The sequence below is a fragment of the Meriones unguiculatus genome, chromosome X (assembly GCF_030254825.1).
Source record: "Meriones unguiculatus strain TT.TT164.6M chromosome X, Bangor_MerUng_6.1, whole genome shotgun sequence".
In the NCBI taxonomy this organism is placed as follows: Eukaryota; Metazoa; Chordata; class Mammalia; order Rodentia; family Muridae; genus Meriones; species Meriones unguiculatus.
The window spans coordinates 136,317,878-136,389,966 of record NC_083369.1 but is presented as its reverse complement, the minus strand read 5'-3'; the positions used below and the strand labels follow the sequence as shown (position 1 = coordinate 136,389,966).

General features: G+C 41.2%; 1 protein-coding gene across 2 annotated transcripts; it reads left to right on the top strand.

Moving 5' to 3' along the window:
• The first annotated feature begins 38,174 nt into the window (after positions 1 to 38,174).
• Positions 38,175 to 66,360, top strand: Cltrn (collectrin, amino acid transport regulator). 2 transcript variants are annotated; one of them, XM_021628659.2, is made up of 6 exons: positions 38,175 to 38,329; positions 38,663 to 38,721; positions 41,192 to 41,277; positions 53,399 to 53,512; positions 55,864 to 56,058; positions 65,635 to 66,360. In XM_021628659.2, exons 1-6 carry the CDS (start codon positions 38,272 to 38,274, stop codon positions 65,789 to 65,791), a joined length of 669 nt encoding a protein of 222 aa, XP_021484334.1. In that variant the 5' UTR covers positions 38,175 to 38,271; the 3' UTR covers positions 65,792 to 66,360. The 2 variants fall into 2 exon arrangements, with proteins under 2 accessions (XP_021484334.1, XP_060230939.1); XM_060374956.1 differs by lacking the exon at positions 38,663 to 38,721 and having other exon boundaries at positions 38,184 to 38,329.
• The last annotated feature ends 5,729 nt before the right edge of the window (positions 66,361 to 72,089 follow it).

Below are 72,089 nucleotides of genomic sequence, written 5' to 3'. Positions count from 1 at the left end.
TGTTTCCTACATCCACGACAGCGCCAAAGCAGCTACCACAGGTGTTCCAGTCTGACCTCATAGACCTCCTTCAAGCTGGACCTATACTTTCCCTCCCAGCCATGGATGTTCTTAAAATCCCCGGACAGCATCAAAACAGCCTGTTCTTCCTGGACTGGGACAGCATTTCAGCCTTTTGACTCCCTACAGCACCCCCAGTGTCAGCAGGAAGCAGCCAGAAGAAAATCTACGCCCGTTATTCACTTATTAATAACAAAAAAACTGGAATGGTGTGCTTCAGGACCAGGACAAGCAGCTCCAGGTTCTTCCAGTGTTCCTCAGTCCCCACCTGCTGCCTTGCATGGCTGGCAACTCTCTACTGACAACCCTCTACTCTAAACTTTCCAGGGCAGTGGCTTTCCCTCCTCCTCTTGACCAAGTAATCTGGCCATTTTGTTGCTATTATTTCTTCTCTCTCTCTTAACCCCTTGCTGCTTCCAAGGAACCTAAAGTTAGATACTTACACTTGTCTTACATGAGAAGCAGCCCAAGCTCAGGTTTTAATGAGGAGGAATGTTTAAAAAGGGAGGAATGTCCTCATGCTATGACTCTCTTCGGACAGAAAAGGGATCTTGGAATTACATCGCCATTGTTACTGCCATCTCATTGGCGGCTGTTGGAGCTACCACCGCGGCATTAGCCCTGAGTCATACTGTGCAGACTGCTCAGACCCTACATAGTCTTTTAGCCAATGTAGCTCATGCTTTAGGTGTACAAAAAGGAGACTGGATGGTGTTCAATCAGAGGATTGAACAGGAGCAAATTGATACCCTATAGCAAATCGCTCAACTTGGCTGTCAATGGAAGTATGCTGGACTTTGTGTCACTAGCACACAATATGAGAATTTTTCCTGTCTAAACAATCGTCTAGCTATATTTTAGGTAACTGGACTGAAGAATTCGATAATATGATGGAGCAGCTGAGAGTGGCCATTGTTACAGCAAACTCTACCAGAGTGGACGCAGGACAAGCCACAGGATTATCATCATGGATTGCTGCAGCCATGAATCATCTGAAGGAATGGGCGGGCATGGGAGCGTTAGCAGGCCTTCTGGTGTTGGTCTCCTTGGTTTGCCTGTGGTGTATATGCAAGATTAGAGTCTCACAACAGCTTAATGCAGCCATGATCATGCAGGCCTTTACAGCCCTTGAAGCAAGACAGTCTCCCCAAGCATGGTTGGCTACCATGAAAAGCTAAAATGTTACGCTCAGGATGCGAGGCTAAGCACTGCACCTCAGGGTCAGCCTCTTTCGACCCAGAGAAGAGCATGTCTGATTGCATGCGGGTTGATGCCCCAGGTCCCGCCACTGAGAAAAAGGTATCGGTCGGGTCGGATGCTCTTTGGGTGGATGACACCTAAATGAACATCGGTACAAAGTCCCAATTTATTTCTAATATCAGAGATCAGACCTCTACTCTTGCCTGATGCGTCTAAAACAATAAGGGGGAATTGTAGAGAGCTGCGTAATGCCGCGCCTTAAAGATGGAGCTGGTTTCCGCCTTCCACCTTCCCGATGGTGAGTGCTCTCTGTCACAAACAACTCCATATTTGGCTAAGGCTGAGGATCTGGCTTGCTTCCGTGTATGTGGACCTATCTGCAGTGCCCATGAGGCACGCTGGGGTTGGCTACCCAGAGGCTATTTGAGCTGTGGGCTGGCTTTCCCCAGGCTCAGGTGATTGTGCAAGGTTCCTGATTAAACTGCATTGAAAAAAAAAAAAAAAAAAAAGAATAAAGGTAACTGCCTATCTTTAAAAAAAAAAAAAAAAAGATTGGAAAAAGCCAGTCATACATGTTTGAGAGTCTAAAAAGCATCTTAAGGTTGGTAAATGCAAGTTATAAATGTTTGAAAGTCTAAGAAAGTGTTTTAAAGTTGGCAAATGCAAGTTATAAAGGTTGCAAGGTCTAAGGTAATTTAAAGTATCCTAAATAGGTAAAAAGGCTTAATAGTTCTTCCTCTTGCTATGCTACTATTATGATTGTCCAGAGCTTTGACCTTTATCAACAGAGCTCTGATTTATTAATCGAACTCTAATACAAAAACATTCCATTATAACACCCACTATTATGGATCCAAGTTCAAGATTTTAAATCTCCATAATGTATACTTATACTAAAGGTTAAGATCAAGTGAGCTTTTGTCCCTTCTACTTCACGAAAGGCTTCTGTCTTTTCAGAGCTCACCTTAAAGAATGCTTATGCTGTTCACACAATGCCTACTGCCTTTTCTACGATGTCTATTTCAGTGCAGAGCACAATTACGATGCTTACATGTCTAAAGTTTTATTGCCTTCGTAAAACGCAAAAGTAATTCTTGTAAGCTGCAGGAAATCCACCTGAACCCACCTCTCAGGTCAACTGGGCTCCAGATAAGTACTATATTTATTACCTATCTCATAAGGTGGGATTCCTCCCCTTTCCCTGGTTTTGGACTTCCCTTTCCTGGCTACCAGTTTGCTATCTGCTACAGGCAACACCGGCTGGACTGGTGAGTTCACCTCATTTATCAGCATAAAATGCCTCTCTTGGTAGGGGAAGCTTGACCACTGAGCTCTGGCAACTTCCTATTATCTTTTGAGACGGAGGGACCCTCACTCAGCCAGTCTTCACTGGCTACGGCTGACCCTTTCTGCTGACCTCCTTCCTCTTTCCCTTGGGAGAGATTTTTTTTTTCCCTCTAAGTGCACAGTTTCCCCCACCCCCAGGCTCCCCTATGAAAATCCTAGCACTAGGTAAACTGTGCGTCCTATGGGTAGCTGTGCCCTTGGTCTCTGCCCAAAGCCGACAAGCTGTTGAATCAAGTAGGGCCATTTCTACTGGATTAAACCTTCTTCTTGGGACGCTTTGACAGGTCATTGACTCCTACCCTCCCAATGGAATAGTCCATTCGTCCGTTCTTCCAGATTATCTTCTAGGATATCTTCTGGACAATTTCAGGTTTCTACACCTAGTGCCTACTTTAAGGGCCTCTATGATTACACACTTCTGTAACGAAACTTAGCCTCAATTTCCTTAGATGACAGATCCAAAGCAAGGCCTTTTTAATTACTGCCAGTGATTGGGTAAATAGAGGTTCCCATGTTTAAGTCTCTTTGACCCACACCTTCTACTGCTGATCGCTCCCCCTAAAGTTTTTTAAATGTACATCTAAAGAATTTTCTCCATAACCTACTTAACTTTATCTTCTGCCTATATTAATATGTTTTTCCCTATCCTGCCACACAGATGTTTCCTACATCCACGACAGCGCCAAAGCAGCTACCACAGGTGTTCCAGTCTGACCTCATAGACCTCCTTCAAGCTGGACCTATACTTTCCCTCCCAGCCATGGATGTTCTTAAAATCCCCGGACAGCATCAAAACAGCCTGTTCTTCCTGGACTGGGACAGCATTTCAGCCTTTTGACTCCCTACAGCACCCCCAGTGTCAGCAGGAAGCAGCCAGAAGAAAATCTACGCCCGTTATTCACTTATTAATAACAAAAAAACTGGAATGGTGTGCTTCAGGACCAGGACAAGCAGCTCCAGGTTCTTCCAGTGTTCCTCAGTCCCCACCTGCTGCCTTGCATGGCTGGCAACTCTCTACTGACAACCCTCTACTCTAAACTTTCCAGGGCAGTGGCTTTCCCTCCTCCTCTTGACCAAGTAATCTGGCCATTTTGTTGCTATTATTTCTTCTCTCTCTCTTAACCCCTTGCTGCTTCCAAGGAACCTAAAGTTAGATACTTACACTTGTCTTACATGAGAAGCAGCCCAAGCTCAGGTTTTAATGAGGAGGAATGTTTAAAAAGGGAGGAATGTCCTCATGCTATGACTCTCTTCGGACAGAAAAGGGATCTTGGAATTACATCGCCATTGTTACTGCCATCTCATTGGCGGCTGTTGGAGCTACCACCGCGGCATTAGCCCTGAGTCATACTGTGCAGACTGCTCAGACCCTACATAGTCTTTTAGCCAATGTAGCTCATGCTTTAGGTGTACAAAAAGGAGACTGGATGGTGTTCAATCAGAGGATTGAACAGGAGCAAATTGATACCCTATAGCAAATCGCTCAACTTGGCTGTCAATGGAAGTATGCTGGACTTTGTGTCACTAGCACACAATATGAGAATTTTTCCTGTCTAAACAATCGTCTAGCTATATTTTAGGTAACTGGACTGAAGAATTCGATAATATGATGGAGCAGCTGAGAGTGGCCATTGTTACAGCAAACTCTACCAGAGTGGACGCAGGACAAGCCACAGGATTATCATCATGGATTGCTGCAGCCATGAATCATCTGAAGGAATGGGCGGGCATGGGAGCGTTAGCAGGCCTTCTGGTGTTGGTCTCCTTGGTTTGCCTGTGGTGTATATGCAAGATTAGAGTCTCACAACAGCTTAATGCAGCCATGATCATGCAGGCCTTTACAGCCCTTGAAGCAAGACAGTCTCCCCAAGCATGGTTGGCTACCATGAAAAGCTAAAATGTTACGCTCAGGATGCGAGGCTAAGCACTGCACCTCAGGGTCAGCCTCTTTCGACCCAGAGAAGAGCATGTCTGATTGCATGCGGGTTGATGCCCCAGGTCCCGCCACTGAGAAAAAGGTATCGGTCGGGTCGGATGCTCTTTGGGTGGATGACACCTAAATGAACATCGGTACAAAGTCCCAATTTATTTCTAATATCAGAGATCAGACCTCTACTCTTGCCTGATGCGTCTAAAACAATAAGGGGGAATTGTAGAGAGCTGCGTAATGCCGCGCCTTAAAGATGGAGCTGGTTTCCGCCTTCCACCTTCCCGATGGTGAGTGCTCTCTGTCACAAACAACTCCATATTTGGCTAAGGCTGAGGATCTGGCTTGCTTCCGTGTATGTGGACCTATCTGCAGTGCCCATGAGGCACGCTGGGGTTGGCTACCCAGAGGCTATTTGAGCTGTGGGCTGGCTTTCCCCAGGCTCAGGTGATTGTGCAAGGTTCCTGATTAAACTGCATTGAAAAAAAAAAAAAAAAAAAAGAATAAAGGTAACTGCCTATCTTTAAAAAAAAAAAAAAAAAGATTGGAAAAAGCCAGTCATACATGTTTGAGAGTCTAAAAAGCATCTTAAGGTTGGTAAATGCAAGTTATAAATGTTTGAAAGTCTAAGAAAGTGTTTTAAAGTTGGCAAATGCAAGTTATAAAGGTTGCAAGGTCTAAGGTAATTTAAAGTATCCTAAATAGGTAAAAAGGCTTAATAGTTCTTCCTCTTGCTATGCTACTATTATGATTGTCCAGAGCTTTGACCTTTATCAACAGAGCTCTGATTTATTAATCGAACTCTAATACAAAAACATTCCATTATAACACCCACTATTATGGATCCAAGTTCAAGATTTTAAATCTCCATAATGTATACTTATACTAAAGGTTAAGATCAAGTGAGCTTTTGTCCCTTCTACTTCACGAAAGGCTTCTGTCTTTTCAGAGCTCACCTTAAAGAATGCTTATGCTGTTCACACAATGCCTACTGCCTTTTCTACGATGTCTATTTCAGTGCAGAGCACAATTACGATGCTTACATGTCTAAAGTTTTATTGCCTTCGTAAAACGCAAAAGTAATTCTTGTAAGCTGCAGGAAATCCACCTGAACCCACCTCTCAGGTCAACTGGGCTCCAGATAAGTACTATATTTATTACCTATCTCATAAGGTGGGATTCCTCCCCTTTCCCTGGTTTTGGACTTCCCTTTCCTGGCTACCAGTTTGCTATCTGCTACAGGCAACACCGGCTGGACTGGTGAGTTCACCTCATTTATCAGCATAAAATGCCTCTCTTGGTAGGGGAAGCTTGACCACTGAGCTCTGGCAACTTCCTATTATCTTTTGAGACGGAGGGACCCTCACTCAGCCAGTCTTCACTGGCTACGGCTGACCCTTTCTGCTGACCTCCTTCCTCTTTCCCTTGGGAGAGATTTTTTTTTTCCCTCTAAGTGCACAGTTTCCCCCACCCCCAGGCTCCCCTATGAAAATCCTAGCACTAGGTAAACTGTGCGTCCTATGGGTAGCTGTGCCCTTGGTCTCTGCCCAAAGCCGACAAGCTGTTGAATCAAGTAGGGCCATTTCTACTGGATTAAACCTTCTTCTTGGGACGCTTTGACAGGTCATTGACTCCTACCCTCCCAATGGAATAGTCCATTCGTCCGTTCTTCCAGATTATCTTCTAGGATATCTTCTGGACAATTTCAGGTTTCTACACCTAGTGCCTACTTTAAGGGCCTCTATGATTACACACTTCTGTAACGAAACTTAGCCTCAATTTCCTTAGATGACAGATCCAAAGCAAGGCCTTTTTAATTACTGCCAGTGATTGGGTAAATAGAGGTTCCCATGTTTAAGTCTCTTTGACCCACACCTTCTACTGCTGATCGCTCCCCCTAAAGTTTTTTAAATGTACATCTAAAGAATTTTCTCCATAACCTACTTAACTTTATCTTCTGCCTATATTAATATGTTTTTCCCTATCCTGCCACACAGATGTTTCCTACATCCACGACAGCGCCAAAGCAGCTACCACAGGTGTTCCAGTCTGACCTCATAGACCTCCTTCAAGCTGGACCTATACTTTCCCTCCCAGCCATGGATGTTCTTAAAATCCCCGGACAGCATCAAAACAGCCTGTTCTTCCTGGACTGGGACAGCATTTCAGCCTTTTGACTCCCTACAGCACCCCCAGTGTCAGCAGGAAGCAGCCAGAAGAAAATCTACGCCCGTTATTCACTTATTAATAACAAAAAAACTGGAATGGTGTGCTTCAGGACCAGGACAAGCAGCTCCAGGTTCTTCCAGTGTTCCTCAGTCCCCACCTGCTGCCTTGCATGGCTGGCAACTCTCTACTGACAACCCTCTACTCTAAACTTTCCAGGGCAGTGGCTTTCCCTCCTCCTCTTGACCAAGTAATCTGGCCATTTTGTTGCTATTATTTCTTCTCTCTCTCTTAACCCCTTGCTGCTTCCAAGGAACCTAAAGTTAGATACTTACACTTGTCTTACATGAGAAGCAGCCCAAGCTCAGGTTTTAATGAGGAGGAATGTTTAAAAAGGGAGGAATGTCCTCATGCTATGACTCTCTTCGGACAGAAAAGGGATCTTGGAATTACATCGCCATTGTTACTGCCATCTCATTGGCGGCTGTTGGAGCTACCACCGCGGCATTAGCCCTGAGTCATACTGTGCAGACTGCTCAGACCCTACATAGTCTTTTAGCCAATGTAGCTCATGCTTTAGGTGTACAAAAAGGAGACTGGATGGTGTTCAATCAGAGGATTGAACAGGAGCAAATTGATACCCTATAGCAAATCGCTCAACTTGGCTGTCAATGGAAGTATGCTGGACTTTGTGTCACTAGCACACAATATGAGAATTTTTCCTGTCTAAACAATCGTCTAGCTATATTTTAGGTAACTGGACTGAAGAATTCGATAATATGATGGAGCAGCTGAGAGTGGCCATTGTTACAGCAAACTCTACCAGAGTGGACGCAGGACAAGCCACAGGATTATCATCATGGATTGCTGCAGCCATGAATCATCTGAAGGAATGGGCGGGCATGGGAGCGTTAGCAGGCCTTCTGGTGTTGGTCTCCTTGGTTTGCCTGTGGTGTATATGCAAGATTAGAGTCTCACAACAGCTTAATGCAGCCATGATCATGCAGGCCTTTACAGCCCTTGAAGCAAGACAGTCTCCCCAAGCATGGTTGGCTACCATGAAAAGCTAAAATGTTACGCTCAGGATGCGAGGCTAAGCACTGCACCTCAGGGTCAGCCTCTTTCGACCCAGAGAAGAGCATGTCTGATTGCATGCGGGTTGATGCCCCAGGTCCCGCCACTGAGAAAAAGGTATCGGTCGGGTCGGATGCTCTTTGGGTGGATGACACCTAAATGAACATCGGTACAAAGTCCCAATTTATTTCTAATATCAGAGATCAGACCTCTACTCTTGCCTGATGCGTCTAAAACAATAAGGGGGAATTGTAGAGAGCTGCGTAATGCCGCGCCTTAAAGATGGAGCTGGTTTCCGCCTTCCACCTTCCCGATGGTGAGTGCTCTCTGTCACAAACAACTCCATATTTGGCTAAGGCTGAGGATCTGGCTTGCTTCCGTGTATGTGGACCTATCTGCAGTGCCCATGAGGCACGCTGGGGTTGGCTACCCAGAGGCTATTTGAGCTGTGGGCTGGCTTTCCCCAGGCTCAGGTGATTGTGCAAGGTTCCTGATTAAACTGCATTGAAAAAAAAAAAAAAAAAAAAGAATAAAGGTAACTGCCTATCTTTAAAAAAAAAAAAAAAAAGATTGGAAAAAGCCAGTCATACATGTTTGAGAGTCTAAAAAGCATCTTAAGGTTGGTAAATGCAAGTTATAAATGTTTGAAAGTCTAAGAAAGTGTTTTAAAGTTGGCAAATGCAAGTTATAAAGGTTGCAAGGTCTAAGGTAATTTAAAGTATCCTAAATAGGTAAAAAGGCTTAATAGTTCTTCCTCTTGCTATGCTACTATTATGATTGTCCAGAGCTTTGACCTTTATCAACAGAGCTCTGATTTATTAATCGAACTCTAATACAAAAACATTCCATTATAACACCCACTATTATGGATCCAAGTTCAAGATTTTAAATCTCCATAATGTATACTTATACTAAAGGTTAAGATCAAGTGAGCTTTTGTCCCTTCTACTTCACGAAAGGCTTCTGTCTTTTCAGAGCTCACCTTAAAGAATGCTTATGCTGTTCACACAATGCCTACTGCCTTTTCTACGATGTCTATTTCAGTGCAGAGCACAATTACGATGCTTACATGTCTAAAGTTTTATTGCCTTCGTAAAACGCAAAAGTAATTCTTGTAAGCTGCAGGAAATCCACCTGAACCCACCTCTCAGGTCAACTGGGCTCCAGATAAGTACTACATTTATTACCTATCTCATAAGGTGGGATTCCTCCCCTTTCCCTGGTTTTGGACTTCCCTTTCCTGGCTACCAGTTTGCTATCTGCTACAGGCAACACCGGCTGGACTGGTGAGTTCACCTCATTTATCAGCATAAAATGCCTCTCTTGGTAGGGGAAGCTTGACCACTGAGCTCTGGCAACTTCCTATTATCTTTTGAGACGGAGGGACCCTCACTCAGCCAGTCTTCACTGGCTACGGCTGACCCTTTCTGCTGACCTCCTTCCTCTTTCCCTTGGGAGAGATTTTTTTTTCCCTCTAAGTGCACAGTTTCCCCCACCCCCAGGCTCCCCTATGAAAATCCTAGCACTAGGTAAACTGTGCGTCCTATGGGTAGCTGTGCCCTTGGTCTCTGCCCAAAGCCGACAAGCTGTTGAATCAAGTAGGGCCATTTCTACTGGATTAAACCTTCTTCTTGGGACGCTTTGACAGGTCATTGACTCCTACCCTCCCAATGGAATAGTCCATTCGTCCGTTCTTCCAGATTATCTTCTAGGATATCTTCTGGACAATTTCAGGTTTCTACACCTAGTGCCTACTTTAAGGGCCTCTATGATTACACACTTCTGTAACGAAACTTAGCCTCAATTTCCTTAGATGACAGATCCAAAGCAAGGCCTTTTTAATTACTGCCAGTGATTGGGTAAATAGAGGTTCCCATGTTTAAGTCTCTTTGACCCACACCTTCTACTGCTGATCGCTCCCCCTAAAGTTTTTTAAATGTACATCTAAAGAATTTTCTCCATAACCTACTTAACTTTATCTTCTGCCTATATTAATATGTTTTTCCCTATCCTGCCACACAGATGTTTCCTACATCCACGACAGCGCCAAAGCAGCTACCACAGGTGTTCCAGTCTGACCTCATAGACCTCCTTCAAGCTGGACCTATACTTTCCCTCCCAGCCATGGATGTTCTTAAAATCCCCGGACAGCATCAAAACAGCCTGTTCTTCCTGGACTGGGACAGCATTTCAGCCTTTTGACTCCCTACAGCACCCCCAGTGTCAGCAGGAAGCAGCCAGAAGAAAATCTACGCCCGTTATTCACTTATTAATAACAAAAAAACTGGAATGGTGTGCTTCAGGACCAGGACAAGCAGCTCCAGGTTCTTCCAGTGTTCCTCAGTCCCCACCTGCTGCCTTGCATGGCTGGCAACTCTCTACTGACAACCCTCTACTCTAAACTTTCCAGGGCAGTGGCTTTCCCTCCTCCTCTTGACCAAGTAATCTGGCCATTTTGTTGCTATTATTTCTTCTCTCTCTCTTAACCCCTTGCTGCTTCCAAGGAACCTAAAGTTAGATACTTACACTTGTCTTACATGAGAAGCAGCCCAAGCTCAGGTTTTAATGAGGAGGAATGTTTAAAAAGGGAGGAATGTCCTCATGCTATGACTCTCTTCGGACAGAAAAGGGATCTTGGAATTACATCGCCATTGTTACTGCCATCTCATTGGCGGCTGTTGGAGCTACCACCGCGGCATTAGCCCTGAGTCATACTGTGCAGACTGCTCAGACCCTACATAGTCTTTTAGCCAATGTAGCTCATGCTTTAGGTGTACAAAAAGGAGACTGGATGGTGTTCAATCAGAGGATTGAACAGGAGCAAATTGATACCCTATAGCAAATCGCTCAACTTGGCTGTCAATGGAAGTATGCTGGACTTTGTGTCACTAGCACACAATATGAGAATTTTTCCTGTCTAAACAATCGTCTAGCTATATTTTAGGTAACTGGACTGAAGAATTCGATAATATGATGGAGCAGCTGAGAGTGGCCATTGTTACAGCAAACTCTACCAGAGTGGACGCAGGACAAGCCACAGGATTATCATCATGGATTGCTGCAGCCATGAATCATCTGAAGGAATGGGCGGGCATGGGAGCGTTAGCAGGCCTTCTGGTGTTGGTCTCCTTGGTTTGCCTGTGGTGTATATGCAAGATTAGAGTCTCACAACAGCTTAATGCAGCCATGATCATGCAGGCCTTTACAGCCCTTGAAGCAAGACAGTCTCCCCAAGCATGGTTGGCTACCATGAAAAGCTAAAATGTTACGCTCAGGATGCGAGGCTAAGCACTGCACCTCAGGGTCAGCCTCTTTCGACCCAGAGAAGAGCATGTCTGATTGCATGCGGGTTGATGCCCCAGGTCCCGCCACTGAGAAAAAGGTATCGGTCGGGTCGGATGCTCTTTGGGTGGATGACACCTAAATGAACATCGGTACAAAGTCCCAATTTATTTCTAATATCAGAGATCAGACCTCTACTCTTGCCTGATGCGTCTAAAACAATAAGGGGGAATTGTAGAGAGCTGCGTAATGCCGCGCCTTAAAGATGGAGCTGGTTTCCGCCTTCCACCTTCCCGATGGTGAGTGCTCTCTGTCACAAACAACTCCATATTTGGCTAAGGCTGAGGATCTGGCTTGCTTCCGTGTATGTGGACCTATCTGCAGTGCCCATGAGGCACGCTGGGGTTGGCTACCCAGAGGCTATTTGAGCTGTGGGCTGGCTTTCCCCAGGCTCAGGTGATTGTGCAAGGTTCCTGATTAAACTGCATTGAAAAAAAAAAAAAAAAAAAAGAATAAAGGTAACTGCCTATCTTTAAAAAAAAAAAAAAAAAAAAAAAAAAAAGATTGGAAAAAGCCAGTCATACATGTTTGAGAGTCTAAAAAGCATCTTAAGGTTGGTAAATGCAAGTTATAAATGTTTGAAAGTCTAAGAAAGTGTTTTAAAGTTGGCAAATGCAAGTTATAAAGGTTGCAAGGTCTAAGGTAATTTAAAGTATCCTAAATAGGTAAAAAGGCTTAATAGTTCTTCCTCTTGCTATGCTACTATTATGATTGTCCAGAGCTTTGACCTTTATCAACAGAGCTCTGATTTATTAATCGAACTCTAATACAAAAACATTCCATTATAACACCCACTATTATGGATCCAAGTTCAAGATTTTAAATCTCCATAATGTATACTTATACTAAAGGTTAAGATCAAGTGAGCTTTTGTCCCTTCTACTTCACGAAAGGCTTCTGTCTTTTCAGAGCTCACCTTAAAGAATGCTTATGCTGTTCACACAATGCCTACTGCCTTTTCTACGATGTCTATTTCAGTGCAGAGCACAATTACGATGCTTACATGTCTAAAGTTTTATTGCCTTCGTAAAACGCAAAAGTAATTCTTGTAAGCTGCAGGAAATCCACCTGAACCCACCTCTCAGGTCAACTGGGCTCCAGATAAGTACTATATTTATTACCTATCTCATAAGGTGGGATTCCTCCCCTTTCCCTGGTTTTGGACTTCCCTTTCCTGGCTACCAGTTTGCTATCTGCTACAGGCAACACCGGCTGGACTGGTGAGTTCACCTCATTTATCAGCATAAAATGCCTCTCTTGGTAGGGGAAGCTTGACCACTGAGCTCTGGCAACTTCCTATTATCTTTTGAGACGGAGGGACCCTCACTCAGCCAGTCTTCACTGGCTACGGCTGACCCTTTCTGCTGACCTCCTTCCTCTTTCCCTTGGGAGAGATTTTTTTTTTCCCTCTAAGTGCACAGTTTCCCCCACCCCCAGGCTCCCCTATGAAAATCCTAGCACTAGGTAAACTGTGCGTCCTATGGGTAGCTGTGCCCTTGGTCTCTGCCCAAAGCCGACAAGCTGTTGAATCAAGTAGGGCCATTTCTACTGGATTAAACCTTCTTCTTGGGACGCTTTGACAGGTCATTGACTCCTACCCTCCCAATGGAATAGTCCATTCGTCCGTTCTTCCAGATTATCTTCTAGGATATCTTCTGGACAATTTCAGGTTTCTACACCTAGTGCCTACTTTAAGGGCCTCTATGATTACACACTTCTGTAACGAAACTTAGCCTCAATTTCCTTAGATGACAGATCCAAAGCAAGGCCTTTTTAATTACTGCCAGTGATTGGGTAAATAGAGGTTCCCATGTTTAAGTCTCTTTGACCCACACCTTCTACTGCTGATCGCTCCCCCTAAAGTTTTTTAAATGTACATCTAAAGAATTTTCTCCATAACCTACTTAACTTTATCTTCTGCCTATATTAATATGTTTTTCCCTATCCTGCCACACAGATGTTTCCTACATCCACGACAGCGCCAAAGCAGCTACCACAGGTGTTCCAGTCTGACCTCATAGACCTCCTTCAAGCTGGACCTATACTTTCCCTCCCAGCCATGGATGTTCTTAAAATCCCCGGACAGCATCAAAACAGCCTGTTCTTCCTGGACTGGGACAGCATTTCAGCCTTTTGACTCCCTACAGCACCCCCAGTGTCAGCAGGAAGCAGCCAGAAGAAAATCTACGCCCGTTATTCACTTATTAATAACAAAAAAACTGGAATGGTGTGCTTCAGGACCAGGACAAGCAGCTCCAGGTTCTTCCAGTGTTCCTCAGTCCCCACCTGCTGCCTTGCATGGCTGGCAACTCTCTACTGACAACCCTCTACTCTAAACTTTCCAGGGCAGTGGCTTTCCCTCCTCCTCTTGACCAAGTAATCTGGCCATTTTGTTGCTATTATTTCTTCTCTCTCTCTTAACCCCTTGCTGCTTCCAAGGAACCTAAAGTTAGATACTTACACTTGTCTTACATGAGAAGCAGCCCAAGCTCAGGTTTTAATGAGGAGGAATGTTTAAAAAGGGAGGAATGTCCTCATGCTATGACTCTCTTCGGACAGAAAAGGGATCTTGGAATTACATCGCCATTGTTACTGCCATCTCATTGGCGGCTGTTGGAGCTACCACCGCGGCATTAGCCCTGAGTCATACTGTGCAGACTGCTCAGACCCTACATAGTCTTTTAGCCAATGTAGCTCATGCTTTAGGTGTACAAAAAGGAGACTGGATGGTGTTCAATCAGAGGATTGAACAGGAGCAAATTGATACCCTATAGCAAATCGCTCAACTTGGCTGTCAATGGAAGTATGCTGGACTTTGTGTCACTAGCACACAATATGAGAATTTTTCCTGTCTAAACAATCGTCTAGCTATATTTTAGGTAACTGGACTGAAGAATTCGATAATATGATGGAGCAGCTGAGAGTGGCCATTGTTACAGCAAACTCTACCAGAGTGGACGCAGGACAAGCCACAGGATTATCATCATGGATTGCTGCAGCCATGAATCATCTGAAGGAATGGGCGGGCATGGGAGCGTTAGCAGGCCTTCTGGTGTTGGTCTCCTTGGTTTGCCTGTGGTGTATATGCAAGATTAGAGTCTCACAACAGCTTAATGCAGCCATGATCATGCAGGCCTTTACAGCCCTTGAAGCAAGACAGTCTCCCCAAGCATGGTTGGCTACCATGAAAAGCTAAAATGTTACGCTCAGGATGCGAGGCTAAGCACTGCACCTCAGGGTCAGCCTCTTTCGACCCAGAGAAGAGCATGTCTGATTGCATGTGGGTTGATGCCCCAGGTCCCGCCTCTGAGAAAAAGGTATCGGTCGGGTCGGATGCTCTTTGGGTGGATGACACCTAAATGAACATCGGTACAAAGTCCCAATTTATTTCTAATATCAGAGATCAGACCTCTACTCTTGCCTGATGCGTCTAAAACAATAAGGGGGAACTGTAGAGAGCTGCGTAATGTCGCGCCTTAAAGATGGAGCTGGTTTCCGCCTTCCACCTTCCAGATGGTGAGGGCTCTCTGTCACAAACATCTCCATATTTGGCTAAGGCTGAGGATCTGGCTTGCTTCAGTGTATTTGCACCTATCTGCACTGCCCATGAGGCACGCTGGGGTTGACTACCCAGAGTCTATTTAAGCTGTGGGCTGGCTTTCCCCAGGGTCAGAAGATTGTTCAAGGTTCCTGAATAAAGTGCATTGAAAAGAAAAAGAAAAAAAAAAAAAAGAATAACAAAGTCATGTTGCTTGATGAAAGTTAATTCAGCTAGAGATAATCATATTAAATGAATTAAGCCAAAAAAAAAAAAAAAAGGGAGGAATGTTAGTATTTAGGCAGGTTCTCTCCTTCTTTCTCTCCATCTCCATCTAGTAAACCTCTTTCATATAAAATCTGTTGTGTACATCATCATTGTTTTATTTGGTCCTTACAGCCACAGTTGAGGTCTTCTTTTTAATTTTGGAAGTTTTATTATAGGATTATAGATGGTAGCATAAGAAAAAATGAGGCAAAGCTAATGAATAGCAGAAGCCTGTCACAGAAATGGGTAGCACTGAACTGTCAGTCTAGGGTCAGCATGTTCATTATATAAAGGGAGAGGGGATTTCAGAGAAGGAAGAAAGCCCAGAGTACTACGAAAAGCATGCCCAGGTTTCTGGCCAGTATCCACAACAGACAGAAATGAAAACTTACTTTTTGAGCTACAACTCAACAAAATGGACACAGAAATGCTCTGTATGCAGCTTCAAAAAAAACAGGAGAATTTATTATTCCCCTATACAAACAATATTCTTTTTCATTTCTGGAGAGACCTGAAGCCTAAGCTTAATTTTTTTTTTCTAGTATAAAATACTTGTTCTTTAAAAATGTTTTGTATTTCACAAACTGACTAGAATACAACTCTTAATTTTTTGTTTATTATTCATTTAAATTTTCAAGACAGGGTTTCTCTGTATAGTCCTGGCTGTCCTGGAATTCAATCTTTAGACCAGGATGGACTTGAACTCACAGAGATCCTCCTGACTCTGCCTCTCAATTTCTAGGATTAAAGGTGTACACCACTACCATCCAGCTAGAATGAGTATTAAGTGGCATACAAGTTTAATAGTATAATATCAGAATGGATATCTTTCTACAAATTTCCTTAAATGGCTGATTCTTTGAGGCAGAGTCTTGCTCTGTATTCCAGGCCATCCTCAAATTTTAAATAACTCACCCATCCTCTCCAGTGCCACTACACACCCCTTACTTTGTTTTAAGGTTGTCTGTCTTCCTTTCTGGTATATTGTACCTAATAGCTACAGACTCTTCAGAGCCAGTGAATAAGGTTTTTGTTAAAACTGAGAAAGAAATGGAATAGTCAAGAGGTTCCTGTGATGATGCTTAATCATCTATAATCACTTAACACTCTAAGAAATGGGAATGGGGTCAGGTGGTGGTGGTATACCCCTTTAATCCCAGCAGTAGGGAAGCAGATGCTCAGAGTTGTATCTTTGAGTTTGAGTCCAGGCTAGTCTATACAGTGAGTACCAGGACAGTAAGGTCTATACAGAGAAACCCTATCTCGAAAATCAACAAGAAAAGAAATGGAAACTGTCCACTCTTCTCACTCTTCTACACATGTACATATACCCACCAGCCTGAGAGACTTGAGCCTACACTTTTAAGTAGCTTTTTTTGGCTATAATGTCAGCATCATATTTGCCAGTTTCATTTCTATTTCATTTCCGCATACTTACCTCCTCTTTTACTTAGGCACTGACTGGAGGACTTTCTCACCAGGTTCTTGGTGGATCCATGTTAAATCCAAAGATGGGAAGAGAAAGAACACTAACCCAAATCATCATGGCCAAAGTAGTCAATTAATTCAAGCTAGAATTTGTGTGTGTGTGTGAAAAATTTATACACGTGGGCTGTGGGCTGCCTCTCCCTAAGGTGGGGTTCAAGAGGTCAGCATTGGATATGAGGAAGAGAAGGTTTTTATAACTCAGAGGTAGGGAGTTTCCAAATGGGGTGATTTGGCTGGCAAAATAGGCAGGGTTACAGGAACAGAATATACGCGTAATAAGTTAGTTCCTCCTAAAACAAAGCCATGGTTGCAAGGTAGACAGAGCAAGGTACTCATAGGTGGTCACACAACCTTTGCAACAAATGTAAGGTTGCGAGATGGTTACAAACAACTTTTTGAAGAAAAGGCATGATTGCCAGTCCTGGAACAGGCAATAGAGAATCGTTCATATTTATGGCTATAGGTAGGGCATAGCCCAATCCTTGAGAAACAGAGGTTTAATCATATACACGAATGAACCTAGTTTGTCTTTACTATAACATGGCTTTTAAGCCTAAGATGAAGGCAGGCTGGTTCTTCACCAGCTCTTTGCCAATGGCTTCCTCTTCTAAAAAGATAAAACTTTCTCCAGAAGCAGAAAGACACACATGGCATATACTCACTTATAAGTGGATATTAGACATATAATAGAGGATAAACATACTAAAATCTGTACACCTAAAGCAAGAAGGAGGAATCCTGAGTAAGATGATCAATCTTCATTCACAAAGGCAAATGGGATGGACGCCGGAAGAGGGAGAAAACAGGGAACAGGACAGGAGCCTACCACAGAGGGCCTTTGAAAGACTCTACCCAGCAAGGTATCAAAACAGATGCTGAGACTCAGAGCCAAACTTTGGGTAGAATTCAGGGAATCTTGCACTCAGGAAAGAAGGGAGAGATAAAGACCTGGAGGGAACAGGAGCTCCAAAGGGACAGCAACAGAAACAAAAAATCTGGGCCCAGAGGTCTTTTCTGAGACTGATACTCCAACCAAGGAACATAATGGAGATAACCTAGAAACCTTGCTTAGATGTAGCCCATGGCAGCTCAGTGTCCGAGTGAGTTCCCTAGTAAGGGGGGCAGGGGCTGTCTCTGACATGAACTCAGTGGCTTGTTCTTTGATCATCTCCTCCTGATGGGAGAGCAGCCTTACCAGTCCACAGAGGAAGACAATGCAGCTGATCCTGATGAGACCTGATAGGCTAGGGCCAGAGGGAAGTGGAGGAGGACCTCTGCTATCAGTGGACTGGAGGAGTGGCATGGGTGGAAAAGAGAGAAGAGTGGGATTGGGAGGGGATGAGGGAGGGGGCTATAGCTGGGATACAAAGTGAATAAACTGTAATTAATAAAAAGTGAATTAATTAAAAAATGATAAAACTCTCATTTCTCCCTCTCTCCTCTTTCTCCTTCAAAGTAGAATATGTTCTAAACAATTTTTCTTATAGCAGAAAAGAAATGGAGACCGTGGCTTTTATCAGTCATGGAGTAAGTAAGCAAAGGTACACTAACATGAAAAATATTTTAGTGAGGGCCTTTTCCTAGTCTGAAAAACACACCCTAACTTGTGGATTGACTGAGCAAGACAAAGAGAATCACTAGAATGATTTGACTGTCCCTTTATTTTAGCTTTGATTCCCAATTACCACAATGATCAGATTAGTTCTTTCTCAGAATATTTCAAGGTCATCTCTTTCCATCCTTGTCCATGACAGCCAACCAAGCTCAGGTCTCTAGACCCCAGACATCCCCAAAAACTTCTTCACTCTTACCCTTTTACATCTGTGCCCTGACTCTCAGCAGTTTCCTGAAATTACCCATGCCATCATGGTAACATGGCAATTACCCAGTGTGTTCATGCTGGATACTGTTGTACAGTGTACTGAAGCCCACCTTATCTTACCCCATTTCTTCCTTCCTTCTCAGGCTCTGGTTTCTTTCTGCTGCTCTCCTTGGTCAGTCCAAAGCGAGAGGTGCTAAAAATGGAACACATCTATCAGGCTGTGAAGACCTGCTACAAAAATTCATTTAAAAATAATTCTTATACTGATTATACATTAAGAAGATTATACAAAGTAAATAAATATTTTATACAAATTAAGTAAAATGGATTGCTACATTTGGTGGTACATGTCTTTAACCTACAATTCAGGAGGCAGCGGAAAGCAGATCTTTGTGAGTTTCAAGCTAGACAGACTATATAATGAGACCCTGGCTCAAAAATCAAACAAGAAATTATCAAGATTAGTTTCCTCCTCCCCTATCTAACTTATTAAAAAAATGAGAATGATCATTGTGGCTTATCTCCCACCTGCCAGACAGCACTGCTCTCAACTATCATTGACCTTCTCTTTTTTATGAGGGTTGTGCTTTTCCCACGGAACCAAAGACCATCTTTGTAGGCTTTGGCCTTAAGATGGGGTACAAAGGCTCTTCTTATATTTTTATTCTTTTTTATAATTTATTCATTTTATATCCCAATTGTAGACCCCTCCTTCATTTCCTCCTGGTCCCACCCTTGCTCCCTCTTTCCACCATCCTAGTATCCTAGTCCACAGAAAGGGGGAGCCCTCCTTCCCCTACATCTGACTCTAGCCTATCAAGTGTCATCAGGACTGAGTGGATCCTCTTCCTCTGTGGCCTGGCAAGGTGACACCTGCCAGGGGAAAGTGATCAAAGAGCAGGCAACAGAGTCCATGTCAGAGGCTGCTTCTGTTCCCCTTACTAGGCATCCCATATGGAGACTGGGCTGTCTATGAGCTTACATTTGAGCAGAGGTTCTAGGTCCTCTCCATGCATGCTCCTTGGTTGTTGCATCAGTCTTTGCAGGATACCCCTGGGTCCAGATCTGTTGGCTTTGTTGGTCTCCTTATGGAGCTACAAAGGCTCCTCTTAAGGCTTTACTCACAATCACAGAAGCTTTGCTGGATTATCAGGGTTGTGGGGAAAACTCTAATTCTGAATTGATGACCCAGAGGAATCACATGCCATTACCAGCATAGGCAACAAAGCCTGCATTTCCTATGCTTAGCTCCAGGGCTTCCTGTTAGTCCCAGGGAACTGAAGATAGCCTTAAACTCAAAGAATTTCAAGGCATTCTTAATACAGCTATTGTTTTACAAGGTTATTGGGAAGTTAATGAAATAAGAGTCTGGGCATTCCATCCTCTATCAGAATTCTTTGTGAAGATTTTACAAAGCAAGCCTGTTAATACCCATGCTCTCCAAGTCTGGTGGCCTTCAACATTAATCTGAAAACTGGGAAAACAGTGAGAGACCAAAGAATTTTGGATGTTTGCTTAAAGTTTAAAGCATAAGCCTGAATAAAGGGTAGCTAGGTGTAGATATGTCCAGCCACCTGGGGAAAGAAACTAGTTTTACTATATCCTTTTCCTGTCCACTAGAGATACAACTGCTAGGAAACCGGCCCAGATGGCCAAGCCAGAACCGCATATGGTCTTGACACCTAAAGTAAACCAATCATTTCAAAAGTCAATTTCTCTTACCAATCATGTAACACCAAAGCATGTAAGTCCCTGCTGGTGGTGTTTTCCCCTTTAAAAACCTTATTCCCCTAGACTGCAGCACCACATTTCTCTCCAGCTTCCACAGGAAGTTTTCGACCCATGTTCAAACATGTATACAATGAACCCTCATGTATTTGCAGCAAGTTGATTCTTGGTGGTCTTTGTGGGTCTCACGAACTGGGCAGAACAACAGTAGTGTTATGGGATACAATCTTCTCTGAAGATAAAAGTGTGCAATATAAATATAGCAAGGAGTAGGCACAGCCAGTTACAAAGTTTACTGAAATTAAAATGTACTTATAAAAAAACAAATGACTTGTGGGCACATTTCAGAGAGTCACACTCAAATCTATTTATTATGTTTTGCTTTTTGAGAGAGAGTTTTATAGCTATGTAGCCCAGTATGTCTTAAAATTCCTGATGCCTTGGCCTCCCTAGAATCTCAGTTGTAAGCCATGTTTTGCTTTTTTTCTAAAGGTACAGAGATCAAGAGCATTAACAATCACCAGAAGAGCCGGGCATGACGTAATTTAACTAGCACTGGTAATGAATTCCTTTTCCTACATTAAAGAATAAACTGCAAAGAAAAGTTGAAAAATCTGGACTCTTAAAACATTATCATTGTTTAAAATATATTAGCCATTTCAATAAACTCTCATTCACATATACACAAGTTTGAGTGTGTCCCCTCTAATGTCAGCAGTTTTCTAAAGCATCATTTAGCCCTCCTTCTCAGGGGAGAGCTGGAAATGTCCTGAGACACTTTTGAATGTGATCATTTTGGGGAAGGGGCTACCGATACATCAGAAAGGCTCCTCAATAGCTACAGTGCTCAGGAAATCACACAACAATGGAAAATTATTACCTCTTGGGGTTGAGATGGCCTTATGGTCAAAGGCTCTTCCACAGGACCGAGTTCAAGTCTCAGTACCATGTCAGGCTGCTTTTCACTGCCTGCAACTTCAGTTCCAGGTGATCTAACACCTTCTTCTGACATTAGTGACCACATACAGAAGTCTGCAATGCACAATTAAAATAAAGTATTTATTTCGAGCTGGACCAAGAAAGGAATAGGGAGGGGAGTTAGAAAAACCACCTGATAATTCACCTGATATTTCACGTTTACAACAAGGGCACACACTTAGAAACCAGCCAGGTAGAAGTAACCCTGAGTTGCCTTGCAAACATGAAATTCCAACCTCTGGACAAGTTGTCATCCACAAAAATAAACTGCAGTGTATTTATCAGCCTTACCAAAAAAGACAACTTCAAACAGGATATACTGGATTCTGAGTTACTTGAAACTGGTTGCGGTTCTCGTCCGGATTCTGCATGGCATCCAACTTTTGTGCATGCTAGTCATGCTTACAGTTCTTCAGGCATATAATCCCACACTGGAGTGTCACCATCACCCTATGTATATATGCCTAATATGAGAATTTTATAAACCCAACAAGTGTTTTTTTGTTTGTTTGTTTTGTTTTTTTGCTCTCTTAGGCAACTAGAGTACTCACAGGCTCCGTTCCAGGTTCTTTAAGTACAGGTACAGAGACTTTAAGAGCCCTGGTGGCAAGGACCTCTGAACCAGAATCCATCTTCACAGTAATTGTTGGAGAGCTGATTTCAAAAATGAACTTTTCCTATTTGTCACAACTTTAGCTTGCTAAGACATATAACAAATAACTTGCAGGGACCTAAACATCAAGGGCAGAAAAATGACATAACATAAATTGAAGATTATGTGGAACTCTAGGTACATCTGGAGGAGGATGCTGTAAGAACAAGATCTCTCTCTTCACCTTCTCACTAATGATTCTAAGAGGCCCTACTCTACATTCCTTCTGGTAGTTAGTTCTTTGCCCTGTAGCAGACTTAACTATACGACAAAGGAAGTGTAATGCACTTCCCTCTTCCTGCCATTTCTCTAACATATATTTTCATTTGCAACTCACTTGACCTTACTTGCATTCCAATGCTAATCAATGGTGGCCTGCTGTCTGGCTCCAGAAAGAACACTGCACGGTGTGGAAAGCCACAGAAAGCTGTGCCCTTGTTGCTTTTAGTGGATTCCAAAATGACTTGAAAACACCTGTAGAAAAGGAGAAAAACAATGGAAAGAGTTCCAAAATATTGAAGAACAGCTACAGTGAGTGGGGCAAAACTGGTTTCACTCTAGGCTCCCATTCAGGTTGTGTGTATTTACTTCTCTGAGAGATGCACAAGACTGCTTTGCTCATTAGTAATTTTTGATCGTTCTACACATGCCAGCAAAATTCTGAACAGCAATGGGGAGATGGGTAGAATGACAGTAAAGAAAGCAGGAGAAAAAGCAACAGTGGTTTTCAGAGACTGACACATAAAGAGATTATTCAAATTAAGGTGTACACATCCAAGTATTTCTCAAGATTTTTCAGTAAAAAAGGAGGTAGAGTTACAGTAATGAGTCTTCAGCAGCTTCAGCCCAGTAGCTGAAGCCTACTGTCACATGGATCACACACATTTTGGAAGTTCCCCTTCTCTTGCTGTGTAGTAGGGCACAAATGAAAAAGGATATAAGAAATTGAGGAGTGGAGAAGGCTCAGACTTGAGTTCAGGACTGGAGATGGAGGTGAATATCCATTCCCCGATATCAATAATGCAGATCCAGAGGAATTCTAGCTTTTTCAGCTCGGTTTCTAGAAATGCAGTCTCATCGGCTAAATGAACAAAATCCTCAAAGGTCATCTGGTGATCCTTTATAGAAGAGAGCGCACCGGCAACTGGCTGTTTGATACCTGACCAGTTCCTTGGAGAAGCTGGGACGGACCTCCGAAATACTCATAGGCCTACCTACATTTTACTGGTCTCCCCGGACTATGCTATTGCGTGATAGTGTGTGTGAAGACCAAGGGGTAGTCCTTGTCCTTTCAGACAGGCCCCACTACGTTGTTGCTAATGCTACACAGAGTCGCCCGCACTTGCCAGGTCCGGTCTCCGAGCTGGCTCCCGGCACTCTGTTTCACTGCGCGCCCACTTACCGGGTCCGGTCTCCGAGCTGGCTCCCGGCAGTCGGTTTCACTGCATGCCCACTTGCCGGGTTCAGCCTCGGCTAACGTGCGCGCCCACTTACCGGGTCCGGTCTCCGAGCTGGCTCCCGGCTCTCTTTTCAACGTGCGCGCCCATCTTAGTTACGCCTCCTTGGGTCTCGCCGGAACCTGTTTTCACGACTCCGGACCAGCCCGCCTTTTGGGCCATAAACCGGAAGTCCCGCCCCGGCCACGCTTTCCACGCCGGGGGCAGCGCCGGAGCTCGTGCTGCGGCCCTCTCCCGCTCGGCACCGTAGCCCCACAAACATACCAAGGACAGGACCCTGACCACACCTAGGAACTAATACACCCACGCCCTTTCCCTCCGGCAGCGCCACGCTGTCACACTCCAGTATAAAGCCACGCCCACGCGAAATCCCGGGCTCTGCTTACGTCACCAGGCCGGACTACATTCGTAGGCACGCCTTCACGCTTCAGCAGACGCCTAAGCCACGCCTTTCCCTCTGAGAACTAACACTTGCCTCTTCTACGGGGGTGGAGGCCGTTCCCTTAGTGCCCAAGCCTTTGAAACCCGCTTCGAGCGCCTGCGTATTTGCCTGTTATGTCGAGGGCCCCTGTTAAATTCCTAAATCTGCGACTTTCGCTTCCACATTGGCCGAACCTCTCTCCCCAGATCAAGTACCACTCTGACACCCATAGTCCCTCTTAAAAACACCCAAACTTCCAGGTGCTTCGCTTAAAAAATATTATTTTTTTCGTGTTCCCGCCAAGCCCAAACACAACTGTAATCTATAAGCAGAAATCTATAGGAAAAACAAAACAAAACAAAACAAAAACTTGCTTGCCCAGGAAGAGGGAAGTGCATTACACTTCCTTTGTCGTATAGTTAAGTCTGCTACAGGGCAAAGAACTAACTACCAGAAGGAATGTAGAGTAGGGCCTCTTAGAATCATTAGTGGGAAGGTGAAGAGAGAGATCTTGTTCTTACAGCATCCTCCTCCAGATGTACCTAGAATTCCACATAATCTTCAATTTATGTTATGTCATTTTTCTGCCCTTGATGTTTAGGTCCCTGCAAGTTATTTGTTATATGTCTTAGCAAGCTAAAGTTGTGACAAATAGGAAAAGTTCATTTTTGAAATCAGCTCTCCAACAATTACTGTGAAGATGGATTCTGGTTCAGAGGTCCTTGCCACCAGGGCTCTTAAAGTCTCTGTACCTGTACTTAAAGAACCTGGAACGGAGCCTGTGAGTACTCTAGTTGCCTAAGAGAACCGTGACCTTGCGGGCTCCTTTTCATGCCCTTTTAATCAGACCTGGAGGGCCAACTGGAACCCTGTTTCCAGCAGCCTCTCAGCACCCTTTAATGCTAGGCAGGTGTGCGGAGTAAGTACACTCCCCTTCTAGCTCCGATGTATTCCCCACTATGACATTTTCTGGGCACCTTCATATTGTGGGGCTGCTTTGACTGTACCACATAGTCATCTCTGCTTGAAGCCCTCTACACCGACATAACTCTTTCTTACTCCATTTAAGTTCGGGGCCCACAGAAATAATGGTTACTTACAGAAGTTCATCCCTGTCCCCCAAATCTCTGAATGGGTCCGGCAGCAGGTAAAAACATTCCATTCGCTGTTCGTTCATATATTGAAAATGGATTTATCTAGGACTATAGCCTGAAAGTACAAGAACTCTGAAGGAATACTGAAGTTCCTTGCGTCAAGGACAAGATAAATGAAGATGATGTGGTAAAATACTGGGTAGGTGGAGTGGCACTTGATAAGTGCTGGACTGTTGATCCAACTGCAGTAGTTGGGAGCATGGACCAGAGGATTTACTATAGTCCCTTACACAATAAAATTCTCAATATATTGTTATTGAAAATATCCCCTTTTCATTTGGGTAAAAGGTTACAGATTTCCCCTCTGTGGCACATTCTACATATGTCAGCAGTCAAGATTTTGTGATCACTTTTAAATATAGGTTTCCTTCTCTTCCACTTTCCACCCTCTTCTGGCTTGTATGGGTTAGCAATCCTGACTCAGAAGGAGCACTGAGTAGAGAAAAGGTTTTGATGTTGTTGTTTTCGAGAGAGGGTTCCTCTTTGTAGCCAGACTAGCCTGGAACTCAGAGATCCACCTGCCTCTGCCTCTCAAGTTCTGGGATTAAAGGCATGGGCAAACCACCACATGGCTCAGGTTATAAAACACATTGTAAAAGAAAACACTGTTATTAAGTTCATCTTGTCCCTGAGAGCTCTTATTTATTTCCAAAATGCCAGCCATTTTTTTTTTTTGCCTCACCCTGTATAAATGACTGCTTTAAATTTGATAGCATTATTTATTCTTCATCTTCTGGTAATGATTTAAAACAGCCTAGTAAAACATACACACCATTCTACAAGAGAAATACTTTAAAGAGTTAGAAGAAAAATTCATGAAGGGAGAATAAAGGCATCCAATTGCAAACCCTGAGATCCAGAATAGTACCTGAAGGTGGACAGTAGATGAGGTAGGTACTAAACTTCTAAAGAGGCCACAGAACAGAGGAAATGACAATTATTTTAAGGTTTTACAGATTTCATAAAAAACAATTAAGATTTGGATTTTAAAAAGCACACTTCTCAACTCTAGTCCTGAGGGAAACTACCCATTCTTTGCTGTAGAGTAGGAGCTAGACAGATTGCCAGATAGGCAGACAGGTAGAAGGAAGGGCCATGCTTACATAAGGATGATGGGTGGTTAGTAACTCAGACTCAAGAGGCAGGGAACTCCCTTTGTAAACTTTGTATGCTTTGCAGGAAAGTGTCCAGGACCCCACCTGTGGGGAGCGCCAGCAGCCAAGCTGGGCTGCTTCAAGTTTTGCACCAGGTCTCCCCCTCTTCAGCTCCCCTGGGTGCCACCCTCTGTGGTCCTTGAAAACAGGTGCTCAGATCTTCAGGCTGTGCTGCTGGCCTCTCTACACCTCCAGAGAGCAACACCTTGGGACTCCAGAGCTGCTGAGGCTAAATCTCCACAGCCCTGGGACCTGGTATTAGATTTCTGAAGAAACTGAGAAGCTGGGGGAGAAGGCAGTAGCTGACAGGGGCAGGGAAGTGTGTCAAATTGGACCTAGTCTGTGGTGCTATCTCTGTGGTAACAAAGTAAAAACTAGCTATTCCCCCAAGGCAGGGAGCACTGCCAGCCAAGGACCAGGAGCAGGAATCTGGCCCCTTAGTATAAGTTCACAGTTTGAGGAAAGTTGTTTTGTTTAGCTCAGAGTTCAAGACTGAATAAACCCCTTGAGGCATGAATCAATAGGCCCCTCCCCCACACCTTCCCTACTCTGTCATAATGGCAGTTCTAGCCTCTGTAACTGTCAAAAAGGCCAACTCCAGACCCTCAATAGTACCCCTCCCAGATTATACTAATTAACTGAAAAGTCTCAACAAAACCCCACCAATCCCAGAGCAGGAAAACCTAGGAATCCCTAAGATGCCCCCAAATTCAGGACTTGAAAACCCACCAATCCTCACCCTGCAAATCTCTGCCCTACAATGCTCCAGCCCCTAAGAAATCCTATATAAGGGCTGTGTCTGCTTAGTCCCTGCTGCTCTTTTGGGAACAGAGGTTCATCCCTCTACTCCCTGGACCCTCCTATAAATCTCTTCTATGAGCTTCGCTGCCTGGTGTGAGTCATTGGAAGAAGGCAAGAAGCAACCAAAAGAAGAAGGGAAGAATGGAGCAGGGCTGGGGCTCCTGAGCTCCTCAGCTCATCTGGGGATACCTTCCCCTGGGAGCTGAGTACTCCCCTCAGAGCTGTGTGGCTCTTGGGCTCCCATGTATCAAGATGCCCTTCCACTGGACACTGTCCCACTTCAGAGATGGATACCTTTCCATCTCAGAGCTGTGTAATTCCCGGGATCCTGAGTCCCAGGACACCTTCCCATCCAAGCAGGAAGGCCAATAGTGAGTTTTAAAGATGGCTGGCTTCTTTCTCGTCCTCCAGACCAGAGACAAAAGACTGGCAGATTAAAGCAGAAGTCTGATTTGGATCCAGTTTGGGGCCAACCTGGTCTATACAGTGCGCTAAAGACCAGACAAGTCTACACAGAGAGACCCTGTCTGGAAAAAAAAAAAAAAAAAAAAACAGGTGGGCTTTTTTTCTCTTGCAAGTAAGGTCCCCTTCCAGTACAACAAATTCAAAGTGAAAAGAGAACTTGTTTACTTCAAATTTCTGGACTTATCAGCCTCCCTGTCTCTGTACAAAATGACCAAGCTTAAATTGGGGGGGGGAAGACCCCCCTCAAAGACCTTTAAAAGTCCCAGCCCTCAAGGAGAGACTAGACTTTGGCTTCTCAAGTCTCCCCTCTACTTTGTAGGTGGTCTCTCCTCTCTCTCTCTCTCTCTCTCTCTCTCTCTCTGTGTGTGTGTGTGTGTGTGTGTGTGTGTATTCACCCCAAATAACAGCTTTTTCTTTGCTGCTAGTCTGTTACTGTCTACTGTGTCTGACATTTCTCCCAATGCTACCTGTTGCCCTCAAGATTTTCCCTACCTTTTAACTCCTGAACTGGCTGAAAAAACAAACCCATTGGAGAAACCTAGACCATACCTCATGATGATGTTGTGAGGTAAGTGGGAAGAAAGTGTCATATGTAGCAATCCACTAACTCCCTTAATGCAAACTGCTGCCACAATTACAATAAATAAAATTTAGGAACTGTCCAAACTTTCCACTTCAACTGAGTGCTTAGCAGGCCCTCAATGTCCTGGCTTAATTCAAAGTTGCATTTAGGTTCTCTTTCCCTGCCTGTGACTACAAGTGACTTTCATCCATGTTGGTTGGCTGAATATAAGAAATAATATAGTAAATGAGGTTTCTTTTACACCAAAAAGGAAAAAAAAAAAGAATTCTATAATTAATCAATAGTATGTCATGAGTATTGTAACCTGCTTAAATTCTATAGCACCTCTGTTGAGACCTATTTTATTTCTTAGCATAACTATGGCTCCTCTGTTAATACCTGCTGTAGCCTTTAGCATATCAGAAGCCATTTTGCCTCCAAGTGTGCATTTTGATTAGGTCTCTATGGTTTCATTTCTCAAACTTTGTATAGTTTGTTATCTGGACAGTCTATGAAGTCTCCCAACTGCAGAACCAATCAAATTAAAGAGCAGCTAGAAATGCTTTGTCTAGGTAGCCAAACTGATGTAATGTTGCTTCCTACATGCACCTGGATACCTGGTTGTGTTTTTTTTTTCCTACACCTGGTTACAGTTTTGTTAACTGGTTACAGTATATATATATATATATATATATATATATATATATATATATATATATCCATGTCATAGTCTGGAGCAGACCCATGTCATAGTCTGGCTCCTGAGTCCAGATTATGGCCCTGACTGGTCTGTTTCTGTTTAGCATTCAATAAAACTCTATTGGGTTGAGTCAGTTAGTGGCTATTTTTGAACCCATAACATGAGTACAAGAAGGACAAATGTCTGAAAATAACAACACATTTTATATCTCTGATTTATAGTAATAAGGATTAAATATGTGTGTGTGTGCATGCGCAATCCACAAATTATTTCTTGTTGTAAGGCTGTTGATGAAATTCAGATAGTAGAGGACTCAAGTTTATTATCATGGGCCAAGAGCCTGCATTGGAAACTCTGAGATGTTGGTTAATTATCTTTTGTATCAATGAGAATATAAGTAGTTTAAGATGCTGTTAGGAAGATGAGACTATATAGCTTAAAGTTAAATCACCTGCTATCTCTCACTTTTGCAGAGGTTTGCATAAGAAGTGTGTATAAAGAGGCCTAACTATAACTAGGTGACCTCCAACTAGCTGCATGATTGAAAATTATGGCGGGATAATACTACTCCATAGAACATGATTATAATACATGTAGGCTAGAAAAAAATATCATAAGTGTGCAAACCATGACAAAATTTTTTGTATATTTACCATTTATTAAAAAATTAAATTATTTTTTATTAATTACAATTTGTTCATTCTGTATCCCAGTTATAGCCCCCTCCCTCCTCCACTCCCACTCCCACCCTCCATCTCTCTTCTCCTCCCATGTCTCTCCCCCAGTCCACTGATAGGGGAGGTCCTCCTTCCCTTCCATATGACCCTAGCCTATCAGGTCTCATCAGGACTGGCAGCATTGTCTTCCTCTGTGGCCTGACAAGGCTGCTCCCCCCTCAAGGGGGAGGTGGTAAAAAAGCCAGCTACTGAGTTCATGTCAGAGACAGTTCCTGTTTCCATTACTAGGGAACCCACTTGGACACTGAGCTGCCATGGGCTACATCTGTGTAGGGGTTCTAGGTTATCTACATCATCATCCTTCTTTGAAATAATAGTTTCAGAAAAGACCCCTGCGCCCAGGTTTTTTGTTTCTGTTGATCTCCCTGTGAAGCTCCTGTTCCCTCCAGGTCTTTCTATCTCCCCCTTCTTTCATAAGATTCCCTGCACTCTGCCAAAGTTTGGCTCAGAGTCTCAGCTTCTGCTTTTGATACCTTGCTGGGCAGAGTGTTTCAGAGGCCATCTGTGGTAGGCTCCTGTCCTGTTCCCTGTTTTCTCCCTCTTCCAATGTCCATCCTGTTTGCCTTTCTGAATGAGGATTGATCATCTTACCCAGGGTCCTCCTTCTTCCTTAGCTATTTTAGGTGTACATATTTTAGTATGTTTATCCTATATTATATTTCTAATAGCCACTTTTAAGTGAGTATATACCCTGTATGTTTTTCTGCTTCTGGGATACCTCACTCAGGATGATCTTTTCTAGTTCCTACCATTTGCCTGCAAATTTCATGATTTCCTCATTTTCAGTTGCTGAGTAGTATTCCATTGTATAAATGTATCACAATTTCTGCATCCATTCCTCAACTGAGGGACATCTGGGTTGATTCCAGCTTCTGGCCATTATGAATAAAGCTGCTACAAACATGGTTGAGCAAATGTCCTTGTTGTATACTTGAGCATCTAGTAGTGATATAGCTGGATTTTGAGGTAGCACTATTCTTAATTGTCTGAGAAAGCGCCAGATGGATTTCCAAAGTGGTTGTACAAGTTTACATTTCCAGCAGCGATGGAGGGGGGATTCCCCTTTTTCCACATCCTCTCCAGCATGTGTTGTCACTTGAGTTTTTTATCTTAGCCATTCTGATGGGTGTAAGGTGAAATCTCAGGGTCATTTTGATTTGCATCTCCCTGATGACTAAAGATGTTGAGCATTACTAAAAGGAAGCTTGATGGTGTTCAATCAGTGGATTGACCTCGTGCAGGAGCAAATTGATACCCTATGGCAAATCGCTCAACTTGGCTGTCAATGAAAATATGCTGGACTTTGAGTCACTAGCATATAACATGAGAATTTTTCCTGTGCTGCAAATCTGTCTAAACAATTGTCAAGCTATATTTTAGGTAATTGGACTGGAGAATTCGATACTACGATGGAGCAGCTGAGAGTGGCCATTGTCACAGTAAATTCTACCAGAGTGAACACAGGACTAGCCACAGGATTATCATCATGGATTGCTGCAGCCATGAATCATCTGAAGGAATGGGCGGGCATGGGAGCGTTAGCAGGCCTTCTGGTGTTGGTCTCCTTGGTTTGCCTGTGGTATATATGCAAGATTAGAGTCTTACAACAGTGTGATGCAGCCATGATCATTCAGGCCTTTACAGCCATTGAAGCAGGACATTCGCCCCAAGCATGGTTGGCTACCATAAAAAGCTAAAATGTTAAGCTCAGGATGCGAGGCTAAGCACTGCACTCAGGGTCAGCTGCTTTGGACCCAGAGAAGAGCATGTCTGATTGCATGCGGGTTGATACCCCAGGTCCCGCCTCTGAGAAAAAGGTATCAGACGGGTCTGATGCTCTTTGGGTGGATGACACCTAAATGAACATCGGTACAAAGTCCCAATTTATATCTAATATCAGAGATCAGACCTCTACTCTTGCCTGATGCGTCTAAAACAAAAAGGGGGAACTGTAGAGAGCTGCGGAATGCTGTGCCTTAAAGTTGGAGCCGCCTTCCACATTCCCGATGGTGAGTGCTCTCTGTCACGAACAACTCCACATTTGGCTAAGGCTGAGGATCTGGCTTGCTTCCATGTATGTGGACCTATCTGCATTGCCCACGTGGCACGCTGGGGTTGGCTACCCAGAGGCTATTTAAGCTGTGGGCTGGCTTTCCCCAGGGTCAGATGATTGTTCAAGGTTCCTGAATAAAGTTCAGTGAGAAGAAAAAAAAAAAAGAAGTCTGGTGTGATTCTGATAGGTCTACCTTTGTACGTTACTTGGCCTTTTAATATTTTTTTCTTTGTTCTGTAGATTTAGTGTTTTGACTATTATGTCACATGAGGAATTTATTTTCTGGTCTAGACTATTTGGTGTTCTATAGACTCTTGTGTGTTTATGGACATCTCCTTTTCTAAGTTGGGAAAGTTTCTTCTGTGATTTTCATGAGAACATTTTCTGGACCTGGAATCTTCTTTTTTGTCTATTCCTATTATTCTTACAGTTAGCCTTTTCATGGTGTCCTTTCTTGGATGTTTTGTGTTTGGAACTTTTCCAGTTTTACTTTTTCTTTGAGAGATGTATCAATTTCTGCAACTGTATTTTCAGATTCTCTCTTCCATCTCTTGTATTCTGTTGGTGATGCTTTCCTTTGTGGTTCCTGATCTTTTTTCCAAGTTCTCCAGCTCCAGTGTTTTCTCTATTGATTCTAATTCTATTTTCATATCTTGTATCATTTCCTTCATCTGTTTGAATGTGGATTTCTGTCTTTCCATGATGGCCTCTTTTTTTTCTCTACATACCTCTATTTGTGCATCCCCATGTGCCTCTATTTGTTTGGCTGTATTTGCCTGTATTTCTTTGAGAGCTTTTTTCATTTCCTCTCTATGTGCCTCTACTTGTGCCTCTATTTGTTTGGCTGTATTTGCCTGTATTTCTTTGAAAGTTTTTTTTTTTTCATTTCTTCTTTATGTGCTTCTAATAAATGGATAAGCATAGTTTTGAGATAATTTTCCTGTGTTTCTGATGAATTAGCATATCCATTGATTTTTGATGTTTTGGTGAAGCCATGATGTCCTGATTTTTGTTGGCTACATTCTTAAGCCAACCTCTAGCCACCTGGTTATCCAGAACCTTTGCTGTTTGTTCCTGGAGTCTGTACTTCAGAATGGGTCCATCTGACTCTGGTGTCTGGAATATTCCTTAGGAAGATGAGTGAGGTCCACTGGTTCGAGAGTGGATGTTGGTGTTTTAGCTGTAGCTAAGGGAGGAAGGTCAAAGACACATGTGTGCAAGCTCAGGAGTGTGCATGGAAGTGTTCCTTGATGGACAGGGTGCTAGATCAGGTACATTCCAGGAAGGGTGGAGCATAATCGCAGGTGGGGGGACTGGGACCATTCGTGGACACAATGCATTTGGGCAGGTACCCTGAATGCCTAGTTGGCCCACAGGACAATTATACTGTCTTTCAGGTATTCAGATCTGCCTGGGTCATAGCATCTTGGCTCAAGGAATTGTTTGCCTGGACTCCACTAGTAGACCCACAGTGCTTCATTGTTGAGAACACTGTCCCAAGGATCCCTATGTTGCCCATAGTGGGGGTGTGGTGGGGAGGGATCTGCTGTCTTTCTGCTAGCATAGAGGCACCCTGGATCTTGGGCTCTGTACGCACTTACTTGAAGGTGCACTCACTTGCTCACAGGCCTAATCGGCAAACACAGGGGTTCCCCCTGTTCTCTACTCTCAGATTTGGGCCTGTAGGGGAAAATGAAAGTGTAGGAGATCTGTCAGCTCAGTGGTGTCCACTGTTTGTCCACCAGGCAGGGAGACCCATACTTGGGGCAGCTGCCTCTGCTCTCTCATTCACCAAGCGTGGAGGCTTGTGCTTGGGGCAACCACTGCTGCCTCAGCCAAGTAGGGAGGCCCATGCTTGGGGCAAGGGAAAGTATAGGGAGGCCAAATGTTTGTCACTCTCAGGCTTAGGAGACATCCACAGGTGACCTGGATCCAAACTGTCCCAGCTCACTGATTGTCCCCTCTCACCAGGAAGCCTCAATGTCAATGTCTGGCTTACCTATGCCCCCCACTCACCAATTTTAGAGTTTCAGATCTTGTGCCCCTCACATACAGTAACGAGCCTGTGGCTGTCATCTTGGACAGCCCCTGATAAAATTCTTTTTTTTTTTTTTTTGATAAAATTCTTAAAACGGTCCACAGACAAAAATTACAACAGTTGTATTAATCGATGTAAACTGACTTATTTTTGATTCATGAATTGGGTCACCTTCCCTTCTACCAGACAGCATAAAAGTTTGCATAGTGAAGCCAAGTGTCATGGAGCAAACCTTTAGTCCCAGCACTTGGGAGGCAGAAGCAAGTGGATATCTATGAGTTTGGGGCCAGCCTGGTCTAGAAAGTGAGTCCAGGACAGCCAAGGCTACACAAAAAAACCAAACCAAACCAAACCAAACTAAACCAATCCAAAACAAAACAAACCAACAAACAGCAATAAATAATAATAATAATAATAATAAGAAGAAGAAGAAGAAGAAGAAGAAGAAGGAAAAAGTCCCTTTGCACTGTGAAATAGCAAAACAGTTGATTGTTATAAGATGGAAACAGAGACCAGATCAATACACACACGTGCACGCATGCACACACATCTCAGTTGGTTTACATCAAATGCTTTTAGAGTACTTTTTGTAAGGATTAATAAAGCAGATCAATTGCTTTATTGTGTGTTCCAACTCAACTAGAACCTCAGGCTCTCAGGAAAAGCTTGTCTTTTGAGCTCTATAGTCTTCCTTAAAGTTCCAGTGCAGTCAGTGGCATTTTGAAAGAGTGATTCCATTTTTCTATGGCCTGACTTTTTGGCTTCATGAAGCTTCTAACTCTAAAACAATGGCCCTCCATAATTCTTCTATAACACACCTGAGCAACAGGGGAAACATGCACATATAGGACAAAATGTCAGTTAAAATTTGCTTTTAGTAGATGAATTTCATTATTATAACATCTCCAAGTCCAAGAAGAGATACAAGGTCATTGAATAAATTGTCATTTAAATTCTTGTCTTAAAGTTGGACATGGTGGCATACATCTTTAATTCTAACACTTGGGAGGCTAGCTTGGTCTACATAGTGTGTTCCAACCCAGCTAGGGTTACATAGAGAGACCTTGATTTAAAAAAAAATTCTACTTTAGAAAAGTTGGCAGAATTTTATTTACCTAATGGTTTTCCTGAATTAATTTTTATTTCCAAGCAGTAGTGATTAACCTTCTCTGAGTAACAAAAATGTTAACCTGTGAAAAAGAAGACAAAGTTCATCATGATTATAGCTATTGATTAACTCACAAAATTTGATGAGCTTTTTAATACTCTTGTATACGATTTTCTCACCTTGAAATGAGTATGGGACCACACTCTAGGCAAGTTCCATACCCAGGAGTAAGTGGATAACACAAAATGGAATCCATGCTTTTTGTTTTCATTTCCTTTGTGGTTGCTTTATTATTGTTGCTGTTGTTGGGTTTTTGTCTGTTTTGATTTTTTAATTTTTCTTATTCTTTTTTTTTTTTCAAGACAGGATTTCTCTGTGTAGCCTTGGCTGTCCTGAATGCCCTTTGTAGACCAGACTGGCCTCGAACTCATAGAGAGCTGCTTGTCTCTGCCTCCTCGAGTGCTGGGATTAATGTTTTGATTTGTGTTTTGGTTTCTTTCTTTCTTTCTTTCTTTCTTTCTTTCTTTCTTTCTTTCTTTCTGTGAGAGAGAGAGAGACAGACAAACAGACAGACAGAGACATAGACACAGAGACAGAGGCACAGAGGGAAAAAGAAAGAGAGCATAAAATTGGATGGGTAAGGAGGTGGAAAAAACCTGGGAGGATTTGGGAGAAAAGAAAGAGTATTATCAAAAGATATTGTATAAAATTAAAAAAAAAAACTTGGGATAGACAGCATTTCACATTTTTAGTGTGCCTTGTTGATCAAGTATACTGGAAATTGTTTAATTCTGAGTAATGATGTAAGAAATGAACTGGCAAAGTCACTAATGTGACTGCCTTCATCTACAAGGTGTCAAGCTATTAGAATTTCAGTTTTCGGCTCAAATTTGTCAGTTCAGTTTTGTGCAAGCTTGAGATACTCTTGGGCTATGACATGCAAAAATGAGCATGTGAGCATGTGCTTGAGTTTTGTAGAACCAGGTACTTAATCATGTGGAGGAAGAAGTGGGTGTTCAAGTGTGAACCAAGCGCTTTGAGAACACTGGAAAAGGAAAAAACAAAAAGTGAGTGGATTACATGAGCCATTTACAAATCTGTACAAACAAGCAAAGGAAAAGTGCCTTGGAACAATGGCTGAGCTGTTTAAAGGCAAATAAAACCTCTCAGGAATCCCATTCAGGATTTGCATCCTGTGGAAGCAAATACCATGGTCAAGTAGCTGGAACAACAACTGGAAGAATGTTTCAGAACAGAATTTGTGTTTTTGTATTTTTACTTGTGTGGAAGGACCTATACAAGTCTATATTACAATGATCTTATTTTGGATTGCTGTTTTTGTTTTGCTGGAGAAAACACTTTTTAAAGATAATCACTGGAGGGGCTGGAGAAATGGCTCAGCGGTTAAAAGCACTGGCTATTCTTCCAGAGGACTTGAGTTCATTTCCCAGCAACCACATGGTGGGTCGCCACCCTCTGTAATCGAATTTGATTCCCTCTTCTGCTGTGCACCCAAACGGTGTTCATATACATAAAATAAATAAATCTTTTATTTAAAAAAAGATAATCACTGGAATAGCAAGAAATTGTAAACTGAACTTGTAAATTTTAAAAATAAGTATTAATTTTTATTTTACGTGTATGAGTATATTACCTCCCTGTATGTAAGTGTCTCAAGTGGTAAGGAAGAGAGTGATAGAGCAGACATCCTACATTCTCCTCTGGTCTTCATGAAACCACACAATGCACCCACTCACACATATGAGCCCACTTATACACCTGCACACACCCAAGACATCCAAAAAAAATAAGAAAAAAAGAAAAATATTCTTTGATATGTACAGGTTAAACAGTTACCTTTACTCCATGAAGCACTATTTTTAAAGCAACTAGTCAGATTCTGTGGACTAGCAGCATTCCTTTAAGGAGAGAAGTCTATGTTCAAGTTTCAATATCATACCACCTTGTCCTGCAGGTTCCACTATAATGAGTCAAAACAATACTTCATAGGAACATACGAGAAGACTCAGAGTTGTCAGGTATAGTGATGCATGCTTGTAATTGTACCTGGGAGATGAAAGCAAAGAATCAAGAGTTCAAGGTCATACTTGCTTAATCAGTGACTGGGTTACGTGATATTTTGTCTTTAAGAACATTAAGAAAGAAAGGGGAAAAGAAAAAGAGAAAAAGATTGAAAGATAATAAAACATGTGTGTCACTGATTAAAATATATCAAATGTCTCTTTCATTTATTTATGTATGAATGAGACAAAAAATCACGGGGAAACAAGAACTGTTCAGAAGAGACTTTTTTTTCTCTTTGGAAATGAAATGCACTGACTAAGACTTGCTATTTGAGTGTTACTTTTATTGCAATCCTAGCCACATCCCTGTAAGTAAGAACATATGGGAAATTATTACTTTTATGAAATGGAAGACTAAAAGCAAATCGAATCAGATGTCTGTGTCTCTAACATGTCACTGTGCCCTCACTGAAGTGCTTTAGTAAATCTCTGTATCTCTCTCGGTATTGACTTTTCCTTCTCAAGATAACTTCATCTAGTTGATTTTTTTTCAGAGTGGGAGTAGTTAGGTCAGCACTTTCCTTTGGAAAATTTCCATTGCACTGTTACAATGATTGGGCTGGCTTGGCTGCCTCTTCCTTTGGGACAGCTTTTCCTCTCCCAGTGTTCTTAGTGCCAAGGTGGAAGAGATGGTAAAAGCCTTTTTCAGGTGGGTTGAGCTAACAGGGACCATCTCCAACAAAAGCCCACCCTCACTCTGTCTCTCAAAGTGTCACAGAAATGTCCCTGTTCATAGCTTCCTCCTTGTTGCTTTAAAAACTCAAATGTCCTATTTAAAATCTGAACTATCAAGTCTAATCTTCCAACTCATGACTTTCTAAGAAGGAAGTGCCAGGAGAGAGAAAAGGAAGCCCAGCCAGAGACCCCAGGAGACTTGTGCCAGCCTGGTTGGTGGAATGTTCACTGGGGAGAGCATTTATATCCCTAGCATCTTAGTCCTCAGAGTATCTCAGGGTTTGGTTGTAATTTCAGTTTTGACCTCTTAGGACCAGATAAACTGGCTCAGTGTGATGATGACAAGGTTTAAGCTAAGTCAGTGTAGCTGGGAAAGGGGCTGCCATTCCACTAATGCCATTGCTGCCAGGGACTTTAATTTGCAGCCCTTGGATACCTTATATGTGACATGATTGTAAGCACTGTGAAGATTGGAGAAATCATCCAGGGAGCCTAGTTCACCTTAAGCAAGTCTTAGTCCCTGTTAAACAGTTGCACCGAACAGTATGATCACTATCGCCGTCTGGCAACTTAAAGTAAATTACAGTTTTGTAGAAGCTCTAGTTCCCTTTTAAGAAGAGGTTAGCATTCACTTGTACATAGTGGTGCCATCGTCATCATTATCATTATCATAATCATCTACTCATCAGAATATTGGACAGTGAGGCTTCATATCATTAATGATGAGTTTTACACAACACAGCCAGAACCTGAAATTCAACACAACTGTCCTTGACTTGGGGATTGTTTACCAACCAACAGTCTAGGAAGTGTGCCCTTTTTCACCAGAGATGAAAAGGAATTATATTTGTTTCCCAAATATGATGGCCTATCTGTGAATCAAATAGATGAGCCCGAAAGGGCACAAAGTTTATGAGGAAGGAAACCTCCAGGGAGGACTCAGTGCTTTTCACCTTGATCTTAACCAGACAACTACAGGAGGTGTGGGGGAGGGTTCTGCCTATGTCAGCAGAGGAAACAGTCTTCTGAGGTAGAGTTTGAGAAAGAAACAGCTAACCCGTTTCTCAAATAGATTTTTGTAAATAACTGACAGGGGATGGTTTGCATCTATGGAAGTATTAACCCAACTGATGGGTGTTAATTATTAAACCATTTAGATAGTGGCTCGCTGATTTTTCTGATACACTAATCCGGGTCACAGAATGGTTAAAGCAGCTTTAAGTGGAGAGTGGATTTTTTTCTCAGTTTGTCTTCTGTTTTCAACTCTGAAAGAATGTTGTGGCTGCTATTTTTCCTAGTGACTACTATTCATGCTGAACTCTGTCATCCAGGTATGTAGCATTGAAACTTAAAAAGTAAATTAACACTTTTCTAAATGATTGAGAAGTCACTGAGTGAAAAAACTTTTTTTTCTAAGTCTTTGGATATGTGGCTTGAGAGTTGAACCTATGACTCTTAAAAATTTGAAAGAAAAATGTAAATGATTTAATATGATTTCCCTTAAAGTTGCAGGGATACTGGGGCAGATCAATTGTAGTTCTCTGTAATCTTCGTCAGGGCTGTGTGAAACATTGGGATTTATCAGGCTCTGTTCTCTCACAGTTTATCCAAACTCACTGTTCTTTGTTTTTGTTTGTTTGTTTGTTTGTTTTCCTCTCTGGAAGATGCAGAAAATGCCTTTAAAGTAAGACTTAGCATCAAAACAGCTCTTGGCGATAAAGCAGTAAGTTCATGAACCTGCCGGTTTATTTCAAATTTATTTTCTATTAGCTCTGGGCTTCCTCAAATAAACAGCTTCTCTGAATAAGGGACCTTACCATGAGTCTTCAAGTCTGATCTTTTCCCAAAGCTAGATCACAACAAAATGTGAATCACTGGTAGAATGAGTTTGCTTAAAGTGCTTGATCAGTAGTGAGTGGTTGAGAATAAACGGGGAAAATTGTGTTACATAAAGCAGTTTTGAAAACTTGAACCTTGTCTCCACATCCCCGTATGACAAGGCTTTTTCCCTTGGCATACGTATGTGTATGTGCACATATATGTGTGTGTATAAATGTACACACAGTTGTAATATTAGATATAAAAGTACATAAATATGTAATATATGTATATACTTATTTTAAATTAAGACTTAGTTTTATTTATGTCTCTGTGTGAGTGTATGTGTGTGTTTATCTGTCTCTGTGTGTGTGTGTCCACGAAGAATGGAAGAGAATGTCAGATCCCCCAGAGCTGGAATTACAGGTGATTATGACCCACCTGATGTGGGTGCTGGGAACTGAACTCAGGTATTCTGGAATAACAGTATATACTCTTAACTGCTGAGCCTTTTATGTATAATTTTTTTTATTAGGTAAGGTCTCAATATGCAATTCTGCCTGGCCTGGAACTCTTTATATAGACCAGGCTGGCCTTGAGCTTGCACTGATTCTCCTACCCCTTCCTCCTGGGAGCTAAGGTTATTTATTGTATGCTTGTACTACTGCTTGGCAGTGGATAAGCTTTCTGTTGTTGCTTCTCTCTCTCTCTCTCTCTCTCTCTCTCTCTCTCTCTCTCTCTCTCTGTGTGTGTGTGTGTGTGTGTATGTGTGTATGATGCTAGAGATCAAACCCAGGACCTCATGAATGCAAGACAAGCATAGGTAAGCTATTTTCCCAGTCCTGACTAATGTTTGTCTGCTATTTTAACTGGACCAGTTTTTTGTTTGTTTGTTTGTGTTTTGTTTTGTTTTATTTATCAAGACAGGGTTTTCCTGTGTAGCTTTGGCTGTTTAGGAACTCATTCTATAGATCAGGCTGGCTACAAAATCACAGAGATCTGCTGCCTCTGCCTCCCAAGTTCTGGGATTAAAGGCGTGTACCACCACTGCCCAGCAAATATAAATCAAATTTATTTCTATTTTGTGTTTAATTATTTTATCAGACTATATTATTATACTTTCATAAGATAAAAGAAAACGTAATATGAAGTTGGGAGGGAAAAGTGGGGATATTTGAGGAGTTGGAGGGAAGAAGGGGTGGATTTAATTAAAGCACATCACATTTTTGTACAAACTTCTCAAATGGTAAGTTTTTGAAGTTGACTTTAAAATATTGGAGAGGTCAGTAATGTGGCTCAGTAGGTAAAGGCACTTGACATTAAGCCAAATGACCTGAGTTTAATCCTCAAATCCTCAGGACCACAGGGTGAAAAGAGAGAAGTGATGCCCCAAGTTATCCTTCGACATCTACACACACACACACACACACACACACACACATACACACACACACACACAGGCACACAGTAAATAAAGTACAAATGTAATAAGAATATTTTTAAAAGATTAATGGAAGGTGCACACCTGTAATCCCAGCACTCAGGGAGGCAAAAGCAGGAGGATCTTCGTGAGTTTGAGACCAGCCCAGTCTACAAAGAGAGTCCAGGACAGCCAGGACTACACAGAGAAACCCTGTCTCAAAAAACATAACAAACAAAAGGAACACTTAGCACTTGCACATGATGTAAACAGAGACTACATTTTATTCTTGATGGCATTTTAGTGCAGCAATGTTAGACAGGACTGAGAGAAAGGGGTGAAGCAGAAGTGACTGGAGAAAGTTTCAATAATACTAGTTAAGTTGATGAGGCTGGTAAGATGGCTCAGCGAGTAAAAAAACTACCATGCTACAGCACACACCCCCCCACACACAAAAGTGAGTAGTGCTGTGGTAGATGTCTGTAGCTTCAGGCATGGGGCTGGAGGCAAAGACAGAAGGCGTTGGGGCCCTGAAGGTATTTAGGAAAAGAGAATATACCTTTATTGTACAGAGAAGGAAACCAATCTATTTTTACTTACTGTTTCTTCCTCACCACTTGAAGAAAGTGAGAGCAGTAATAAGAAAATGTTTTTCCATCTCAGTATGAACCTAAATCTTAATTATATTCTCATGTTATAAAAGGATGAGTTGTCCAAATATCAAGTTTGCTGACAGGCTAGTGATGTTGCAGAGTCTAGAAAAGAGAGTGCAACAGGAAATATGAAACTTGGAATTATTGAATGTCTAAGAATGTGAGTTTCGATTGGCTCCAGATAGGAGACCATATGGAGGTGGAGGAGAAAGAGAATGAGAAGGGTGATGGAACATACTACTAAATGGACTATTTCCCCCCGATCCCATTCACATATACTTTCTTCTTTCCTTTTCTTTTAGTATGTCTGGGACACAGATGAAGAATATCTCTTCAGAGCAATGGTAGCATTCTCCATGAGAAAAGTTCCCAGCAGAGAAACTACAGAGTAAGGAACAGCATGTGGTCTCAAGTGCTTGTTTGACATAATGCATTATTTCAGTTTTCTACCTTGAAAATGAACCAGTCCCTCCCACTCCCAGCCATAAGGGACCAGTGTTTCTCTTTATTTTTCATTATTTATTTACTTATGTATCTGTGTGTGTGTGAGTGCATTCATTATGGCATGTAGGTGGAAACCAGAGGACATCTTGTGGGAGCTGGTTCTCTTCTTCTATGATGTAGGTTCAAGGGATCAGCTTCCTGTCCTCGGGCTTGGCAGCGACGGTGTTTACCATCTCTGTCCAGCCCTTGTTTTGCTTTGAAACACTCTATGTGAACTTGCCCTCGTCTGGAACTTGCTGTGGAGCCCAGGCAGGTCTGGAACTTGTCGTGATCCTTATGTTGAGCCATCCAAGTGCTGGGGTAACAGGTGTGAGACACCATGCATAGCCCGGGACCTTCATTTTTATGGAACAGTTAAAAGAACTTTTCACAGCTGAACTCAGCTTAAAGTTTCTGACATACTCTCTCTGATCAATAGGTAATCTATCAGTGACCATGGTCAAAATTATACTTGTATGTGTTTTATGTCCTAGCCTTTCTGTATTTCTATTGTACACATATAAATTTCTTTCAGGGACCTAGGTAATATCAAAGAAATCTATTCTCTAAAATGTAACCTAAATATGGTTAAGCTATTCTTACATTGGCATATATCATAATATCACCTTAATTTTCTTAAAAATAAATAGTACAAACTTTTAATAGTTTCTCTTGTTGGTGGTGGGTTGTTTGTTTGTTTTCATTTTGTTTTGAGACTGGATCTCATGGTGCAGCCGTGGCTGTCCTGGAACTATGTAGACCAGGCTGGTCTGGCACTCACAGAAATCTATCTGCTTTGTCTCTCCGGGATTAAAGTTACTTTTCACCACACCTAGAATGTTTTAGTAGTTTTACATTTATTTCCCTATTCTTCTGGATGAATCCTCTTCAATTATAGGGCTTCTTTCCTTTATCATTTGTGATTAGGTTACTACTCCTGGTGGCACTCGGCTCCCCCTGCACTCTGTCCCCACCCTTCAGTTAAGAGGTGAAATGAACATTGTTGAACAAATGTCCTTATTGTGTACTTGAGCATATTTTGGATATATGTCTAGGAATGATATAGCTGGATCTTGAGGAAGTGCTATTCCTAATTGTCCGAGAAAGTGTCAGATTGATTTCCAAAGTGGTTGTACAAGTTTACATTCCAACCAGAATTGGAGGAGGGTTCCCCTTTCTCCACAACCTCTCCAGCATGTGTTGAGGTCTCCACTTGAGTTTTTGATCTCAGCCATTCTGATGGGTGTAAGGTGAAATCTCAGGGAACTTTTGATTTGCATCTCCCTTATGACCAAGGACGTCGAGCATTTCTTTAAGTGCTTCTCTGCCATTCTATATTCCTCTACAGAGAATTCTCTGTTTAGCTCTGTAAGCCATTTTTTAATTGGATTATTTGATTTGTTGCTTTTTAACTTTGTGAGTTTTTTATATATTCTGGATATCAGCCCTCTGTCAGATATAGAGTTGGTGAAGATCCTTTCCCAGTCTGTAGGCTGTCGTTTTGTTCTGACAACAGTGACCTTTGCTTTACAGAAGCTTTTCAGTTTCATGAGGTCCCATTTATTGATTGTTGCTCTTAGAACCTGTGCTGTTGGTGTTCTGTTCAGGAAGTTGTCTCCTGTGCCAATGAGTTCTAGGCTCTTCCCTACTTTGTCTTCTAACCGATTTAGTGTGTCTGGTTTTATGTTGAGATCTTTGATCCACTTGGACTTTAGTTTTGTGCAGGGTGATAAATATAGATCTATTTGCATTTTTCTATATGTAGACATCCAGTTAGAGCAGCAACATTTGTTGAAGATCCTGTCTTTTTTCCGTTGTATGGTTTTGGCTTCTTTGTAAAAAATCAAGTACCCGTAGGTGTGTGAGTTTATTTCTGGCTCTTCTATTTGATTCCATTGATCCACCATTATGTTTCTATGCCAGAACCATGTAGTTTTTATTACTATTGCTCTGTACCATGTTCATAGTAGCTTTATTTATAATAGCCAGAACCTGGAAACAACCCAGATGTCCCTCAACAGAGGAATGGGTACAGAAATTGTGGTATATTTACACAATGGAATGCTACTCAGCAATTAAAAACAAGGAAATCAATGAAATTTGCAGGCAAATGGTGGGATCTAGAAAAGATCATCTTGAGTGAGGTATCCCAGAAGCAGAAAGACATACATGGTATATACTCACTTATAAATGGATACTAGACCTATAAGATAGGATAAACATACACAAATCTGTAAACCTAAAGAAACCAAGCAAGAAGGAGGACTCTGGGTAAGACGATCAATCCTCACTCAGAAAGACAAACAGGATGGACATTAGAAGAAGGAGAAATAGGAAATAGGACAGTATCCTACCACAGAGAGCCTCTGAAAGAGTCTACCCAGCAGTGTGTCAAAGCAGATGTTGAGATTAATAACCAAATTTTGGGCAGAGTGCAGTGAATCTTATGAAAGAAGGGGAGACAGTAAGACCTGAAGAGGATGACAGTTCCACAAGGAGAGCAACAGTACTAAAATATCTGGGCACAGGGGTCTTTTCTGAGACTGATACTCCAACCAAGGACCATTCATGGATATAACCTAGAACCCCTGTTCAGATGTAGCCCATGGCAGCTCAGTGTCCAACTGGTTTCCCTAGTAATGGGAACAGGGACTGTCTCTGACAGGAACTCAGTGGCTGGTTCTTTGACTACCTCCCCATGAGGGGGGAGCAGCCTTGCCAGGCCACAGGGGAATACAATGAAGCCACTCCTGATGAGACCTGATAGACTAGGATCAGAAGGAAGGGGAGGAGGACCTCCCCTATCAGTGGACTTGGAGAGGAGCAGGGAGGAGATGAGGGAGGAAGGATGGGATTAGGAGAGAATGAGGAAGGGGCCTACAGCTGGGATACAAAGCAAATAAAATGTAATTAATATAAAATAAATTTAAAAAAGTGGTGAAATGACTGGGAGCTGGATGAAGCATCTGAGAATAAGTTCTCATTTCTCTGGGAGCAAGCTTGCTCTGCCTCTTTCCACCAGGCTTTCCTGGCACTGCTTCCTAGTATAACTATCAGGCTGTATTTGCTGAGTACATTTCAGAAGCATTTAGATTGGAAGATACCATATTATATAGACTCCTAAATATCTTCTGTTTTGCCCAAGTATGTAATGATACCTGTCTCATTTCAGGATTATTGTTGTTTTGAGACAGTTTCTTGTGGTCCAGGCTGGCCTTGAATCCATTTTGTAGCTTAGGATGACCTTGAAATCCTGTTCTTTCTGTCTCAGCCTCCTGAGTACTGGCATTACAGGCATGCATCACTCCTTTGTAATTTTGTTTCAGGAATTCTTAAGATTAAGAAGAAAATTTAGCAGGGATTTAAATAGCCTCCAACTAGTCCTTTTAGCTCTATCCCTTAACTGCTTTATTAAAGAGTCTGACTTTTACAATAATTCAGAGCCTGGAGAAGAGGATTACTATCAGTTGATATCTCTCAGATTCCCAATATCTGATTTGAGTATAAAAAAAATGAAAAGGAATCTGGGTATAATGCCACACACCTTTAATCACAGTACTCCAGAGGCAGAAAATCTCTGTGAAGCTGAGGCTTGTCTACATAAAGAGTTCCAGGTCAACTAGGCCTACGTAGTGAAACCCTGTTTCAATGTGTGTGTGTACGTATATGTATATATGTGAAGAAATGGAAGTGCAGATATCGAGAAAGTAAAACAAACACATGAACTGTATATTTGTATACACACATGCATCTTGAAAACAGATATTCCCCCTTTTTGCTTTTAAAGTAATTTTGTGTGTATGTGTGTATACTATATGTGTGAGTGCATGTACACATGCCAGGATGTGTGTGTATGTGTACATGTGTGTGAAATCCAGAGCTTGAATTAGGGTGTCTTCCTCTCTTGTTTTCCACTTTATTTTTTAACATAGGGTTTCTCGCTGAGCCTGGAGCTCAAGGATTGGCTAGACTGGCTGGCCAGCAAGCTCCACGATCCTCTTGTCGCTGCCTCCTCTGCTATCCCAGTGCTAGAGTTATAGACACACCATCACACTCAGCTTTCCTGAGTGTGCTAGGGACCTGAACTCAGGTCCTCATAATCATGTGGCAGGAACTTTAACAACTGAGCTACCTGCCCAGTTCCTTAACATGTATATTAGTATAATTAATAATAATAACAATGTATATACAATGACAAGAGCTTCTTTAAAGAAAATATATAGGAAAACAAAATTTTGTCCTAATTTCTCTTCATGCTTTATCAAATTTTAAAGAGAAATATATTTAATGACCTTCTAAATTTATTCTTTGAAAACCTCAGACATTTATGCAATGTATTTCGACCATATCTATCCATCATTACCTCCCTCACATCCCCCTTATCATTATGATTTTTAAAAATAAAAGAGGAGATGGATAGAGAGCTTAGCAGTGAAAAATACACACTGTTTTTGCAGGATACATGAATTCAGTTCCCAACTCCCACACAGGGAAGCTCACAACTTCCAGTAACTCGAGATTCTCCACAGAGGATCTGATGTCCCCTTCTGGACTCTGTGGGGACACCTGCATGCATGTGAACAATAATCACACACACAAACACACACCTAATTAAAAGTAAAACTAGATCTAAATAAAAACAAGGTGATGGCATTAGAAGAATTCAAACGAAAAGAAAGTGCTTATTATCCCTCAGTGGTACTCAGTGTTTCTTCAGTTGACTAGCTCTCTTTGTCCTCATATTCTATTCTCTGCTGTGTTCCTGGCACCAGGACTTCCTCCCACGTGCCTAAATGTCCCCAGGTTCATGGTTTTGTTCAACCAAATGTTTCTGTTCTTGGGCAAAAGTGATGAGCTATGTAACCTTTCAGAATCTGAGGAATTCACCTTTGGAATGTTTTCCTTCAGAACCCGGACTTTGCGGTGGCCTCTGGATGTTAAATCTAGTTCATTTGAAAGCTGATTCAGTTTTTAGTGGACACCCAGGCTATAAAGAGGTTTTGGTGCTCATCGTAAATCTCCCCAAGTGTAAAACTAGATCAGTGAAGGATTTTTTTGTGATGGCCAAAGGTGACGGTATAAGGGACAGATTTTCCTTCATTTGCCCTGGGGAGTCAGCCAAAGGACATTGCTGTAGTGGTAACCACGGGAGGAAGTGGCCCTGTCCTGAAAGCAAGCTGTGTACTTGTAACAGGCCTGTCAGAAGCAAAGATATTCAGATATACCTGTGCCCCTCAACTTGATTATCTGTTTATCGAAACAATGACCTCCCTAAGAAATGGGACTTTCCCTAGGAATATCACACTGGGAAAAGGAAAAGACATCAGCCAAGTGGGAATTTGTTTGCTGGAAGAAGATTTCACACAGTTCGAACTATTTGTCAGGCCACCTTACAGGATGAGACCACCAAAGCTCAGACAAACATGGCCAATAATAGGCAGGACACGCCTTGACAGAAGCTGTTACATGTGTACAGCCTTGGCCACCTCCCCCACTCAGGATGGGCTTTGAGGCTTCGATGGATCTTGTTGTCTCTCTTCCAATGTGGCCACATTGGAAGTTCTCCTTTCCTGCTTCCCATTTTCAATTCGACTCCTTTTTTTGGATTATTGAAGATAGGTGTTTTGGCCTGACTTGGGGCACAAGTTCTAAGTGATTTAAGCTGGATATACTGCAACAGGAATTCCAAAGTGTTCTAAGTTGTTTTTCAAGGGAATTATGATCTAGTTAGAAGCAGACACGCACTTTGGCTTGTAAGATAGTTTGTCATTTTTAGCAAGATAGGTAGAAGTCTATTGCAGGCATTGCTTTCTAAATAGTGTAGAACATGTAATAAATTTCTTGCTCTACTTAATTATCCAAGGATAAGTCTTGTGACCTAAAAGGAACAATGTGTTCTTGTATCCATGGAAAGGTAAGGGGATTACTAGTCTTGTGCTTGCAGCCCAGCTCATTTTCAGTCCTGATTTCAGAAACAGGAGCCTAATTCTAACCACCCCTTGGCTTTGTCTGGCCTCATTGATGAGAAATAGCTATGGAGGCAGTTTACAGAGAATTGCCTTCAGGTCAGTGCTTCGTACCTTTAAGGAGACAGAGGGAACATTTGTGGCTTCTTTTTAGTGAGTTTCTAAAGAAGCCATTCATGTCGATGTTAATATAATTTTTTTTTTGATAAAAATCACTGGTCAAGTACTGGAGAGAGGACTTGGTGGTTAAGAGCTCTTACTGCTCTTGCAGAGGTTCAGTTCCCAGCACGCACAGGGCGATTCACAACTATCCATAACTCTAGTTCTAGGGAATCAGATTCTTTTTCTGGCCTTCATGGGCACCAGCAAGAATATGGTACTGTTAATCCCAAAGATGGGAGGAGAAAGATCACAGACCCAAATCATCATGGCCAACGTAATTAAAACAAGCAATTAATTAAGGTAGGCTTTTTTATTTTAATTCTAGTACACCAGCTGCCTCCCCCTAAGGCAGGGTTCTAGAGTTAGCATTAGATGTAAGGAAGACAAAACTTTTATAGCTCAGGGATAGGGGATTTTCAAATGAAGGATGTATCTGGTGAAATAGGCAGGGTTGCAGGGTTATAAGCAAAACAAGTTAGTCCCTCCTGAAACAAAGACATTGTTGCAAGGTGGGCAAAACAAGATAGTCGTAGGTGTTCATATAACCTTTTAAAACAAGATAGGGTTGCAAGATGGTTGTAAACAACTTTTTGAAACAAAGAAATGATTTCAGTTTCCTGGAACAGAAGTACAAACCCATTTGTAGTTAAGGTTACAGGCAGGACATAGCCCAGTCTTTGAGAAACAGATGTTTAATCATAAATAGGAACGAACCTAATTTGTCTTTACTATAAGATGGCTTTTAAGCCTAAGATGGAGGCAAGCTGGCACTTCAGCACGCACAGACATACATGCTGGCAGAATACTTCAAAGAAAATCAGCCAATCAATCATTGTTAGAGTGGTTGCTAAAATAAAGTCACATGGTTCCATTAGAGCCATCCACATTTAAACTTTGGAAAATATAGGATTTGTGTTTAGTTGTGATAAAAGTATTTATTTATTTATTTGTTTGTTTGTTTGTTTTTCAAGACAGGGTTTCCCTGTGCAATAGCTCTGGCTGTCGTGGACTCACTTTGTAGACAAGGCTTAAACTCAGATCCACTTGCCACTGCTTCCCAAAGACTGGGATCAAAGGCATGCACCACCACTGCATCTTTTTTTTTTTTTAATTTATTTTTTGTTGTGGTTTATACTTTGTGTGTGTCTGTGTGTCTGGGTATGTCTGTGAGTGCCTTCAGTGGCCAGAAAAGAGAACCAGATTTCTTGGAGCTAGAGCCATAGGTAGGTGGTTATGAGCTGCCTGATGTGGACACTGGGAACTGAACTCCAAGCCTTTGCAAGAGCTGCAACTGTCTTAACTGCTGATCCATTTTTCCAGCCCTGATCTTTCTGTTAAAAATATGTAGTTCTACTTCAACGGTTTCTATCAAGTGATTACTTTGTCCTCCAGACAATGTTTTGTAATACCTGGAAACATTTTTGGTTGCTACAAACTGAGTAAAAGCCAAATTTACTGCTAAGAGAATATGCACCCTTTTCCACACAACAGAAGTATTTGGCTTGATTGTGTTGAGTTATTCCTTTCTAGGAGTATATGGGGCAATATTTCATTAATAGCATGTGTAATATTTACTTTTTTCATTCCCCTTTATTGATAGACATTGTTCCAATTCTCTTCTTCAATGGATAGTGCTACAGTGACTGTCCTCATCAGTGTCTCTGTGTATGTGTGTGCATACGCAAAAATTTCTGGTAGCTACACTCCACCACCTAAATATATTTCCAATTAATGTTTCAGAGTGGCTCGACCCATTGGCTTATTCAAAACTTCTCGGGATTCCATTTCTAAGCACCTTGCCAGTCCTTGGTATTATTTAAATCTAAATTCGGGGATGTTGCTGGAGAGATGGTCCAGCAGTTATGTGCGTTTCCTGCTCTTCCAGAGGACCCAAATACAGTTTCTTAACATCATCTCACAGTCACCTGCAGCTCCTATTCCAGGATGCTCTCTTCTGACCTTTGAAGGTACTGCTTAGAAATGCGTATACTCATACAGACACATAAATAAAAGTTAAATACATCTTTTAAAATCATTAGCAGTTTAAAAAGTTTACAGTATCTCATGTAAAATCCATTTTACATGTTTTGCTTATTAGTGAGGACAAACCAAAAATTATCCTCAACCAGTTACAACCTACAAAAAACAAGCAGAACTACATTTCCTTACTCTTTACCTCCCTAAAGTGGAAATATATATACATACATATATTTGGCAAACATGCCCCACTTCATTTTGGTCATATTTGTATCTTTGTTACTTATTATGTAGAGCCACAGAATTTGAAAGACTTCACTTGACAGTTTCTTGCCAGTAGAGGGCAGAATTGGTTTGCGGTTCTCAGCCAGTGCTTGCTTGGTTGCTCTCTCTCTCTTTCTTTCTTTGTCTATTTATTATTTTTAGGCTTCTTATTTTCCCAAGAATTATGGAAACAACCAGAGACACTGTTGGTTGTCACTACTGTAATCTACTTCTCGAGATCCCAAGAAAGCTGCTTCCCTTAAGGCACAATATGTAATCTTGCCCCAAGCCTCAACAGTGCCTCTGGCAGAAACCATGCTGTAGTCCTGGAGAGACAGAAATGATAATTTCAAAAAAGGTGATAAACTCGAGTATAATTAAACTCTTATTACTTTATGAGATCACTCTATTTCTGGTGATTGGCTTGAAGGTAGATGGCCTGGTCTTGGTGTTTTGCTTCCTTCTCATAAGGCAAGCATTCTCAGCCCTCTGGTGAAGCTGCAGGGGCAGCCTCTGGGGACTTGGAACATAGTGGGTGTCTTTCTGAGAGTTCTGGTGAAGTTGAGGCTAGTGAACCTTGAGCCCGAGGTCCGGATCACAGAAGCCATGTCTGGGCCTGAGAGAGGTCCTTGCTTTCTGACAAGGTGCCACTCTAAGACCCTCTGCCCACCTTGGCTTGTGTCCAGGTGCCTGAGCAGGTGCTTATGCAGTTGCCCCTCTAGGAAGGAGGTGGGTGGTTTGGGAGCTCCTGAGAAGGTTGTCTCTCCCCCCACCCCCACATCTGAGGACTTGGCCAATGAAGCACACAGGATGGGAGGGACTGATGACTGGGCACCAACAGAGCACGAAGGAGGCCAGGGACCCTCTGCCTACCTGACTGGCCAGGGTCAGTGACCACAGACACGATGGCATCAGGGGCTGCTATTGATTATCAGTAATTCTCAACCTTCCTATTGCTTCCACTTTTTAATACAGTTCCTCATGTTGTGGTGACCTCCAACAATAAAATAATTTTGTTGCTACTTCATAAGTGTAATTTTGTTACTGTTATAAATCATAATGTAAATTATCTGATATACAGGGTATTTGATATACAACCCCTGTGAAAGGGCCATTCAACCTCCCAAAGGGTGGTGAAGCACAGGTTGAGAACCACTGGCTTAGATGATAAAGGGCACAGGAAACCCTATACTGTTAGGACCTGCATGGGCCATACCTGAGCTAGCTGATTCTAGGCCACGGTTCTCAGGATGGCAAGGGGCCCACTTCGAACCTCTGCCTTTAGTCCCCCAACCTCCAAATGAGTGCCTGCTGGCAAAAGACCATCTTGGGGTATAGAAGTTGCAGCTGGAACTGATGCTGCAAGGAAGACACAGGAAGCTTAACCCCTGTGCTTTCCATTGCTGTTCCCAGACACTTAGCTCTGGGCCAGGGCCTTCTGCTTTTGTATGTGACACTGTAAGGAAGAAAAGAGACAACTTCCTGCCAGTAGCTGCCGACAGAAGGACCTCTAGTTTTCAACATTATAAGCTTGAATGTTCTTTAAGGAAAAGCAAGAGTCTGGTCTGTTCTGAGAAGGTGGTTGATGTGTATTCCATTCTTGTGGGATGGATGCTCATGACACACGTTCATTGTTTTTCAATTTTTTTTTTTGGAACTGGTTATCAGCAGTCAGGATTTATATTTTTTAGCACCAGCCTTATTGGTTTTATGTGGCCCCTCCTATAATTTTCAGCTTATATCTACCCCTATGAAGATTTTTTATTTTTTAATTAATTTGTTAATTCACTTTATATCCCAGTTTTAGCTCCTTCCATCCTCTCCTCCTGGTCCCATCCTACCACCTTCTTCCCTCTATCCTCTCTCTCTTACCCCATGCTATGGTGGGTTGGTTGCAGGGGGTGGGGGGGGTACACTTTTCTGACAATTTTTTATTTTTTTGAACACTAATGTCATTTCGCTTTTATTGGTAACCCATATGAGAGAATAGAGTGTGTCACATTTCCAATTTGTAGGTGAAAAACATGTAACTTAAGACATAAGGATCAAGAGTTGCTGGCGATATGTTTGGGGGCCTGTTCAAGGTGATATAAAAACAGCTCTCTCCTCTTGTGAACTTTACCCTCTAAAGTACATTGGGAAGGCACTGCTAGATGATCTCAATGCTGGTTTAAGAAGAGACAAGTTGAAATGCAGCAACCGTTGAATGAAGAGGAGATAATAGCTTTTGCTGAGGGGTGGTGATGAATGGGCAGGTCGTCTGCAGACTTGTTGAGAAAGTACTGAGGCATCTGTCCTGAGACAGAGGCCATGTGCTGAGGAAGCAGGGAGGCTAACAGCCATGAGGTGAGGAACAATGATCGCCACTCAGCTCTCTACTACTTTTTTTTTTTCTTTTTGACATATCCTTTAAGGAATGACCCCCAAACATATGATTTTGAAATTATTGGGCTTTTTTTTCTTATTTATTTTTATTTATTTATTTTTATTTTGCAAGACAGGGTTTCTCTGTGTAGCTCTGGCTATAGACCAGTCTGGTCCCGAACTCACAAAGATCCACCTGCCTTTGCCTCCCAAATTCTAGGATTAAAGGTGGGCACCATCACACTTGGCCTCTTTGGAAGTTTTATACAATGTATTTTGATTACTATCACCACCACTGCACCCCTGCTTCTCCCTCTTGCTCCTCCCCTTCTCAACTTTGTGTCCTCTTGAAAAAAAAAAAGCCAAATCCAGTGTGTGTTGCTTGTATACTCAAGGGTGTAGAGACATCCTCTGCTGTGTAAGGGCCCCAGCCTTAAAGAAAATTGACCCCCTCCCCCAACTCCAGAAGCTATCAACTTGTCAATGTTTCTCAGTTAGAGACAGGGGCCAGTGAGCCTCTACCAGTCCTTGCTAGAAGTCTGATTGGCTCCATCTTGTGCAGTCCTGTGCAGGCAAACAGAGCTATTGTGAATTCATGAGTACAGCAGTCCTGTCATGTCCAGAGAATTTGTTCCAGACCTCCCTTACTTCTCACAGTCTTTCTGCTCCCTCTTCCTCTATAGTCCCTGAGCTTGGGATGAGGAAGATACAGACAGATGTCCCCTTTGTGGTTAAGCATTCCATTGACATTTATTCTCTGTACTTTGATCAATAGGGAGTTTCTGAATTAACAGCCATCCATTGCACATAGAAACTTCTCTGGCAAAGTCTGAGAGCTGCACTAACCTATGAGCATAGGGCTACAAATTTAGAGAGCAGTTGGGAATGTGTTCTTTTAGCAAAATTATATAAGTGGCTTCGCAGGCTTCCCGGGGCTTGTGAACTCCCCTGCTATGAGTTTTTGGCCAGATTTGCAGTTCTAGGTAGGTGTTTCCTTTGGTGCAGCAGATCTTAAATCCATTGAGAAAGTGAATTTTTATCTTCTTTTTTTTTCCTCCAAGGTATGATTTCTCTGTGTAGCCCTGGCTCTCCTGGAACTCTCTTTGTAGACCACGCTGGCCTCAGATTCAAAAATCTACCTGCCTCTGCCTCCTGAGTACTGAGATTAAGGGCATTAAGACATTCTTTCCAATGGTGGAAATGACACATATCTAAGATGTAATTACATCAGAGTGAATAGTTTCATGCCATTTGTGATGATATTCTTATAACACATTTCCCCTATCTCTGCAGACTTTCCCATGTTCTGCTTTGCAACGTAACCCAGAGGGTATCATTCTGGTTTGTGGTCACAGATCCTTCTAAAAATCACACTCTTCCTGCAGCTGAAGTACAGTCAGCCATAAGGTAATCATCCCATATATGCTGTATACTGATCCATCTATCAACTTGCTGATGAGCTCAACTGTTTTCACAGATACTGAAGAGATCTCACTCTACTCCACAAATGACACGTTGATTAAAGTGTCAAGTATTCTATTCAGTTCATTTTCATCAGAGATTAGTGTAGATCACTAATTTTCATCTGGTAGCAATTTGCCTTCAAGCAAACAAATGGTTGGCAATGATTGAACACATTTTTGTTGTTGTTGTTGTCACAAATGGAAGAGAAGGAGGTACCACCCATACTTAGCAGGCAGAAGCTAGAAATGTTACTATACACCCTGCTATGCACAGGACAAAATCATCCCTCAAAAATTATTTGACCCAAAATGTCAGTTGTGCATCCTTGTTTACATATATATATATATATGTATATATATATATATATATATATATATATATATATATTTGGGTTTTTAGAGGCTGGCCTCGAACTCATAGAGATCCATCTGCCTGCCAAGTACTGGGATTAAAGGCATGCACCATCATTGCCCAAAAAGCCAAACCCAAATATGTTGCTATCATATCTACACTGATTTAAAAATGGAATTAAACATTATTAACATATATTAATTGTACAAAGTAATGGGTTTCACTGGACATATTTATACATGCACATGACATACTTTGATCATATTTACTTCTTGTCATTTTCTTGCCATCTTTTAGAGCTGTACTAGAGTAGTCACATGTATGGACTAAGGAGTGCAATGAACAACTAGTCCTAACATGTCTGTTATAGCTCTACTCTGAAGACTGAAGTAATTCAACTTAGGTCTTGGCTAGAAAACATATAGGGTATCTGATCCCTAGGGGGAGGATTTTGGTGGTGGAGGTGATATTATCTGTACCTGACTAGAACTTCCGATCTACCTAAGAGGTGACAGAATATGTTCCCAGTGTGGATCAAGATAGTGGCAAAGGGTTAATCAGGCAGAGAGATGGAATGAGGGTAAGGAACATTTCATTTTCCTTCCAGTCAGAGCTCAGCAAAGATGCTCATTGCTTTGGGAAAAGGTTTACATTCTCATACTTAATCAAGATTAGATTACAGAGGCCAGGGAGATGGTTTAGCACTTGCCATAAAGCATGAATACCTGAATTTGGGATCCCCAAAACCAACACTGAACAAGCATGGTGGTCCCTTTCAGTCATCCTAGGGCTCCTACATCTAGATCGGAGGCAGAACCTAGGGAAGCCCATGGGACAGCTGGCCTGGCATGTCTTGTGTCAAATGACAAAATGACCCTGTTTCAAAGACGATGGGAGGAGGTGGGGGCTGACATCTGAGGTTGTTTTCAATGAGCTATGTGTGCACCTGGGGCACATGCACACTCCTACACACACACACACACACACACACAGTTTAAAAGATTAGATTATTTTAAAAGGTAAGCATTCTATAACTTTCTAAAATTATATTTAGATTAACCTTTTGCCGCTCGGGTTCTCTTTCATATCTAAGAATGGTTATGGCTGATGATAGATTCGTGAGTTAATGTTGTTCTGGGGATGGAACTCAGTTTTGCACATGCTGAGTGGTGATGTACTACTGAACAGCTTCTTCTGTCCTCAGCACAGAGTTTTTATTTGCTGATGGAGATCTTTCCGATGGCCAGATGCTGCTGCGGAAATTGTCAAGCCACTGCTTTAGACTAGGATTGCCCAGTCCTGAAGCTGCCAGCCAAATGTGCCTACCAAGCATTTGAGTTACAGCTAGTCAAAATGAGGTGCACCCAAAGTTATACAGCACACCAATTATCAAACAAAATCTAGAGCCTGGTGCTGGTGGTACATACCTCTAATCTCAGCACTTGGGAGGCAGAGGCAGGTGCAGCTCCGAGTTCGAGGTCAGCCTTGTCTACAGAATGAGTTTCAGGACAGGCAGAGCTACACAGAGAAACCCTGTCTTAAAAACAAAAACAAAACCCTTAAACAAATCTTCACTGCCAACCTGACTGTCTGACTCTTACCGACACAGAAAATGTAGATTCTCTGCTACACAGCCCCGAGGAAAACAAGCACATTTTTCTTCATATGCCTTCAGACTTTTTGACTTTTGAATGCTTATTGTGCATAGTTATGCAGAAGAACTTTTAAAAATATTTTAAAGAAATGGCTGGTATTTATGTAAGCCACCTTAAATAGAATTCTGTTACTCAAATCTAGATGATCTCTTTCTCAAGAAATAAAATGGGGTGGGGGCAGAGCTCAAAGGTACTGATTTATATCAGTGGAGAGACAGGTGTGTACATTGCTTCTAATGCTGTTATTTCTGTCTTACTTCATTTAAAAAAATTATCATTGCCTTTTAGAATGAATAGGAACCGGATCAACAATGCATTCTTTTTGGATGATCATACTCTGGAATTTTTAAAAATTCCTTCCACTCTTGCACCCCCCACGGATCCGTCTGTACCCATCTGGATTATTGTATTTGGTGTGATATTTTGCATTGTCGTAGTCGCAATTGCCCTACTGGTTCTATCAGGAATCCAGCAAAGAAGAAGGTAAGACATTTAGAATAAATGATTTAAGGACTATTCACTTATTTTCTTATGACTGGTTTAAGGTAATGACTAAAACGTACAAAAAGTCATGACTTATAAAATAACTATTATAATGTCATCCCTTTTGGTGTTCTTAGAATCCACTGTCTCTTGTTTAAGGAGGTTCCTTCCATGACTATCTTTCTTTATTCTATTCTATTCTCTTTATTATTGTATGTGCATGTATAACTCTTTCTGTCTGTCTGTGTTTTTGTTTGTGTAGGTCAGAGGACAGCTTTATGCAGTCATTTTTCTCCCTCCTCCCATATGTGGGGCCCAGGGATCAAACTTGGGTCATCAGGCTTGCATAATAAACACCTTTACCCAGTAAACCACCCCACTGGTTTTCCTCTATTGTATACTATATGAGTCTTTCATACCCAGACTTGAGTTTAATGTCTGCATTCTAGTTTCCTTTCTGTTGCTATGCTAGAACACTGACCAAAAGCAACATAAGATAGGAAAAGGTTTATTTCCTCTTACAGGTTACAGTCCATCACTGAAGGAAGTCAGGACAGAAACTCACAGGAAGGAAAAAAGGAGGAATGCCCCTTGCTGGCTCACACTCTGGTTCTTTCACAGGCTCATGCTTAGCTAGCTTTCTTACATAGCATAGAACCACCTGCCTGAGGAATGGTGTTGGCTCGAATGGGCTGAGCCTGTCCACATGAATTAATAATCAGGACAGTCCCTCACAGACATGACTACCTACAGACAAACGTGATAAAGGCAGTTCCTTGAGGTTTATCCTCTCAGATGTCTCTAGGCCTTATGAAGTTCCATGCTGTAATTTTGTATGCTAGACACACAGAAAAAAACCCCACAATTTTCACATGGGTGGAATTGATTATTTGATAGTAATCCTCATGCAGATGTTCACAGTTACACAAATGTTTCTAGGCCTCCCTACATTTGTTGGCCCAGGGCCTGTAGGCTAAACTCCTGTTCCAGACGCCCCCGCTGTGCCAGCCTTCTCTTTTACTAACAGATTCTGGTCCCTCGTGTATTTGTCATTGTAAAGAGTCCTGTGACTTGTGGCTTTTGACCCACCTCCCTGAGTCAGAATTCCTGGGAACACTTGTTTAAAGTCTAGTTTCATGGATGACTCTCAGATTCACTAAATTAGAATGCCCGAAAAAGATACACTGTGTTATTGCCTAGATTGTTTTAATTTATTTAGTTTTCAAAGGTTCAATTCACCAGCTTACCTGTAGGGTCCCATGTCTTGAGTTCATTCTCTTGCATTCAGTGAGACAAACTAAGTTAATGTTTAAGTTATGGATATTTCTTCAAAAGGGAATTTCAGATAAGTGACAGGTAGCAACAAGGAGAGAAGGAAAAATTTTCTCAGCATGATGAAAAGAGAATATAGTTTTGTTTATAAGTATCTCTAATTCAGAGAGGAAGATGAGAACTTCCTCTGTTTTTCTTTTAAATTATGTTTGTAAATTATGTACATATGTATGTGTGTGTGGAGTGTGTGCATATGAGTGCCAGAAGCCTGAAGAAGCTAGAAAAGTGGAGAAATCCTGGGTTTAGAGTTCTAAGTGGTTGTGAGGCTCCTGATGTGGTGCTGGGTATCAAACTCCAGTCCTCTGACAGAGCAGGACATGCACTTAAAAGCTGAGGCATCTCTCTAATCCTCAAAATTAACCCTTCACCAGACCAGTCTACATCTGTTTCAACTTTCCTTTCTGATAGAGAGACAGGAAAGGTCCATGAAATGGCACTTTATGGGGACATACATTCTGAAATCCCAGGGGCATGGTTTTCAAAAGGAATGATATAGATCTGGGGCATGTGGGGTGTGTTTGATCAAGCATGTGTTGGATTAAAAACCTCTCCTTACATTTATTATTTTTTCTGGGTGTCTTTCTAGTTACTAACAGAAGCATTTTAAGTTTTGAATAATTCCATTTTTCATCGTGATAAAAGAAACACTATGTTATAAATGAGATAGATGTCTCTGCTTCTAAGTAAGCTCAAAGATTAGGATTAAGTGGTACTTGCTTGATTTTTCTGGGCGATCGTGACATGAAATACTGACTTATTTGCTATGGTGGACGTGTTTGTTTTCAGCTTTAGAAGATGAAGACATATTCTGTTGCAGTATTTGAAAATCCATGTTTAGTACTTTACTGTGTTCATTCTGTGGTTCCAAATGATTTGAAACATTTGCAAATTGACATCATTTTCTTGATTCCCAATTTCCATTTTAGTACAATATAATGTAGGAGTTACAAAAGCATGGATTCAGAAGATAAACTGCTTAGGTTCGAAATATTGATCTCTTACATTGCACTCTCACACGGAACACATTAGCTGTACGTAAGTACAAACAAAGAGAAAGGGAAACTGAGTTTGGGAGGAGAATATGGCTTTGTGGTCTTAGAGTCATCCTCTTCAAATTTACCTTTTCCCTACTGATAAGCTAAGTGTACTGGAAATAACTCGATAGGATAAAAGACTCAGTACAACAGAGTGCTTAGAGTGGTGCCTGACATACAGTGAGTGCTCAGCTAGTGTTAGCTGTCACTATTATTTTATCATCTTGCCATTTGCTGCTCTTCCAGCTAGTCTGTGATGGGATCAGCTATCTCCTTCCAAACAGATTCTGCCGTAATATAATAATTGGCTGTGTGGCATCATAATCTGTTGCCTGGAGAAGTGAGGCTGCTGAAACAACTCTGCCTTCACAAATTCATTTCACATCCAAACTAGGAAAACAGATGGACAAATCCTTGTGTAAACCTGGAAGGCATCAACAATTAACAAATACAGTCAGGACAATTATGATAACCTCCTAGAGGGAAATTGTTCATGTATTTTAAGTTTGATACTATCTGTGGTGGTTCTTTTCTTTGGCAAAATATTGCTTCAAAGATGAGGACAAGGTACAGTTTCAAGTAGAGGAAAACCTGTCCATTTTCTGTACATAGGGTCTCATGTAGCCAGGCTGGTCTGGAATTAATTATACGGCTGAGAATCACCTTGAACTACTGATCATCCTACCTTTGCCTCCCATATACTGAGCTTACAGATGTGTGTGACCATGCTTGGTCTGAAAACTTGTTCTAATCATAGAAAATGTAGGGATTTCTTTTTCAGAAAGAAAAGAAAGCTAATAAATTTTTCAACTTGGGCCAGCAGAGGTGGCTCAGAAGGTATAGGTAAATGACCTGAGTTTGATCCCTAGAGGCCAGAGGCTAGAAGAGAACAGAATCCTGCAGTTTGTCTTCCAACCTCCAAACTCATACCTTGGCCCACAAACTCCCACTCACACACACATACACCAAACAAACAAATAGAATGTAATAAAAGCTTTAAAAATGGTTAACAAACCCATCCATATGGTAAATAATAATTAACACAGCTGTGTTCCAAAATCATAAACTGAGAAGACCTGAAGGGACTACATGGCCATTTAAACTACTGTTCTACTCTTGTGGAAAGGCAGGCTTAGATGGATGCATAGTTAGACTTACTATTGAGGAAATGTTTCAAGGAAGGCTTTACTCTTTTTTGTTAGTTTTGTTAATGACAGCATTATACTGATCATTCAGAATTGCTGGGTGGGTGGGCTACAGTTCAAACTAGGTAAACTCAAAATACTGTGGTTCATATGTGAACTTGATCAAGTTACTTTACTTTCATGTGTCTCAATTTTCCCACCTACAATCAGGAAGTAACATCTCACAACTAGCCCCCCCCCGCACCCTCCCCATCTCTTTTTCTGTGGGGTCATGACCCAATGAGTTTCGTTGGGTTTGTTTACAGGAGCATGGATGATTGGTTATTTAGAGGAGCATTAGCAACTTGCCTAAGTATACACCACTGAGGAAATTATCTTTCCCTCCCCTAGCAACCCTTAACTATGTGTAAATCCTCAGGGAAGGAGGGGGTCCTTCTGAGGCCCTGGTAGGTAGGTACATTTATAAACACACCAAGGGAAAAAAATTAGCATGGAAATTTCTCATTTAATTTACACTTTTATTTGTAATACAATTTATATGAATGTGAAGTTTTGTTTGTTTGTTGAAACAGGGTCTCACTATACAGGCTAGGCTGACCTTGACTCACTAAGATCCACCTGCCTCTGCCTTCCTAGTGCTGGGATTAAAGGCGAAAGCCACTATCTGGCTTGAATGTGAAGTTGTAATATGTGAAACTATGGAGAGAATTACAGATTTGACAATAGAGAGGATTTATAGAACTCCAAATACACTTTGATTTACTATGGCTCTTACAGGAAAAGAAGAATAACTAGAAACAAACCAATGAAATTTAGTAATGACTCTGCTTAGGTGTGAACATTAGCTAGGGTTCCATGTCTTAAGTCCTTGACCTTACTGTATTACTAAGAATGAGACTATGATCACCTTGTAGGTAAGTCCCATCTGTATTATCTGTGTTTGTGTCTTTTGTGATCTGCATGAAAGCTCCTATCACAGGATGAATGATCAATAAAGAATTAAAACATAAACATGCAGTAGGAAATCAGTGTGTTTTGGGTAGAGCGTTGCGTGTCAAAAACTGAGTTCTAGGCCAGCTCTTTTCATTAACTGTGTCCCATTCTGAAAAAAAAAAAGTCACTACGTATACTTGAAACTCAGTTTTAATCACCTGGAAAACAAGAATATTAAGAAAATCTGTACTGCACTGTAGTGAGAAATAAGATCATGCATATAAAGAATCTATTGTGACTCATGCCACAAAGATTCTTATCACCATTATTACTCTTGTTATTGACCAATATTAAAGAACTTTCCCACTGTGTCACATGATTAGAAAGTTGCCAGAGAAGCTTTTGACCAAATCACACTGCAATGTCTACTAACTCATTCTAGCAACAATGACATCTCCCTTAGGAATTATATAGATGGATCATTAGTACTGCTCCAATTGCCAAAAAATTAGTTCTGTCCTGTTTGAAAAAATGTATTTAGTTTATATTTTGTTATTTTCCTGGTCATTCTTGGGACTTAGCTTTTGGGACCTACTTTGTTTGAAGAGAGACATGAAGACCCTTTCTGCTTTTACTCATTCCTTCCTCTCAGAACAGAGCATATTCTGGTCCATGACACACTGTAGCCTTGAGGGCTTTCTGAGTTTTCTTGTGTCCTCTTTTCTGAAACCCTTTCTCTCTGAATTTATGTGGAATAACTACTCTTAAATAACTACCCTAGCTCCAAGGAGTTAGTTTCATAATAGTTTTCTTGCTCATACCTTTCAAGGATCGCCCCATGGTGCCGGGGAAGTGGAAGTCATTAACATTCAATTCTGTTTTTCAGGAAAAAAGAACTCATGTTTTTAGCAGAACATCAAATCACAGTAATCCAGAAACACAGTTAAGTTTTATTATCCTTAGTAAGTGCAGCCCATGAGCACTGGATCAGTTTATTATGGTACACGCTTTGAAATGTGGTGAAGTACTATAAAGTCGTTAGATAACCTTTGAGCCGCTTATCATGTCTACCAACCAGCAAGTTCCTGACGCTGCAGTTTGTAAAGCCCAGGAGGACCAAGGCTCTGAACAGTTGGACCCAAGGTCACACTACACAAGATGCACCTGATTTGTCTCCAGCACATCTCAGATTGATGGGCTTCCATAAGGATTTCCCTCCTGACTATGGTTGGGAAATGATCTTTCTTTGAAAGAAAAGAAACCCACCCTCTGTTTATATTTTTCTTCGACTTATTCCCCATTCACTGTGATGCCTGATAGTTTGTGCTTCCTTTTTTGTTGGAATAGGGAGGCGAGATATCTTGCATTGATTTGGCTATGTTCATCTCTCTGTCACTATTCTTCTGACCCCATAAAACTATGCTTTACAGAATAAACTGGTCAGTAGACACTGGCCATTGTTTTCCAGGCTACCTTTGCATTGCATATTTTGGTATGTTTATATAGACATGTGTGTACATATGCAATATGTATCATAGATAATATGTATATGCATGTAAGTATACCCCACTGTGTGTGTGGGTTTATCCCACATTACAAAAATCCACCAAGATTATTTTTTTGAGACAAAGCCTTACTATGTGTCTTAGGCTGGCCTCAAACTCACTATGTAGTCCATGCTGTCCTTGAACTCACAGTTATGGACTGTCTCTGCCTCCCGAGTTCTGAGATTTAGTGATGTGAACCACCATGCCCAAAAGATTTTTGTCATATAGACTGACATGTAATTCAGAGTAAACTTTGACTGTTTAAAATCTAGCATTATAGAAAGCTGTTATTCATTCCAAGTCCAAAGAATGATTTTTAGGGGATATTTGTACTAACAGAATTTTATCTATCTATCTATCTATTCATTCATTCATTTATTCATTTATTTAGTGCATTTAAGGGTGTGTGTGTGTGTGTGTGTGTGCTGGCCACAGTTATGTATAGAGGTCAGAGGGCAACCTTCAGGAGTTAATCTTCTACTGTGAATTCCAGGAATCACTCTCAGATCATTAAATGTGCAGAGGAAGCACTTTACCCACGGAACCATCTTGCTGACCCAAGTTATACAGTTTTTGAGGATTATTTATAAATATAATTCATAAATATTTCACAGTAAGATCTCATTCTTAGGAAAGATTGTTTCTCTTTTTTTATAGAACGTTATAAGTAAAGAGAGGAAGGTTAGGCAAATCTGAAATTTTTCCCTTTTGTTGAATCCTTTCTTTTAGGGTTGAAGGACTGTCTTCTAATCCAAGTCATAGTTGTTAGCAAATGCTAACTAATGTGAGAGGAAATGATGTGATTCATCAATATAGATGGTAGTTACTTTTAATTTTTGGAGGACATAGAAAATGATGACATCCTTGCCTACAAGAGAAGTGTTCAAGTGTTTTAGGTTTTTCAGTGGGTGAATTAACCTGGTGGGAGGATCTTCTTATCATATTAAATACTCCTATTCCCCAGTCTGTGCTGATTGTAGAGATTTGGAATGGCCAGTGATGTGTCTTCACCCTAAGGATGAGACAACACAACAGCATATCTATGAAGACAACTCTAAACTTCCAACCCTGCATTAAGCCAAAAGTTTTATGAGTTAATGTTAAAAATCCAGTGGCTCCTATTTAGTGATTGCCTAGAGGATCACTGTGCTATTTTATAATGTCATATACAATGGCAAAGTATTGTCAAATGGTGACATTGGGATTTACAGAATCAGAATGCTACTTTATTTTTTCATTATGAATGTCAAGTATTTAAAAATATTTAATAAGTCATGAGCAAAAACTGGAAAAATGATATTAACTCCTAATTCTAAAAGTAGAAATATGAGTATTTTCTTCATCCATTAAAACAAAATACAAGAGATCCATGAAATTTCATAAGTACATATGTCCTTCCACCTTTCTTGTTTGTCTTTTCTTCTCTTCTTACTTCCCTCCCTCCTCCCTTTCTTCTACTTATGAAGGACTCCAGTCAACATCTACATTGGACTAATGTTTGAGTAACTTTACTTACAATGTTCAATCTACTCATCTACTGGTTTGTTCAACAATCCATCCATCCATTCACCCATGCATCCATTCATCCATGCATACATCTGACCATTCAATAATTTGTAGTCTATCCACCCAGCCACTGTTCTACATTCATTGATCTATCTATCCTCTAAGCTGAATGCCTAACTTTGAGTGAGTCCAGGACAGGTTTTTTTCTTTGTTTTTTGAGACAGGCTCTCTCTATGTATCCTTAGCTGTCTTGGAACTCACTCTGTAGACCGGGTTGCCTCTGCCTTTTGAGAGATGGAATTAAAAGTATGTACCACCACTGCCTTGTCAGGACAGTTTTTTTTTTCTTAAATAAAATATCTTTAAATTTATATTTTTTGATTATGAGTTTCAAATGGAAAAAAAAATAGAAGGTGCAAGAACACAAAAAAATCCAACATTTGAGATCTTTTCAGTGTTCATTTTAAAGCACGTGACAATTTGTCTGACTATGGGCAATGTTCAAAAGACTTAACCTTTGGCATAATGCAAATGTCTTTTATATCTCATACATTGATTATGAAGCTATTTTGAAGTCATGCGTATATCCTATTTCAATTATCACTCAACTGTTTAATCTCTGTTGATGAACCTTAGCAGAATAGATTATTTTACAGTGATGACTTTCCTTTACCCTTTCTTTATTGGCTAGAATTCATCTGTAAAGACCTTTCTCTTCTTCCCCCTTCTGTGTACCTAGTATTTCTTAAGCACATGAAAGTTGACTCTCCTGTAGGACTTTTCAGGAAATCCCATCTTGGTCATCATTAAGGAATCTCATTTGTCAGAGACTCATTTGTCAGAAACTCACCTGAGTTACTCCTACCATTGTGGGGAATCCCTCATGATAGCTCAGGGCCCCAGTGTTACAGTATTCTATACTCTGAAGAAATGTCAAGATTCTGAATTGGAATAGCAAGGTCTACAGGAGGTCAGGACAGCAGAAAACCTAATAGTTAACTCTGGCCCATAGAATTGAAATGACCTGCAGCTGCAGCTGAAAGCTATAATGTAGCTAGCAAAGTGTTTTATGAGTTCCTGATCCTGACTTACCAATGAATACAACTATTTGGTAATGAGTAAAGCCAGTCAGTTTGTAGCAATTCTTTTCTTCAAACTCAGGTGAATTGGCTTTCTGATATTTTATTAATTTGAGTTTCACTCACCATTTGTGAGACTTGACTTTGGCAAATTCCATGAGAGGACTTTGCTGGAGAGATGGCTTAGAAGTTAAGAACACCAGCTGTTTACCGAAAGGTCCTGAGTTCATATTCCCAGCAACCACACAGTGGCTCATAACCATCTATAAGGATATCTGGTCTCCTCTTCTGGTGTGCAAGCATGCCTGTAGGCAGAATGCTGTACAAAATAATAATAATAATAATAATAATAATAATAATAATAATGATAAATCTTACAAAATTCCATGAGAGGAATTTATTGCCTTTTAAAATCCAATTTGATACAAAATTTGCTTAGAGCTATTTTTTTAAAAATTTACTTATATTTTGGTGTTTCAAGATGGGGCTTCTTTATGTAGCCTTGGTGATCCTGTAACTAGCTCTGTAGACCAGGCAGGCCTCGAACTCTCAGACATCCACCTGCCTTTGCCCCCGAAGTGCTGGGATTAAAGGCATGTACCACAGCACTGCATGGCTGAGCTAATTAAAACAAAAAAACTTGCCAATGAACCATATAATTCTTCATGTTGCTTTATGCAACTTGTCTGTCTGAAGTTATATGCAAATGAATTCATATGTATATAATATGTTAATATAGCTTTTCCTATTCATTTATTTAGTGTTTTAAATAAGACTACTTGTTCTAATTAGTATGTATATATCATTAATGTGGAATCTTTATCTTGGTAGGTTTTTTTTTTTTCCTCATCAACTGTTACGGTCCTCAAAAGTACACACTCTCAATTATTTCAGCATTCTTAATTACCTATGCCCTTTTCTGTTCTCCACATTTGTAAATAAAACCACATTCAGCCAAAACTTTCTCATCCTAGATTTTACTCTTTTTATGTGCTTTTAGGAACAACAAAGGACAACCTGGAGTGGAGGATGCAGAAGACAAGTGTGAAAACATAATCACAATTGAAAATGGCATCCCCTGTGATCCCTTGGACACAAAGGGAGGGCATATTAATGATGGCTTCTTGACAGAGGATGAGCGCCTCACTCCTCTCTGAGAGTGACAGCTGCTTGGCAGATTTTTTTGGTTTCACCATTGTTTTTATTTTGTAAGAAATTTTGAACATGTTTGAATGCAATAGACAACAAATTATACCCAAGACCACTGAAATCATAAGGTGTTGGCTTCTCAAAATATTCTATATTTTTTTCTGATAATTGAGTGTGTAAGTGTAGTCGTGTATGTTTGTAGTTACTGATTTACTGATTTGAGCATTTCTAGAAATAAAGCCAGGGCTATTAATATATTTCACACTTTAAAGAGAGAAGGGGAAATATTTTTTCCAGTGGAGAATAGCTATAGCATGGCATAGAAATAATTGAAAGAGATCTTTTTTGAATATTGTTTATGTTACTCTGTTTATGATGAAGTGAGGGAAAGTAACATGAGGTGGATGAAAATGGCAGTGGAACTTTATTCTGTTAGCACACCAACAGTTGCTGTATATTTTCTGCATATCAGTCTTCAGTAGAGTCAGCAGATGTATTTGTTGTTGACTATTTGCAATTTGAACAAGTCCTGTATACGCTGATTTAATAAAGCACTGATCTTCTCATTTGTATTGTATGACTGACTGTGGTTTGAGACATTTTCCTGCTGTGGAACCTAGTGAGTCTAACTTTATCCATTATATTTAACTTTATCTACAGCCTTGCAAAGGTATGTTGCTTTTATGTGTGTATATCTTTTTTGTTTGTTTAGTTTTAAAGACAGGGTTTCTCTGTGTAACAGCCTTAGCTGCTGTGGAGCTCACTTTGTAAACCAGACTGGCTTTGAACTCACAGAGATCTGCCTGCCTCTATTTCCCAAGTGTTGGGACTAAAGGCTTGCACCACTACCACCTGGCTTGCAGTCACTTGTTAGTTTTTAGATGTGAATATTTTTTTTTATTTAAACTAACATTTAAACTTATGCGTAAAATTATATATTGTTAGTTTTCACACACACACTCAGCCTGCACACACACATACACATGCCTACATGTGCCATAGTATGTATGGTATGTGGAGGTCAGAGGACAGTTTTGGAGGGATCATTTTATCCTTCTACCACATGGGCTACAGGGATTTATCTCAGGTTGTCGGGGTTTGCAGTAAGCAGACTTACCCATGAAACCATTTTCCAGCCCAATATTTATATAGGTATAATATACACATGGCAATATTTATCTACAACACATTCATGGCAATACATTATTTACAGCATGATTTTTTAGGAGGGATATCACTATGTAACTTTGGCTGGCCTAGAACCCAGTAGGTAGACTATGCTGGCCTCATGGACTCACAGAGATCCATAGACCTCTACTTTCTGAGTCCTGGGATTAAAGGCTTCATCAGAACACGCAGCACGATGTTTTGATATCTCTATACAATTTCGTGATGTTTAATGTGGATTAAACATACTTATCTTCTCAAACAGTATTTCCTTATGAGCACGATGTTTTGATATCTCTATACAATTGCGTGATGTTTAATGTGGATTAAAAATACTTATCTTCTCAAACAGTATTTCCTTATGGTGAAAACATTCAAAATATTTTCCTCTAGCTTTTAAAAACGCAAACCACATCATTATCTGCAGTCACCCTACTGTGCAATGGCATACCAGAACTTCATATTCCTATCCAACTATTTCTTGGTTTCCACAAATCTCCTTTCCTCACTCCCTGCTACTCTGGTAATAATTATTCTGTTCTCAATTTATTTTTGTATATGTCGTACTAGGGATTGATACCAGGCCTTGCATATACTAAGCAAGCATCACATCACTGGGCTAGATCCTCAGCCCTCTACTCTCAACTTCTATGAGTGGAAAGGGATTTTGATCTTTTTGCTGGCAAGATGGGATTTACTAAAGTACAATTATATCTTTATTTTATTTAATTTTTAAAGCTTTATTTATAGTTTGTGGGTATGGATGCGTTGCCTGCATATGACCTTTCACTTGTATGCAGTACCTGAGGAGGCCAGAAAAGGACTTCAGGTCCCATGAAACCTGAGTTAAAGATAATTGTGGCCGATGGGAATGAAAAGCAGGTCCTCTGGAAAAGCAGCCTTTTCCAGTATTCTGGAAAAGTATTCTTCTGGAGCCATTTCTCCAGCCCCCCCAAGGCCCAATTTTATATCTTACATCCTCTTGAGTTGTACCCTGTAAGACCACTCTAGTGTGGCTTTATATATAGAAGTCTTTAACAGCAAAATGTTATCTGAATTTACTCTGTGAGTGTTAGCAAGCAGAATCCAAGACATGCATTCCAAACAAGGTACATAGTTTTTAATTGAGGGTGGTGGTGAGATTTGATATATTACAATGGTTTGTGGCCCTTCAAAAGATTATAGAACATAATACATACAGAATATATTATATGTATTTACATTTTTATGGGACAGCTATTAGAAAAATGCCTTAGTTATGGAAAAAGTTCAAGTAACATTAATACCAGTTATGGATTTTTACTTCAAAGTCATGAGATGAGCTCCTTTCGGTCACTACCCCATTTTCTTTACTGTTTATCCTGACAGGGAGGGTTTCCTCTCACTGGAAAAGGTCTGCTCCACTAAACACCTCATTTGAGAAAATTTTTATGCTAACAGACATGTGCTGTAACCTTGACAATCACTATAACAGCAAAATGCAGATTATGCCTCCTGCCTTTGACAAACAGTGTGGGTAAGAGAGGAGTCAATCATCAACCACACTTCTCATTTTGAATGCAATGATCATGTAATGTGCCAAGAGGAAAACCACTGTGAGGTGATATGTACTGGAAAACAAATGTTATAAAGCACGTGTAGATAGAGCTGTTTTTCTAGTCTCTAAGTTCTTAGCAGAAACTCCTCAATGAAACTGGGAAAACAGCACACCAGAAAGCCAACACAAAGCAGAAACAATTAGCAGAGAGGGTGATATCTGGACATATTTCGTGGAAGAAATGTAAATGCTGATAAGTTGGTCTTTGAAAATAGACTTGAACATTCGTGGTTCCCATAAGAAGCGACTAAAATAAAACACCGTAAAAGGAGAGTGTGGGGCTAGGTTATAACTCAGTGAAGCAATGCTTGCCTACCCTGTGGGAGACATGAGGCTCTGGGTTCCAATCCACAACAGACACACACACACACACACACATACACACCACATGGTGGGAGGCAGTGAGCTCATGCATTTAGAATAATTACCCCATTTCAGATATGAATATTCTGAACTAGGAACATTTACTGTCATTCCTCGGTAAGTATCAAGGATATAAGAATGTTAGGTCTCAAACCAGGGGCAAATGGCTGACTGAGGTGTCCATTAACATAACAAGGTGGACCTGACTGCCAGATTCTCCCTCAGTCTCTGCCTATTACAGTGCCTTCTTGGCTGGCATACCCTGCTCCCATACTCTGAACTCTCCAGCCCAAGTATTAATTAGGCTGGGCTCTCCCCCTTCCCTCTGGCACCTATATAACTCAGTCATTTTGGCTATGCCAGTCTCTTTTCCAGTCTCTTGGCCCAGGACACCCATCTTCATCAGTGGCTCCTTTCTCCTTCTCCCTGTCCTTTTATTGCCCAGCTCAAGGTCATGTTCACTCTGGACTCTCCTGGATATCTCTGCTTCTGACTATGTTCTCTTTCATATCTACAGTAAATCTTCTCCACCATACCTAGGAACAGTCATATCCTTCCTTTTTACTTCTTTTTTTTTCATTCATCTGGTGCCAAACTCGGGATGCAGATTCTGAGGGAACACCTGGAACTGGCAAATTGCTGGAGCAGTCTGCAGTTGACTTGAACAGGTTTGGAAGCAAAAAAAAAAAAAAAAAAAAAACAATAAAAGGGACTCAGCATCCAAATTACTAAGCTCTACTTAAAAAGACATGAAGCTTCTTAATATTTTATATTATGTTTTATATTTTGTTTCCTCCCTTAAATTAGCACATAAAAAGCTTTTTTTCTCTGCTGGGGGAGGGGCATAGGAGAAGAAGACTGAGGGAGGGTGGGATTGGGAGGGAGTGGGGGAGGGGTCTATCGCTGGGATACAAAGTGAATAAACTGTAATTAATACAAATAAAATAAAAATTAGAAAAATACATAAATATATGAAAGGATATACAGGAAATATATTTTAAATAAATTTAATTGAGTAATAAGAAAGCTTTTTTCTCTTTTTTTCCTACTTTCCTTTTTCATTTCTTCATTCTCTTCCCATTCTCAAGAATATGCTTGACGTTTTTCACTTCATTCACAAAATCATGCCAGATTCAAGAAATATGAACAGAGAAAGGTATGAAGACCTTTAAAAGACACTGACTTTGGTAAACTAAAAAGTAGACCTATCAGTCAGCTACAGCATTGGTTGTCTGTGACCTCAGCTACTAGGGAGTCTGAGGTGGGAGGATGGCTTGATCCCAGGAGTTCAAGGCAACCTGTTCACAAAAAGAGTCAGTCCAGTTCATATTTGCCTCACTGCTTTCCACTTTCTCTGCAGCTCTGCTTGCTGGATTCTGTTCTGCACTCTGACACAGCTGCCCCCTCAAAGGTCACTGAAGTTTTGTTTGCTAAGGTTGAGTCCTTCTTAGTCTTTACTCCTCCTGAGTCTCCTGAAATATTTTACAGTACCAACAACCTGTGGAAAAGAACAGTCTGGGTTCTCTCCCCCATCTCTCTTGGGCTGGTCAACCCCTCCACTAATGAGAGAGCCTCAGCTCTCTTTTTACTTTGTATTTGAGACAGAGTCTCACTGAGTCATTCAGAATAGGCCATGAATGCACTCTGTGTCCAGGCAGTCCTTGGGATCTACCTGTGCCAGCCTCCAGAACAGCTTGGATGACATGCGTGAATCATCATGCCCAGTTACATTGGCATCTATTTAGTTTTTGACCAATATTTCCCACTGCTCTTACCATCTCAATCTCTGATAAGCATCATTCCAGTTTTACATTTATTGAATAAATTGTCTACCTGCTCACCAATCCAATTTGAAGCTTTTATCCAGTAGCTGCACAAATTGTTTTTGTTATCAAGTAGTCAAATATTATATCAGGTCAAATGTTAATGACGCTTTGGCTCTTTTACATTGACTTGCTGGCTAAGTACCTAGGGATGAGTCACCCATCTTGTTTCTTTCATAACTTGTAACTCCTATGAGAAAGGTTTCAAAGGTCCCTGAGAGGACAGGGCCCTACAAGCAGAAGAAGAGTGTTTTACATTCACAGAAGCCCTTAGGGTTTCTGTGTGGGATAATTCCAGGTGACCTCACTTGCTTTCTTAAGCTCTAAGAAAAATTAAATCAATGAGTAAAAGACCTAGAATCTACTATCCTCAAAAGGGGCAAAAGGTGGCTAATGTCAATACCTTTGTCATCATGTTGAGTGACTGGGGCTTTCATTTAATGCCTATCACACAGTTTGCTTGCTGGATTATCATCTGTGTAGCTACAATGGGAGAACAGCAAGGCTTATGTAAGTACCATGATTGTAGAAGAGAATGTTTGGACATGCACATTCCAATAAACCAGTCCTCTAAATACTTTGTAGAAAACTTCGTTGAGGAATAGAACAAAGTTTTGTTTGTTCAGGGCAGGAGGAGGCTTGAAGGTCTTGTGAAGGGCCAAAAGTGATCATATTGGCAGATTTTCTGAGTTGTGTAAGTTTTGCATGCATTGAGAAGTGAGTTAGATTCCAATTTGTGTACTCCCTTCTTTCACTTTTCTGATAGATCTCCCTATTTTTGCAATCAGGGGCTTACATTACCCCTAAGAGTCATTCTAGATATGAATACTAATCCATGTTATAAACGATCTCCTTAAATAAGCCCCTCCTTGTTTTGCTTTGTGTATTCAAATTAGGCAGTTTCTATGTCATTTTTTATAAATCATATAAAACGTCATTCACTGCTCGTATTTTATTCACTCAGTTTTACTGTTCTTTTGTTTGTTTGTTTTGTCTTTGAGACAAGGCCTCACTATGTAGCTCTGGCTGTCCTAGAACTCACTATGTAGGCCACGGTGGCCTTCATTGTTCTTTTAAAAATTAATAATATTTATTCTTGATAGGCATAGTGATGCAAACCTTTAATCTCAGCACTTAGGAAGCAGAGGCAGGAAGATCTCTGTATGTTTGAGGCCAGCCTGGTCTACACAGTGAGTTTCAGGCTAGTTTGAGCTACACAGTGAGACCTTGTCTCAAAAAGTTATTTATTGTTTAAAAATTTCACATATTTATTGTAGTGACAATTCTGGAATTTTGGTTTCTTTAAAAGACACAGAAATATTATAAGAATATGTTTTCATTTTAATCTCAGGTATG

What these genes read in the sequence shown, in the direction of transcription:
- Cltrn (XM_021628659.2), top strand. Translation starts at nt 38,272, where the DNA reads ATGTTGTGGCTGCTATTTTTCCTAGTGACTACTATTCATGCTGAACTC. An exon ending in TGCTGAACTCTGTCATCCAG is followed by an intron (nt 38,330 to 38,662) that starts GTATGTAGCATT and finishes CCTCTCTGGAAG; the next exon opens with ATGCAGAAAATGCCTTTAAA. An exon ending in GAAGTACAGTCAGCCATAAG is followed by an intron (nt 53,513 to 55,863) that starts GTAATCATCCCA and finishes ATTGCCTTTTAG; the next exon opens with AATGAATAGGAACCGGATCA.